This window comes from Rana temporaria, chromosome 5 (genome assembly GCF_905171775.1).
Source record: "Rana temporaria chromosome 5, aRanTem1.1, whole genome shotgun sequence".
In the NCBI taxonomy this organism is placed as follows: domain Eukaryota; kingdom Metazoa; phylum Chordata; class Amphibia; order Anura; family Ranidae; genus Rana; species Rana temporaria.
In genome coordinates, this window is record NC_053493.1 from 41,387,728 (window position 1) to 41,459,816 (window position 72,089).

The 72,089-nt window shown below is 46.3% G+C and overlaps 1 protein-coding gene across 2 annotated transcripts; it reads right to left on the bottom strand.

Moving 5' to 3' along the window:
- Positions 1 to 4,582: 4,582 nt before the first annotated feature.
- STEAP1 (STEAP family member 1) lies at positions 4,583 to 58,251 on the bottom strand. 2 transcript variants are annotated; one of them, XM_040352450.1, is made up of 6 exons: positions 58,146 to 58,251; positions 40,169 to 40,262; positions 35,569 to 35,676; positions 29,516 to 30,040; positions 18,604 to 18,768; positions 4,583 to 4,872 (listed from the first exon to the last, which is right to left on the bottom strand). In XM_040352450.1, the coding sequence occupies exons 2-6, from the start codon at positions 40,193 to 40,195 to the stop codon at positions 4,615 to 4,617; spliced, it is 1,083 nt and encodes a 360-aa protein (XP_040208384.1). In that variant the 5' UTR covers positions 40,196 to 40,262; positions 58,146 to 58,251; the 3' UTR covers positions 4,583 to 4,614. The 2 variants fall into 2 exon arrangements, with proteins under 2 accessions (XP_040208384.1, XP_040208386.1); XM_040352452.1 differs by lacking the exon at positions 58,146 to 58,251 and adding an exon at positions 58,053 to 58,134.
- Positions 58,252 to 72,089: the final 13,838 nt, after the last annotated feature.

Consider the following 72,089-nt stretch of genomic DNA (forward strand, 5'->3'; position numbering starts at 1 on the left):
ATTCTGGCATGGGTTCCTCTAAACCTAGCCTAAGACTTCTGGAGCTCCGCCCGCCAGCCAATGAGTGATGTTTAGTCTGCGCACATCACCCCTCCCATCCACTGCATGAGGATCTTAATCTGGGAAGGCCTACTGCATAGCCGATGGACGGAAGGGATAGTTCATAGGATTTAAGGCTCTTAATATATGCAATTTATACAGTTCATTTTTATCGCTTTAAATATTTTTCCCATTATGGGCCTGAGTGGGGCCTTGTCAAAATTCTCATAGAGCCTTGAGCCGCCTCTGTGAGGATCCCCACACATTTACTTGCTTAAATTTTGTGCTGGGAGTAGGCACAGCTGTGTCACACATTTCACAGAGCCTGCCTTCTGCACAACGGAGGTGCTGAGGAGTTTCAGGAGGCGGAGTCAGTAAAGAAATCACTGTTTGCAGACAGCAAGGTACCATGGAATATGTAGTCCTTAGAAATGGATAGTAAACAGTAAAGAGAAGCTGCAGAGCATGCAGGGAATCCAGGAAGTTGTGGAAAGAGACGCCCAGGAGACAGGCAGAACTTGAAATCTAGAAGGGGATTTTTCAGGTAAGCTTATATTCGATTGTCAGAAACGATTGTTTGTAATATTTTTACAATGCTGATGTTATAAAATGAAAGTGTATGCTATAACCATAGAACTCCTTTAAGGCAAGAAAGGGGTCCTTTCTTTAGTTAAAATTGTGATTTTGGGGGAGACTTGGAGGTCTTGCTCCGTGACGATACCCTAACTAAGTCTCTATCTAATATATACACGTAAAGTCCTTGCTCATTGTAGAAATGCCTGGTTGGCGGCGTTTCCTCAGCTCAACTGGGATGATTAAAAATGCATATAAATTTCCCAAACATTTATACAAGCCAGAAGGTGGCTCAAGCCTGCCTTTTAGTTACACAAAGCCACAGGTTTTTATTGTGCACCATTACAACCTTCCAGCCAGTTGCGGCCTGTCCATAGAGGGCACACGGGCGCCGCCACCCCATCAATGCGCCTGCCCCCCTGATCTACATACAGAGAGTGTGGGCTCCGGGTGCAGAGCACTGCACCCAAAGCCCACCCAGTTGTGCGGTGCGAGATAGCAAACAGCCTTGAATATTCGCCATTTTCACACTAAATCTCCTGCCCGCCAATCAGGAAGCGGGTCTGGGACCTGTTTAACGATTGGCCAAAAATCTGGTGATCCTAGGGGGGGGGGGGGGTTGGCCTTGCTTTAGGAATGCCTGTATAGCAGGAGGTGAGCGGTGGCCACGGTCTGTGTTAGCCCTGTCCGGACCGCCACTTACCACCCCCACTGCGTGGCGCGGTCATCAAGAGGCTGCTCTTCCTAGAACATGCAGCGCAGGGGCTGCATCCCAGCGGGAACTATGGCCAGTCCGGGCCTGGTTATACGTATGATTTCCGATTAGTATATGATTTCTCTTACGCATCTTGTGTCAGTCATAGTCAGAGGTATAGGGGCCGGTGTTTCATCAGATTTTGCGACCCATCAGATTTTGTAACGAAAGATATGTTCCGTTGCCGCCATCTTGCTACACCTTTGCACTCATCCACAGTAAGGATGCAGCGAGAAGGCGGTAAATGGACATCTTACTACACCCACCGGAGTTTTGCATTTTACACTTAATTTTAACAGTAAACTCAGCTTATATAGTAAAATACAGTACAGTAAAACCTTGGTTTGAGAGTAACTTGGTTTGAGAGTGTTTTGCAAGACAAGCAAAATGTTTTAATAAATTTTGCCTTGATATACAAGCAATGTCTTGATATAAGAGTAGCGTCATGTTACAACTGAGTATAAAAAAGAAGAGAGGAGCCTCTAAGTGTCGCAATATGGTTACATTTAATGAAGGTACAACTTATAGCAACTTATTGCTACACTTAGAGGTGCCTCTCTTCTCTTTTATACCCTGTATAAAAAATGCTTTGATATACAAGTGCTTTGGATTATAAGCATGTTTCTGGAACGAATTATGCTCGCAAACCAAGGTTTTACTGTATTTAAAAATACATCTGACTGTTTAGATTGGGCATCACTAAATGGCGTACCGCGGGCCAAATGCAGACCGTCTCTCTCTCCTAAAAAGCCCGCCGCGGTACCGCCATTTAGCGACCCTTTCTTCTCCCTGCCATCTCTGTAATCCTCACACAGAGCCGACGGGGAGGCGGGACAGTTCTGGATGGAGGGCGGAGCTGCTGGATGTAAACAAGCAGGTGATTGGCTGCTAGGATGAAGGGAGGTCTTAGCAACCAATTACCATCTTGCAATACCCGCCCTTTACCCGAGACATGCCGTGCCTCCCTATGATCTTCGGTCGGTGCAAAGTCAGTGAGGGGGCGAAGTTACAGGGAGTGAGGACACTAGTCTGAAAAGGAGGAAAGTGTGTGCTGCTGAGGACATTAAAGTGAAAGTGGAGTTGTTGAGGGCTGTGATGTGGTAGGCCGAGGATCAGGGTGGGGGGGGGGGGCTGCGCGCACTGTGATGTATGGGGGAGATGCGCACATTACAGTGGGGGAGATGGGGGCATTACAGTGGGGGTGATGGGGGCATTACAGTGGGGGAGATGGGGGCATTACAGTGGGGGAGATGGGGGCATTACAGTGGGGGAGATGGGGGCATTACAGTGGGGGGCTGTGGACATTACAGTGGGGGAGCTGAGAAATGTAATGTGGGGGAGCTGAGAAATGTAATGTGGGGGCAATGAGGACAGTAATGTGGGGGGGGGGGGGATAATGTAAATAGGGTCAAAAGAACAATACTGGTGGGGGGGTTGGTGTCAAGGAAGTGTGAGAACATTACTGTGGAGGGGGGTGATATAAAGGAGGACCCGAGGACACTCATCAAGAGGTAGAGGACTCGGATGTGCACTGGGGACTGAGAATGCTGATGTAAGAATGGGTTCAGATCTGTACATGTGTATTCGGTGCACACGTCATGGGTAGGTCAGCCCATTTTAATTGGCTGTACAACCAGCAAGGAACTGTTTTTTCCAAAACAGTGTGGCAGCAACATGCGGCTTGGCACATGCAAAAAGGCGCCACGGGTGACAACGACATGATGTTCAGACCTCTGCTGGAAGAAAATGTTGCTGGCCGGACCTCTGTGAATTTTAATTCATTACCCCTGGTTTAGATGTTGAATTTTAAAGCAGCGGTGTTCTGTCAGATTAGCAAACCTGTAAGATCAGCAGGCTTGCCACTGCTTTTAAAATTCAACATCTAAACCGTCAGACGGATTTTTAAATACTGTATTTTACTATATAAGCTGAGTTTAGTGTTAAAAATACATGTAAAATGCATAAAGTCGCCAAATCTGATGAAACATCGGCAACTTAAAAATGTTATATTTTTGTTTGACGCACATTTATTGGTAGATTACTGTTTAAAGTATTATCTTCTTGCCTGATGCCGCGTACACACGATCATTTTTCGACATGAAAGAAAATGTCGTTTTTCAGCATGTCCAAAAAAACGACGTTTTTCCAAATTCATCATTAAAAAATATTTTGCCCACACACCATCGTTTTTTAAAAATGATGAACAAAGCGCGGTGACGTACAACACGTACAACGGCACTCTAAAAGGGAAGTTCTATTCGCCTTTGGGCTGCTTTAGCTGATTCCGTGTTAGTAAAAGACGATTCGCGCTTTTTTGTCTGTTACAGCGTGATGAATGTGCTTACTCCATTATGAACGGTAGTTTATAACTTGCTTCTGAGCATGCGCGGGTTTAAAACTTTGTTTTAGCCCACACACAATCATTTTTTACAACCCGAAAAACGAAACTGAAAAACGATGTGCAGCCCACACACAATCATTTTAAATAACGTTTTTAAAAACAAAGTTTTCTTTCATGCCAAAAAATGATCGTGTGTACGCGGCATGAGAGTCTTACTGGTGACCTGGTGCTGATGCTTTGTATGTTTTATTGTTTTTTGTCGCCTGGTTGTCAGGCGGTCACTTTGTCTTATGCCGCGTACAGACGGTCGTTTTTTGTGATGAAATAAAACGACGTTTTAAATCATGAAATAAAACAACGTTTTTGAAACTTCATTTTAAAAAACGACGTTGCCTACACACCATCGTTTTTTCAAAATGCTCTAGCAAAGCGCGGTTACGTTCAGCACTCTTTTCCATTGAAGCTAGCTTCATAACTTGCTTCTGAGAATGCGCGGGTTTAAAAACGTTGTTTTAAACGTCGTTTTGCCCACACACTATCATTTTAATTGAAAAAAGACACAAAAAATTCAAGCATGTTCGATTTTTTTTTTTGTCGTTTTTTAGAAGACATAAAACAACGTTTCCCCCCCCACAAGGTCATTTTAAATGACGTTTTTAAAAACAACGTTTTTTTTCATCACAAAAAACTACCGTCTGTACGCGGCATTACTGGTATGTTCTTACTGCAAATTCAATTAAAAGAAATTCTCAAAAAAAAATAAAAAAAAAATAACTGATTTGGTATTGCCTATCTCGTGTATGTAAATTTTAAGGGCAAGTTCACTTTATCGGTTATTAATAAGTCCAAACCCATACAAATAAAGCTCCATCACGCAAGGTTATAAATACTGTATTTGTGGTCCATATTACATATGAGTGAGGACACAGTTCTTCTTCATCGGTTTATTAGCCTCCCAGCCACATCTGATCTTCTGGATCCTCTTGCTGAAACACGGCAGAAGAAAGATGGCTTTACAGAGAAGGACGAGGATGGGGAGGAACACGGCCAACATGAAGGAGGGGGGCGTGTACCAAATAAACTGTCCGACATCTGCCCATTTATTCCAGGCAAACACCAAGGTGTGCGCTGTGCTCAGTAATAATGCCACGTAGCCCATCTTGCTCTGTGGAGGTCAACAGAAAAAACAATAAGTACATGTCAAAGTGAACAGGATGTATTAAAGGCCTAGTGACCCTAACAAGGGATCTCAAGGTATACTATGCACAGACTATTTAATATGTCTTATTTGCATGACATGTTAAGGACCGACTTGCAATATAAACCACCCCTTTTATGACTGCTACCCTTATCCCCCTTTACCAAAATTAACGACTGACACCAGTGTGGAGTAAAGTTGGCCTTACGGCCTATTTTATTTAACAAAACAAAAATTAACATAAATAACCATTTTCAATAAATAACGTTTTACACAGATTTAAACCACCTGGTGGTCTAAAGACCACAACTCCAATTGGCCACTGGGACAATAACTGTTTTTTAACTTCGGCCTCAGTCGCAAACCCCAGACTCTGAGGCAGTACACCTGTCCACAGTGACCTACACATTAACTCCTTCCTGGTCAACCACGTTGACCGAAAGGTACCCGTATCCCCCATATACCTATGGATACAACCGTTTGAAATCAAACTTCCTGCCTTTTCCCTCTCCAGAAACCCCACATGGGAGGGTGGGTGGGACGTTTCCCTAAAGCTAAGATGGAGACGTGACGCTACGTCACTTCCTCCCTCCAGGCTAGAGCCAGCCCCTCCTTTCTCCCCAGCCTGCTCCTCTCCCTTAAAGCGGCGCTGCTCTATTTTCCCCACGGCCTCTCCTTCTGTCTTAAAACGGCCCCAAGAACACTGCATTCCTTCCTGCGATCCCACCTGTCATGCTGTCCCTCCTCCTACCGTTTTACTCTCGACTCTGGGACTCTCTGTATTGTAATTCGGCAACAAGGGGTCGCTACTAGTTCTACCGAATTGGTGAAGTAAAACTAAAGGCAACACTTTTCGTTTTGGATAGAGCAAGGGAGGGTTATAACCCTTGTCGGCTTTTTTTTTTTTTTTTTTGCCATCTGTGTCCCATTGAGGAGATTTCCTTTTCTTCCTGTCCCGTATTCAAAATAAGAAGTGAGAGAAATCCCTGGTTGCCACCAGAATTAGTGTCCCTAGAATTTCTCCTGTTCTGGGGACAACCCAACATTTGGGATTTTCTTTTGCTTTCAGTGATAATGGTAAAGAGGACAAATAGAGAGGGTGAATCAGGGGCACAGACAGCAATACAAACATGACAGGTGGTCTTATCCCTCTCCACTCTCTCCAACACCAACCGCGGGGGCCGCATATTTGTGCATCTGTCTTTGTGCTTGGAGTATGTCACAGGACAAACAGTTTGCTGAAGACAGGTAGGTAGATTCAGGTACGTTTGCGTAACTTTGCGGCGGCGTAGCTTAAGGAATTTAAGCTACACCGCCGTAAGTTAGCGAGGCAAGTACATGATTCACAATGTACTTGCCTGCTAAGTTACGTCGGCGTAGCCTGAATCGGCGGGCGTAAGGGCGCCTAATTCAAATGTGTTTGAGGGGGGCGTGTTTTATGTTAATGGCGCTTGACCTCACGTTTTTTACGGTTTTCTTAACTGCGCATGCGCCGGGCGCCTACATTTCCCAGTGTGCATTGCGGCTAAGTACGCCGTACGGGCCAATTGATTTCGACGTGGACGTAAACAACGTAAATCCCGATTCACGAACGACTTACGCAAACGACGTAAAAAATTCGAATTTCGACGCGGGAACGGCGGCCATACTTGACATTACTATTCCATTAGGGCTAAGCTCTAACTTTACGCGGCCTATCTCTTACGTAAACGGTGTAAAAGTGCTGCGTCGTCCGGGCGTACATTCGTGAATCGGCGTATCTCCTCATTTACATATTCTATGCCGACCGCAATGGAAGCGCCACCTAGCGGCCATCCAAAATATTGCAATCTAAGATAGGACGGCGCAAGCTGTCGTATCTTAGATATGTTTAAGCGTATCTCTGTTTGAGCATACACTTAAACATAAGTCGGCGTAGATTCTGAGTTAGGCCGGCTTATCTACTGATACGCCGACCTAACTCTTACTGAATCTACCTAAAGTAGACTAAGGATATGGATTTCTGGAACCATGTCCTAATAAGACCAAGATAAACTTATTTGGTTCAGATGGTGTCAAGTGTGTGTGGCGGCAACCAGGTGAGGAGTACAAAGACAAGTGTGTCTTGCCTACAGTCAAGCATGGTGGTGGGAGTGTCATGGTGCTGCCGGCACTTGGGAGCTACAGTTTATTGAGGGAACCATGAATGCCAACATGTACTGTGACATACTGAAGCAGAGCATGATCCCCTCACTTCGGAGACTGGGCCGCAGGGCAGTATTCCAACATGATAACGACCCCAAACACACCTCCAAGATGACCACTGCCCTGCTAAAGAAGCTGAGGGTAAAGGTGATGGACTGGCTAAGCATGTCTCCAGACCTAAACCATATTGAGCATCTGTGGGGCATCCTCAAACGGTAGGTGGAGTAGCGCAAGGTCTCTAACATCCACCAGCTCCGTGATCATCATCATGGAGGAGTGGAAGAGGACTCCAGTGGCAACCTGTGAAGCTCTGGTGAACTCCATGCCCAAGAGGGTTAAAGGGGTTGTAAAGGTTTGTTTTATTTTCCAAATAGATTTCTTTAAGCTAGTGCATTGTTTGTTGGTTCACTTACCTTTTCCTTCGATTTCCCTTCTAAATGTTTTTTTTCTTTGTCTGAATTTCTCACTTCCTGTTTCTCCTCAGTAAGCTTGCCCCCATCATCCGAGCTGTTCTGGCTGGGGGTTAGTCTGTGTGCTCGCCCCCTCCCTTGGATCTACATCCCTGCGGGGAGACATTGAGAATACAGCGTCTCCCCAGCGGGATGTAGTTCCAAGGGAGGGGGCGAGCACGCAGACTAACCCCCAGCCAGAACGGCTCGGATGATGGGGGCAAGCTTACTGAGGAGAAACAGAAAGTGAGAAATTCAGACAAAGAAAAAAAAAACACTTAGAAAGGAAATCAAAAGGGAAAGGTAAGTGAGCCAACAATGCACTAGCTTAAGGTAACCTATTTAGAAAATAAAAAAACAAACCTTTACAATCCTTTTAACCACTTAAAGCGGTTCTCCACCCTAAAGTGAAGTCCCGCTGATCGGAATCCTCACCCCCTCCGGTGTCACATTTGACACCTTTCAGGGGGGTGCAGATACCTGTCTAAAGACAGGTATTCGCACCCACTTCCGGCCCGGCATTCACGGGCAAAAGACGGGCATTCCGTCACATCCCGTCGCCCCCCCCCGTTGTGTGTTGGGAACACTCGGCTCCCAGCACACAGCGGGAGCCAATCGGGCGACTCGCGCATGCGCCGTAGGGAACCGGGCAGTGAAGCCGGAGCGCTTCACTTCCTGGTTCCCTCAGCGTGGATGGCGGGGGGAGCAGCAGGGTGACGAGCGATCGCTCGTGCTCTGCTGCGGACGGCGCTGGACTCCAGGACAGGTAAGTGTCCTTATATTAAAAGTCAGCAGCTGCAGTATTTGTAGCTGCTGGCTTTTAATATTTTTTTGGGGTGGAACATCCGCTTTAAGACCCGGACCAAAATGCAGCTAAAGGACCCGGCCAAGTTTTGCGATTTAGCACTGCGTCGATTTAACAGACATTTGCGCGGTCCTGCGACGTGGCTCCCTAACAAAATTGGCATCCTTTTTTTCCCACAAATAGAGCTTTCTTTTGGTGGTATTTGATCACCTCTGCGGTTTTTATTTTTTGCGCTATAAACAAAAATAGAGCGACAATTTTGAAAGAAAAACAATATTTTGTACTTTTTGCTATAATAAATATCCCCCAAAAATATATAAAAAAACTTTTTTTTTCCTCAGTTTAGGCCGATACGTATTCTTCTACCTATTTTTGGTAAAAAAAAATCGCAAGAAGCGTTTATCGGTTGGTTTGCACAAAATTTATAGCGTTTACAAAATAGGGGATAGTTTTATTGCATTTTTATTATTATTTTTTTACTACTTATGGCAGCAATCAGCGATTTTTTTCATGACTGCGACATTATGGCGGACACTTCGGACAATTTTGACACATTTTTGGGACCATTGTCATTTTTACAGCAAAAAATGCATTTAAAATGCATTGTTTATTGTGAAAATGACAGTTGCAGTTTGGGAGTTAACCACAGGGGGCGCTGTAGGGGTAATGTATGACCTCATCTGTGTTTACAACTGTAGGGGTGTGTGGCTGTAGGTGTGACATCATTGATTATGTATCCCTATAAAAGGGATGACACGATCGATGACGCCGCCACAGTGAAGAACGGGAAAGCCGTGTTTACACACGGCTCTCCCCGTTCTTCAGCTCCGGGGACCGATCGCAGGACTCCAGCGGCGATCGGGTCCCGGTCACGGAGCTTCGGACCGGGTCGCGGGCGCGCGCCCGCGACTCACGGCTGGACAATAGCACAGCACGTACCTGTACATGCATGTGCCCAGCCGTGCCATTCTGCCGACGTAATTGTGCAGGAGGAAAGTAATAATGGTGGAAAATAATGGTGGCCACACAAAATATTGACACTTTGGGCCCAATTCGGACATTTTCACTTAGGGGTGTACTCACTTTTGTTGCCAGTGGTTTAGACATTAATGGCTGTGTGTTGAGTTATTTTGATGGGACAGCAAATGTACACTGTTATACAAGCTGTACACTCACTACTTTACATTGTAGCAAAGTGTCATTTCTTCAGTGTTGTCACATGAAAAGATATAATAAAATATTTCCAAAAATGTGAGGGGTGTACTCATTATTGTGAGATACTGTATAGGCGGTAAAGTGCAATATAATTTTGTTTTTGGTCTAAATACTGCTTTGTTGGTTTGTGTTTATCACATGCTGGTGGTAGAATTTGTACTAAAACGTATTGCCACTGACACACAAAACCCCGAGCAATACAAAGAGCACCAATTTACCAGGTTCATACTCCTGGGCCTTGTAGTTCTTCTCCCACCAGCCAGCTTGTCTGGCAGTGCCCATTGCCTGTACATGGCCAGTATACAGCCCGGTGTATACAATCCTTTCTCATTCTGACCGTCCGGCTTCAGCGCGCCCAATTTTTCATATTGTTTTAATTGCAGCAGCTGCTGACTCGCTGGATTAGAAGAACAATTCCAACTGCTGTCAGAAGGGATTTCAACAGCTTTACAAAGTTTTGGCTCTGTCTGTGTTGATTTTCCCAAATTCTGATGATGTCACTAATATTCTGTGAAAAGCTCGGACAATTTCCCCAAATGAACATGAGTCCTTCCCGTCTTCCCGTTATCATGGGTCATGTTCCTTTAGTATTGGTTCTATTTCTCATCAAAGACATGGGAGACAAAGTTCATTTACATGCCTCTAAAGTTGCCCAATACCAGGCAAACAGCTAAATACACAAAATGAAGTAATACATGGGATCTGTTTTACTTGTCAAAAGATTTGTATTTGTCCATCCAGTACTGGGGTTTACACAGCTCTGGCAAACAACACAGTCATATTTGGCAGGGAAAGGGGTCTGATGTTTCTCTACTGCAGTTTCACTATTCCTTAAAGCCAAATTCCATTTTTGTAAAAAGTGAAGGTACACTATGAGTGAAGTCCAAGGAGGTGCATGCCATCCCTATTATTTACACCTGACAGTTGTATTGCACCCCCAGAGGATGGCTATATCCAGGGCCCTCTTAATAGCATCATGGGCCCCTGGGCAAAGTAATGCTCTGGGGCCCCTACAATGCAGGTAAACGGACATCAAGTCGGTAGGAGGCAGACAAGCAGAGCTTCCCCTTTTGGGTGGATCTCCGCATTAACTACATGAACAATCATTCTGTACAGCAAAGAAACAGTGGGGAAATACTACATACTGACAAAGCTGTCCTGTGCATATAATATATCTGCTAGATTGATGCCTCCCCAGCACTTTGGCCCCTCTACACCCCAGATATCCCCCCAGCACTCTGACCCCTCTACACCCCAGGTATCCCTCCAGCACTCTGACCCCTCTACACCCCAGATATCCCCACAGCACTCTGACCCCTCTACACCCCAGATATCCCCCCAGCACAATGACCCCTCTACACCCCAGATATCCCCCCAGCACTCTGACCCCTCTACAACCCAGATATCCCCCCAGCACTCAGACCCCTCTACAACCCAGATATCCCCCCAGCACTCAGACCCCTCTACACCCCAGATATCCCCCCCAGCACTCTGACCCCTCCACACCCCAGATATCCCTTTAGCACTCTGACCCCTCTACACCCCAGATATCCCACCAGCACTCTGACCCCTCTACACCCCAGATATCCCCCCAGCACTCTGACCCCTCTACACCCCAGATATCCCCCCAGCACTCTGACCCCTCTACACCCCAGATATCCCCCCCAGCACAATGACCCCTCTACACCCCAGATATCCCCCCAGCACTCTGACCCCTCTACAACCCAGATATCCCCCCAGCACTCAGACCCCTCTACAACCCAGATATCCCCCCAGCACTCAGACCCCTCTACACCCCAGATATCCCCCCCAGCACTCTGACCCCTCCACACCCCAGATATCCCTTTAGCACTCTGACCCCTCTACACCCCAGATATCCCACCAGCACTCTGACCCCTCTACACCCCAGATATCCCCCCAGCACTCTGACCCCTCTACACCCCAGATATCCCCCCAGCACTCTGACCCCTCTACACCCCAGATATCCCCCACAGCACTATGACCCCTCTACACCCCAGGTATCCCTCCAGCACTGTGACCCCCTCTACATCCCAGATATCCCCCCAGCACTCTGACCCCTCTACACCCCAGATATCCCCCACAGCACTCTGACCCCTCTACACCCCAGATATCCCCCCAGCACTCTGACCCCTCTACACCCCAGATATCCCCCACAGCACTATGACCCCTCTACACCCCAGGTATCCCTCCAGCACTGTGACCCCTCTACATCCCAGATATCCCCCCAGCACTCTGACCCCTCTACACCCCAGATATCCCCCACAGCACTCTGACCCCTCTACACCCCAGATATCCCCCCAGCACTCTGACCCCTCTACACCCCAGATATCCCCCCAGCACTCTGACCCCTCTACACCACAGATATCCCACCAGCACTCTGACCCCTCTACACCCCAAATATCCCCCCAGCACTCTGACCCCTCTACACCCCAGGTATCCCTCCAGCACTCTGACCCCTCTACACCCCAGATATCCCCACAGCACTCTGACCCCTCTACACCCCAGATATCCCCCCAGCACTCTGACCCCTCTACACTCCAGATATCCCCCCAGGACTCTGACCCCTCTACACCCCAGATATCCCCCCCAGGACTCTGACCCCTCTACACCCCAGATATCCCCCCAGCACTCTGACCCCTCTACACCCCAGATATCCCCCCAGCACTCTGACCCCTCTACACCCTAGATATCTCACCCCCAGCACTGTAACCATATACCATAAGATACCCCTTGTATTGTGACCCCACTACATCCCTGATACCCCCCTACACTGTGGCGTCTCTACATCCCTTCCTTCGAGTCCCGAACATTCAAGCTGCATGGGGCGGGGTCAGAGCATCACTGGCACTCCAGCCCTGCTCCTCCCTGCTGGCTGTGAAATAATAGGTAATAATATGTAGTATTCTGCACAGCCTGCCTCCCGTGTGTATCTATTACTCTCAGTGCCATCATGGTGCCCCCAATTTCGGGGCAGCGTGGGCTCAAGGACCAGTTGCTTTGGGGAAAGTGCAGGGGCCCCCTATGCAGCTGGGGCCCCTGGGCAGTGCCCAGGGGTGCCCTCTCAATAAGACAGCCCTGGCTATATCAGTATTTCTGGGGGCCTGATGCTAATACTTCAGGTGTAAGCATCTTCAACATTAGAGGCGGTGCAGCTGCTATGCCCGCTGATCCCTTTTTCCTGCCCAATCCAGAAGCCTTTGTATTATGTGAACTCATTAGAAAAAAAGGCTTCTCTGAATGACCAGCAGAGGGGAGGGGCGGACATAGCTGCTCTGTGTGCCTCTCTCTATTTTCTCACAGCCCCAAGTATCAGTGTATGCTCCAGCAGAGTCATAAACCTGTCAGATATACATAATAGCGATAGGGTTAGGAGATGTCATGCGCCTTCTTGGACTTAAAGTGTTTAAGGCTAAAGGTTTTTTACCTTCATGGATTCTATCCATAAAGGTAAAAAACCTTCAGTGTGCAGCATCCCTTCCAGCCCCCCCCCCCCCCATATTTACCTGAGCCCGATCTTCCTCCTGCAATGTGCAGGAGAGCCTCGGCTTTTGGGGGACTCTCCCTCCTCATTGGCTAAGACAGCAGCGAGAGCTGGTCTGTGGAAAACCATTACACAGAGCAGGTAGGATTAACATGATTTTGTAAAATTTTTATTAACTTTAATATTACTTTAACTCGTAGTGTACCTGCACATTTTACACAGTGGCTGAATTCCTGGAGTCCCACCAGCGACCCGCTCCCGCTGTGATTAGACACAGCAGGAGCCAATCTGCAGGTCTGGCTGATGGCCGTCGGGACCCGCTGATCGTTGACGGGAGAGGCCGAACAGCAGTCTGCCTATGTAAACAAGGCAGACTGCCATTCCGTCAGAGAGGAAGATGGAGATCTTGTGTTTCTGTTAAGCAGAAACACATATCTCTGTCTTTCTCCAGTTAAGCCATCCCCCACACAGTTGGAAAGCACTCCCAGAGAACACATTTAACCCTTTGATCACCCCTGATGTTAACACCTTCCCTGCCAATGTCATTAGTACAGTGAGAGTGCATTTTATTTTTTACCACTGATCACTGTATTGGTGTCACTGGCCCCCAAAAAGTGTCATTTAGTGTACAATTTGTCTGCCGCAATATCAGTCCCGCTAAAAATCACTGATCACCACTATTACTAGTAAAACAAATAAATAAAAAGTTCCATTGTCATGGATTTGCAATAGTCTGGCAGATTACCTGTTTCCATCTGTCCATTAAGAGGCCTGACTCTGTTCTGGTTACCTTCTTATCTCCTCTACTTCCTGTATGGCCCCACCCAGGCCATCCCAGGAAGTCTATATTAACTGTTGCACTACAGGCCTGCAGTGCTGTTCAACAGTGTTGTTTGCTTAAGTTCCTGTCTGCAGTGTGCTACGATTACCTCCCTGTGTACCGTTTTTGGCTCGTCCCTGACTTCTCCTGTTTGCCTGTGCCCTTTTACCTTTTTGCCTGTTCCTCGGTTACCCTGTCTGCCTGTTGCCCTGACCTCGGCTTACCCATCACTTCCGTTTGTCCTGCTTGCTGCTTCCCCCCTCTCCCTGCAGAGCGTGACCTAGGGGATCCCAGGGGTCGCGACCTGGATCTAGCTGCAGCGAAGGCCATCCTCACCACTAGAGGCTCTGGTGAACACAAAGCTGGGTCTTAGACTCCGCGCCCTGGGCGATCTTGGGTTCACGCTTCCTCTCTGATAGCAGCAGTCGGCTATAGGGTTCACTACCCTGAGGTGCATCCCTGACCCCAACGGGGTGCACTTGTCACCTGGCCACAGGTGACGTGACATCCATAAATCTATCCTATAGTTTGTAGAGGCTATAACTTGCCGAAACCAATCAATATGCGCTTTTTTAAAAAAAAAATGTAGCAGAATGCATATTGGCCTAAATTGATGAATACATTTTATTTTATTTTTTATGGATGTGTTAAAAATATAAAAAAAAATATTATTCTTTTTTTTAAATTTTTTTTTTTTTTTGTTTATAGAGCAAAAGATAAAACCGGCAGAGGTGATCAAATACCACCAAAAGAAAGCTCTATTTGTGGGAAAAAGGACGTCAATTTTATTTGGGTACAGAGTCCCACAACCGCGCAATTGTCAGTTAAAGTAGCGCAGTGCCGCATCGCAAAAAATGGCCTGGGGGTAAACCTTCCGGGGCTGAAGTGGTTAATGATGTGTTAATGGATACACAAGCTGCATTTATTTGTCTTTTATATCAGTCTTTATAGATCAGCCTTAAACTGTTTTTTTGCATTTCAAGGCAAGACTAATAAGTGCATTTCGAAATAATGAACGGCAGTCCACCCTTCCGGCTATAGTACGCTGTGTTCACCTCGTGTGCATCACTGGAAAATAAGATAATAAAAACCAGAACACTCCATCAATAGACAGTGATCTGCACAACACATGGGACTTACGCTGACTCAGTCTTGTCCAATAAATATCTGGCCAGAAAACCTACAATAGTAGGGGATGTTCAGCTTCATGGCCACTAAAATAAGCCACTAAAAATAAGTTGTGTCTGGAGGACCACATTTAGAGCCCATTCACACCTTGGCGTTTTGTCGCCTGTATCGCGACGCGCACAAACGCCAGAGGGACCAAAATACATGTAAGGCTATGGGCATGGTTCACATCTGAACGCCGAAGCGCCTGACGCGCATCGCATGGAGTCAATAAAAGTTCCGGACCCTTTTTTGTCGCGCATATCGCGCGATATGCGCGTATTTGAGCGTTTCCATTTCCCATAGAAAGTAATGGAAACGCTCGATTCAAGCGACTTGCACGACAACGGGCGTTTGCTACGGGCGTTTCGTCAATAGAACTTGTCACCCATGCAGAAGATTAAAAAAATCAAAATGAAAAGATGATAGTTTTTCCTATTGGCTAAAAAAAAAACGTCAAAGTACAAAAACGTCGGACAACGCTGTATGCAAACGCATATATTAGCATGAATACGCGCGACAAAACGCCGGAAAAAACGCCGCTATTGCCTACGCCTAGGTGTGAATGCAGCCTAAGGGCTCTTTCACACGTCCGCTCAGTTTTTTAGATCATTTTTTTTTTCATCAGTTGATCCGTTTTTTCATCAGTTTTTTGTCCGTTTTCCGTCCGTTTACGATCCGTTTTTCGTCCGTTAACGTCCGTTTTTTGTCCGTTTTTCCATCCGTTTTTTTTTTTTTTTCTGGCTTTTTACATATTTTGATGAAAAACGGATGTTAGCGGATCGGGTTGGTAAACGGATCGTCCGGTAACGTCCGTTCCGTTTTTTTGACGGAAGAAAAATAGGGCTCTTTCACACGTCCGTTCCGTTCGTCCGTTTTTTGGACGTCCGTTAACGGACCGCAATGCTTTCCTATGGGTTAACGTCCGTTAGCGGATGAGCATCCGCTAACGTCCGTTAGCATCCGTCTGCGTTAAGTTTCGTTTTTTTGGACGGAAGAAAACCCTATTTTTCTTCCGTCAAAAAAACGGAACGGACGAAAAACGGACGTTAGCGGATGATCCGTTTACCATCCGATCCGCTAACATCCATTTTTCATCAAAATATGTAAAAAGCCCCCAAAAAAATAAAAACGGATGAAAAAACGGATGGAAAAACTGATGGAAAAACTGATGGAAAAACTGACGGAAAAACTGACGGAAAACTGACGGAAAACGGACGAAAAACTGATGGAAAAACGGATCAACTGATGAAAAAAAAAATGATCTAAAAAACTGAGCTGACGTGTGAAAGAGCCCATAGGGTTTTCTTCCGTTCAAAAAAACGAAGCTTAACGGAAACGGATGTTAACGGACTTTAGCGGATGCTCATCCGCTAACGGACGCTAACCCATAGGAAAGCATTGCAGTCCGTTAACGGATGTCCAAAAAACGGACGAACGGACGTGTGAAAGAGCCCTTAGGCCCCGTACACACGACAGAGGAACTCGACGTGCTTGGCACGTCGAGTTCCTCGTCGAGTTTTGGGATGAAGCCGCCGAGGAGCTCGGCGGGCCGCCTTCTCCCATAGAACAACGAGAAAATAGAGAACATGTTCTCTATTTTCTCGTCGAGTTCCTCGGCGGCTCCATCGAGCCAAAACTGTACAGACGACAGAGTTTCTCGGCAGAATCCGGGTTTTGACCGAGTTTCTCGGTGAATTCTGCCGAGAAACTCTGTCGTGTGTACGGGGCCTTACACTTCCAAAAATGCCAGTAGCCTGGCTGTCACCTTTCTTCTTAGTACTCATGGCTTTCCCTTACTGCATGCTAGTTCATTCTAAACAGGTTTACTTTAAAAGGAAACTATAATATATTTTTTTAAATTTAGCTTTTTTTTTTTTTTTTTTTTACTAAATATGTTTTGTTTTATATCTGTTTTTACAATATGTGTGGTTGAACTCTATAGACATTTGTCGTTTTTATATTTACAATCATTACTTTAGAAAAAAAACAATGAACTTCAATTTGTCCTTTAGGCCGATATGTATTCTTCTACATATTTTTGGTAAAAAAAAAAAATCGCAATAATCGTATATTGATTGGTTTGCGCAAAAGTTATAGCGTCTACAAAATAGGTGATAGATTTATGGCATTTTTAATTTATTAATTTTTTTACTAGTATTGGCGGCGATTTGCGTTTTTTTACTGTGACCGTGACATTGCGGCGAACACATCGGACACTTTTTACACGTTTTTGGGACCATTCACATTTATACAGCGATTAATGCTATAAATATGCATTGATTACTGTGTAAATGTGACTGGCAGGGAAGGGGTTAACCACTAGGGGCGCTGAAGCGGTTAATATGTTCCCTAAGGTGTGTTCTAACTGTAGGGGGGAGGGGACTCTCAAGGGGAGGAGACCGATGTGTGTTCCTCTGTACTGGGAACACACATTGGTCTCCTCACCGCTGACAGGAGGTGGATCTGTGTGTTTACACACACAGATCCACACTCCTGCCGTGATTACCGGCAATCGCAGGTGCCCGGCGGCAATCGCGGCCGCCGGCACCCGCGCCGGGTCACGAGCGCTGCCGCGGGCGCGCGCCCTAAATCGCCGGAAACACAGGACGTCATATGACGTCCACCCGGATCGGCGAGGGGTTCCTGCCGCCGTCATTTCCCTATGGCGCGGTATGGAAGGGGTTAAGCGCCATCTGTTGGATGAAGTGGAAGTTTACATTTTTATTTAATCCTGACCATAAAAAATACATAGGCCCAGATTCACGTAGACTTACGCCGACGTATCTTCTGATACGCCTATCTATGCGCCTTATTCAGGAAACAAGATACGCCTGAATTCTGGCATCATACAACAGACGAAAGTCTCCTACGCCATTGTATCTTGGGCGCATATTTACACTGGCCGCAAGGGGCGCTTCCATTGATTTACGTGTTGAATATGTAAATGACCTAGATACGCCGATTCACGAGCGTACTTACGCCCGTCGCTGTAATCTACGCCGTTTACGTAAGGCGTACGTCCGGTGTAAAGTTATTCCACCTAAAGCAGGGGTGAGTCATGTTAGGGTATGGACGACGGAACAGCCGTTGGATTTTACGTCGTTTACGTAAGTCGTACGTGAATGGGGCTGGGCGTAGGTTACGTTTACGTCGTAGGCATTGAGCCGGCGTATCTTAGGTTGTAAATTCGACGTGATTCTGAGCATGCGTGCGCATGCGCCGTTCGTTCGGCCATTCATTTACATTGGGTCACGCTTCATTTTAATAGATCACGCCCACTACCTCCCTACTTTGAATTAGGCGGGCTTACGCCGGCCAATTTACGTTACGCCGGCGCAAATATGGGAGCGAGTGCTTTGTGAATACTCAGCTTGCCTCTCAATGTTACGTCGGCGTAGCGCATATGAGATGCCGGCACAAAGATACGCCGCTGTACGTGAATCTGGCCCATAATATATAATAAATAAGGATGAGGCTTGCAGGTGGATTCATTTATTTCCGTGCAATATATCAGTGATTTATGGATAGGAGATTAATAATAAATGAACCATACCTGTATGAACTGGTACTCTCGCCATGACAAAGCATTGCTGACTGATGGAATTGATGCGATAGCCAATATGGCTAAAATAGCGAGCGATATAATGCCCAGACACACATAGATCTCCATTCTCCACACATCATGCTCAATCCAGCTGCTTTCTTTCTGCTGCTTCACCTATTAAAGAACAAAACATAAAAAGGACATGGCATTATTAGACACATATTACAGGGTGGAATGGAAATAAAAATTATTTGGTTGAAAAAAATTAAAATTAAATCAATATTTGGTGGGACTACCCTTTGGCTTCAAACCGGCATTAGTTTACACTTACACACTTTGTACACCTGCCCAAAGTTAGGGATTTTAAAGCATTAGCGTCAGGTGTGTAATTAACCAATTATACCAAGCATGTGTTAATGATCATCAATTTCATATGTATGTTGAAACACAGTCATTAACTGCAAAAAAGATGTGTAGGAAACTTAAAACTGGGTGAGGAACAGCAAAACTCTGCTACTAAGGTGAAATTGTGGAGAACAGCTTCGGGCCAGATTCAGAGAGAATTCCGGCGGCGTAACGTAATGCATTTACGTTACACCGCCGCAAGTTTTATGGGCAAGTGCTTGATTCACAAAGCACTTGCCTGTAAACTTGCGGCGGCGTCACGTAAATCCGTCCGGCGCAAGCCCGCCTAATTCAAATGGGGCGTGTATCATTTAAATTAGGCGCGTTCCCGCGCCGAACGTACTGTGCATGCTTCATTTTGAAATTTCCCGCCGTGCTTTGCGCGAAATGACATCGCACCGACGTCATTTTTTTTTTTTTTTTATTTCTTTATTTATAAGCAGGGAAATGGGTCCACAAGAACCACCACGGCATTACATGAACACTCAGAAAGGCAATCCGACGTCATTTTTTGAACGTCGACGTGAGTTATGTCCTTTCCTATTCACGGACGACTTACGCAAAAAAAAAAAAAAAATTGAAATTCGACGCGGGAACGACAGCCATACTTTAACATGGCAAGTCTAAAGATAGGCCACGAAATACCAGCTTTAACTATACGCCAGGAAAAGCCGACTTGCGACGACGTAAGAGAATGCGACGAACGCGCGTACCTTCGTGGATCCCCGTAAACAGCTAATTAGCATACCCGACGCGGAAAACGACGCAAACTTCACCCAGCGGGCGCCGAAGTATTACACCTACGTTCCGAAGGCGTACGAAGCCGTACGCCTGTCGGATCGAAGCCAGAAGCCGTCGTATCTTGGTTTGAGGATTCAAACTAAAGATACGACGTGGCAAATTAGAAAATACGCCGGAGTATCAGTAGATACTCCGGCGTATTTCAGCTGTGAATCTGGCCCTTCATGTCTGAGCAAGGCTAGTGCAAGGATTTTTGTTTTTGTTACCCTAGGCAAAACCTCATTTTGCCACCCCCTTTACACTGCCCATGTATACCCATCAAATGTAGCCTCACCAGTGCCCATCAATGCAGCCTTCCAGCACCCATAAATGCAGCCTCACCAGCGGCTCTAGCCTTTGTGAGGCCTTAAGCAAAACTTAGATACGGAGGCCCCACTCATAAAAAAAATTCAAGCAAATAAAAATGGCTGCAGAAAGATGCATGGATCTAGCACACAGTGATTGAGCAGAGGCAAATTAGGCAGCCGCGAGGCCCCTGTGAGTGTGAGGCCTTAGGCGTCCGCCTAATTAAAGAGCCGCCTTTGCTCACCAGTGCCCATCAAATGCAGCCTACCAGCACCCATCAATGAATGTTTGCTTGCTTCCATTCATTCGGAACACAGTCCTCCGCCGCTGCTGCGCCTCAAACTATGTGCGAACGGATTGGCGGCTGCCTGCTGATGCCGACACTTAGTTGCTTGCCAGCAGCAGTGCGCCCTAGCTTGCCTAGTGGTAGCACCCTATGTCTGAGGTCATACACCATGGCAAGACTGAGAACGGCAACAAGACACAGGTTGTTATACTGCATCAGCAAGGTCTCTCCAAGGCAAAGATTTCAGAGCAGACTGGGGTTTCATGATGTTCTTTTCAATCTTTTTTGAAGAAACACAAAGAAATTGGCAAAGTTGAGGACCGTAGACACAGTGTTTGGCCAAGGAAACTTAACCACTTCAAAACCGCACACAGTCAAATGATGTCCAAAAAGGGGATCTCTTATCCCGGGTGGACATCATATGACGTCCTGTAATTTGTACGGTGATATCTGCATGATGCCTGCACCTAGAGGCATCATTCAGATATAATTTTGTTCCGGCGGCGATCCTGCGCACCATAAGAATGATCATAGAGGCGATTCCGCCACTTGATCGTTCTTATAGGCGGTGGAAGGACATCCCTCCATTCGGTGCTTCTCCGGGCTCTCCCGTGCCATCGGGGGCCCGGTGAGATGATCGCCGTGCGCCGGATGGGAGGCATAGAGATGACTGGTGACCAGATGGTCACCAGTCATCTCTATGACCGTCGGAGGCCCTGGCGCGATGTGATGACCTCACGCCCGGGTACCCGTAAGTAAACAAACCGCAATTGCGGCTAGTAAGAATGCTTTCCAGCCTGGAGGAGAGATGTGGGGCTTGGTAGCTCGTGCTCAGAAGCGAACGTACACGTAAGTCCCGCCCACGCTCTAATAGGTGTCCAAAACAGTGAACAGCGGGCGTCATGCTGGGCGTTCGCTCAGCTGTGTGTTAGGAAAGCGATTCATTCGCTTTCCTAACACTGACCCGCCTCTCAGCCAATCAGGTGCTCGGGTCTGTTACCTGATTGGCTGAAATGACAGGTGCTGCGATTGGATGCCGCCAATCATAGGAAAGGGTCGGCGGGAGAAGACATCAAGGTCGGGAAGACATGGAGGACACTGGACATTGCTCGCCGCCTGCCCACCCGAGACAGGGTAAGTCCCGGGCAGGCAGGGGGCACATTGCAGATATGCACCTACAGATATGGAGGAAACACTGCAAAATATATATTTTTGCCCTAAATGGGTGTTTTTTGAATAGCAAAATAGAAGAACAGCATCTAAAGTATTTATCTCACACGTACAGATATGGAGGAAACACTGCAAACACTGGAGGAAACACGGCAAAATATATTTGTTTGCCCTAAATGGGTGTTTTTTGAATAGAACAATAGAAGAAGACTAGCTTAAGTGTTTATCTCACACCTACAGATATGGAGGAAACACTGCAATTTTTTTCCCCCTAAATGGATGTTTTTTGAATAGCACAATAGAAGAAAAGTATATAAAGGGTGTATCTCACACGTACAGATATGGAGGAAACACTGCAGTTTTTTTGCCCTAAATGGATGTTTTTTGAATAGCACAACAGAAGAAAAGTATCTAAAGGGTGTATCTCACAGGAACATATGCAATGCTGGTTTAATATGATTTCTGAAGCAGGACTGACTCTTATATATTTCTCTCCCTATAAGCAAAATCAGGAACATTTCCCTAAAGTATCTAATGCAGAGTATCTCACAGGAACATATGCAGTGCTGGTGTAATTTGATTTCTGAAGCACGATAACGCTTAGCTCAAGGCAATCCAGGTAGGAGGTGGGTGTCCAGTTATATGTATATTGCATGTGCTTTATATACTGTGTGCACATGACGCTTCTGCAGCTGCGCCGGTCTCTGCATTATGCCCTGTTAATATATCTACTGCTATTGTTGGTAGTCTTGTACTCCATGGTTGCTCTTCAGTCTTATTTGCACTCCCCTGTCAGTACCACCATCAGCATTATCACTGCCACTTCGACTACTTTATGTACATGTGTGTGCACATATGTATGTGTATATGTGCATATATACATATTACTTTTCAGTGGTAGGCACGTATGATCACACACATTCAGTGGGAGGAATCTGGGTGTTTCCCCATGGCTCGTTGTCATGGTGCATGGTCATGTGGGCTGTGTGTATATAAGGGAGGCTCATTGTAGGGTGCTTTCACTGCTGGGCTCTGATGAAGAGGCGTAGAGCTTTGAAACGCGTCAGCCGCTGGTGACCCCCTTCACTTTCTCTACGATCAATTGGAGTATGGTTCGAGGTCATCTCTTTGCAGCTTATGTCGATTAAGCTTTACTGCGATTCTTTCCACTACCTTTGTGAGTAGGCCTTGTATATATATTTTAATTATATTAAAATCTTTTAGCGGTAATACACTAGGCTGGTGCGCCTTTGTTTTATTTTTCTTTCCATCATGGACCTACCCCAGTGATTGGACAGTAAAGCAGAAACGGCTATGGACAGCCGCACTCCAGTAACTTGAAAAAAGACGTGCCCTTTATTGGGTACAGGAAAAAATGCACTACAGGTATCAGCACACAGTGGGATAAACAGCTGACGCGTTTCGCATTGAGTGTCAATGCTTAATCATAGCTAAGATTAAGCATTGACACTCAATGCGAAACGCGTCAGCTGTTTATCCCACTGTGTGCTGATACCTGTAGTGCATTTTTTCCTGTACCCAATAAAGGGCACGTCTTTTTTCAAGTTACTGGAGTGCGGCTGTCCATATCCTTATTGTTTTTGCACATCCTGTGCATTGCCAGCACCCATCTGCTTCTGAGTGGACATCAATTACCTTAGTGAGCTCACCTGGAGCGGCAGCTCTCTTACCTAAAGCAGAAACGGCACAGAGATTTGCATATCATTCTGTCACACTGATCGCTCATCACAGCAGCATGCTGCTTGCCAGCACACAAACTAAATTGTTCATGGTGCTGCTTCTTCATCTCCCAATTGGGCCTGCTGTAGACGACAAGCGGCTGTGCTTACAATGCATGTATGTGCCAGAACCGTACCTAATGTCTTCCAGCGGTTTTCCTACCCCCCACCCATATAAAATCATACTTACTTGGACTAGTTGGATATGTCATGATCCCCTGCTCCAAACCAGTTGCCGCTCTACATGCAGGGTGGCAGACGCATGGATTTCAATTATTTATTTTGTGTGAAGCACATGATTAAAGCCTGAGGCTCTAATTGGCTTCAAAAAAGGGTGGGCTTGGGGTGCAGAGTACTGCGCCCTGAGACCACGCAGTTGTGTGACAATAGCAAATTAATATTTGCTATTTTCTGCCTGATTCTCCTGCTGGCCAATCAGGAAATGGGTCCTGAGTAGAGTTGAGCGGACACCTGGATGTTCGGGTTCGGCCGAACTTTGGAAAAAAGTCCGGGTTCGGGAAGTCAATTGGGACCCAAACTTTTCAGTACGAAAATGTCTCTAAAAAACGAATGGAAAGGACTAGAGGGCTGCAAATGGCAGCAAAATGTTGGTAAGAGCATGGCAAGTACTCCGCAAACAAATGTGGATAGGGAAATAACTTAAAAATAAAAAAACACTGCAAAATATATTTTTTTGCCCTAATTGGGTGTTTTTTGAATAACAAAATAGAAGAACAGTATCTAAAGTGTTTATCTCACACATACAGATATGGAGGAAACACTGCAAACACTGGAGGAAACACTGCAAAATATATTTGTTTGCCCTAAATGGGTGTTTTTTGAATAGAACAATAGAAGAACACTAGCTAAAGTGTTTATCTCACACGTACAGATATGGTCGAAACACTGCAAACACTGGAGGAAACACTGCAACATTTTTTTTCCCCCCTAAATGGATGTTTTTGGAATAGCACAATAGAAGAAAAGTATATAAAGTGTATATCTCACAGTAACATATGCAGTGCTGGTGTAATATGATTTCTGAAGCAGGACTGACTCCTATATATTTCTCTCCCTATAAGCAAAATCAGGAACCTTTCCCTAAAGTATCTAATGCAGAGTATCTCACAGGAACATATGCAGTGTTGGTGTAATTTGATTTCTGAAGCAGGACAGTCTGACTCCTATCTAATTCTGTCCCTCAGAGCAGCAGCAGCCTTTCCCTACCTTTTCGAAAGCAGAGTGACGAGCTGTGCTATGTGCCTCTAGCTTATATAGAGGCTGGGTCACATACTGCACTGGCCAATCACAGCCATGCCATTAGTAGGCATGGCTGTGATGGCTTCTAGGTCACACGAGTAAAACAAATGGTGATTGGCTGCCCTGCAGCGCGCCATTACATTGCCAAACACGGAACCCAAACTTACAGCAAATTGTTCGGGTTCGGGTACCAAAAACCCAAAAGTCCGGTACGAACCTGAACTTTACAGTTCGGGTTCCCTCAACCCTAGTCCTGAGACCCAATTGGCCAGGGAGTCTTAGGACTCCCTGGCCAATCGGGTCTCAGGACACACTTACTGTTTGGCCAGAAGGAGAAGCAAAGGTCCAGCTCTTTTTCCCCCCTGCTTCTAAGGTAAGGCTTCTAATCACTGCCTTCCCATCAGCCTCCTGCACACATAGGGGGGCATCTGTCTCCCGTGGGGGGTTCGATCACCGCATTCCTGTCCGACTCCCGTGTTGGGGGTGGGCGGGAGTTAGATTGCCGCATTCCCGTGCAGGGGGGGGGGTTTAGTGGCTTTTGTTTGCCGCCCCCCCAAAATATTCAGTACCGGTCACCACTGCTCCAAACGTAATTAAAATGATCTATGTTGCTACAGCAACAGTTGGCTCCAACTCAGCCACTAGAGAGCCCCCTGGTGTGTCCCTTGTGGACGATTGCAAGTTTTGTTGTGGTTTTCTGAAATTGTTGGGAATAGGTACACAGCAGAGTTTTGCTGGACAATCTTTGACCCACTCAACAAAGGGCCTTGATCTGCCATGCTGTTTATGCTCAAGACTATTTAGCATCATTAAAAACCTGTGTAGCGCCTGTGTACTTTCAGTTCTATCTTAAATTTAAAGGTGGATGAGAGAGTTACTTGGCTCTCATCCGGTTAATTTATGTAAATTGGGTCTCTGCCGGGTTGGGCTGTGCTGTGGTTTAATTCTGTGTTCCAGAGATGCTTTTCCACCTCGGGGAGACAGATGGCGCCAGAAGGACCCAAGCAGAGGTGCCTCTCTCCAGCAGCCAATCAGTGAGGTTTTTCCCTTGCGGGGCATGCTGGGAGAGGGTATTTCTGAGGCAGACGTCTTTTGGAGGGGTGGTTCGTGGTTGTTCCGGGTGCGGCACCCACCTTTAGGGTGTGCGCACATCACGGGCCACGGCGAAATGGCCTACCAGGCCAGGGCGCACGTGCTACGCGGTGTCCTTGGTTCCGGGACCATGCTGGCCCAGAGCGATTGAAGCTGTGGCGGGGTCCCAGTGATCTACTGGGTCCCCCAACCTTTCTGAAGAAGATCCCAAGCGAGTTGTGCTGTTCGGTGGGGAGTCAGTCTGAGGAGAGCCCGGAGGCAGGCAATCCACCAGGGCCTAGACAATCCATCGGGGATCGAGGTGACCGGACACTGGGAGTTTGTCTGTTGGCAACCTGTCAGTCGGTGACCATTTGGAAGACTACCTGAGGGAGATTCAGGCACTAAATTTACCAAGGAGGATTTACCTCACGATCTACGTTCTGGAGGAGGGGCCTGTGGCAGAGGTCCCGTTCTGACATTTCAGTTCTACTAAGTCTGTGGCAGAGACTATTTTCTCCTCAAGTTCTGAGTGATACTCTGGCTGCCAGGTCGGTGTGAGAGGCCTGTCCAGATACACTAAACCCACTCCGGCTGGAGTGGCGACGAAGTAAATATGCCGCTGGAGGCAGGACTGCTTCTGTATTGTTCAAGCCTGAATCTGCAACTTCTCCCCTTCACCCATCTTTCCCTATCTACCTCAAGTTACTGTTTTGCCGTGTTAGGTGAAATAAAACTACCAGAAAAGACACCTGCTGCTGGGACATTCCATTATTGCTCACATCATCATCATCATTACCCCTGGACACTCACAAAGGTAACACGCCATCCCTATTCTATCCAGCGGCTCCTGCGGGGGTAGCGCTACACCTGCATCTATAGGTTTCGACAGTATACATGAATGCAGCATCAGGTGGGACTCTCTCATTCTTGGCAAAGGATAAGGGAAAGTGCATTCAAAGCCCCCTCTTTGTCTTTTCCTTGAAAACATCTATTCAATTCTATGGAACAGAGGGCCAGATTCACAGAAAAAGTACGCCGGAGTATCTGCTTTCAAATTTGCCACGTCGTATCTTTATTTGTAATTCACAAAGATACGGCGGCATTTGGCTAAGATCCGACAGGCGTACGGCTTCGTACGCCTTCGGATCTTAGGATGCAATACTTCGGGGGCCGCTGGGTGGAGTTTGCGTCGTTTTCCGCGTCGGGTATGCAAATTAGCTGTTTACGGCGATCCACGAAGGTACGCGCGTTTGTCGCATTCTCTTACGTCATCGCTAGCCGGTTTTTCCCGTCGTAAAGTTGCACTTGCTATTTAGGTGGTGTAATATTAGACAGCCCATGTTAAAGTATGGTCGTCGTTCCCGCGTCAAATTTTTTTTTTTTTTTGCGTAAGACGTCCGGGAATACGAAAGGACGAAACGCACGTCGCCGTTCAAAAAATTTTGCGCAAAGCACGGCGGGAAATTTCCTAACGGAGCATGAGCAGAACGTTCGGCGCGGGAACGCGCCTAATTTAAATGGTACACGCCCCATTTGAATTAGGCGGGCTTGCGCCGGACGGATTTACGCTACGCCGCCGCAAGTTTACAGGCAAGTGCTTTGTGAATCAAGCACTTACGCTTAAAACTTGCGGCGGTGTAACGTAAATGACATACGTTACGCCACAGCGCAAGTACGTGAATCTGGCCCAGAATGGCTACCCAACCGATGGAGATCTCCTGGAACATACGGGGACTGGGAGACCATGTTAAGAAAAAAGCTGTAGTTTCCACTTTGTCTGCAGGAGATACGCATGTCAGGGGACGTTGTTTCCTTTCACAAAGCTTTGTTCAAAACCCAGCACTACCCAACCTATTCCTCCTATGCGAGGGGGGGGGGGGACGAGTGTCTTGATCTCTTCATCAGCAATGTTTCCTGCAGGCAAAGTCTGTTAGATCAGGAGGGTCGCTTTGTATTTATGGTGTGTATTCTTCACCATATGTGTTTCATTTTGGCTCATATTTATGTGCCTCCGTCTTATAGCAATGATGCTTTGAAGAAACTCTTGAGGTTTTTGGCTCAGTACCCATCGATCCCAGGCCTGGAGGTAGAGGATTTTAATAATATTTTAAGCCTTGCCGTGTATCGATCCACCCGTACCAGCACTGCAGAATTACAAACTAAAACAAGGATCTTATGCCGCGTACACACGATAATTTTTTGGCATAAAAAAAACGTTGTTTTAAAAAAAATGTAATTTAAAATAATTGTGTGTGGGCTTCACATAATTTTTCTGAAAAACGACAATTTTTTTTTTTCCAATGCATTTTTTAATGACGTTTTAAACAATGTCGTGTGTGGGCTAAAACAACGTTAAAAACCTGCGCATGCTCAGAAGCAAGTTGAGACGGGAGCGCTCATTCTGGTAAAACTACCGTTCATAATGGAGTAAGCACATTCATCACGCTGTAACAGACAGAAAAGCACGAATCGTCTTTTACCAACACGGAATCAGCTAAAGCAGCCCCAAGGGTGGCGTCATCCGCATGGAACTTCCCCTTTATAGTGCTGTCTTACGTGTTATACGTCACCGCGCTTTGCTAGAGCATTTTTTAAAAACGAAGGTGTGTGGGCAACGTCGTTTTAATGATGAAGTTGGAAAAACTTCGTTTTTTCTACATGCCGAAAAACGTCTTTTTTTTCATGCCGAAAAATGATCGTGTGTACGCGGCATTAGAGTTGGGTAGTGGAGGTGGGCATTATCAAAACTGGAGCAGATGTGCATGGCAACCAATCAGCTTCTATCTTCAGTTTGTTCAGTTAACCACTTAAGGACCGCCTCATGTACATATACGTCAGCAGAATGGCACAGGCAGGCACATGTACGTATATATATATACGTGCCCTGCTTGACGTGGGTCGGGGGTCCGATCGGGACCCCCCCGTACATGCGGCGGTCCCCGTGGCTTCAGGAGCGATCCGGGACGACGGCGCGGCTATTCGTTTATAGCCGCTCCATCGCGATCGCTCCCCGGAGCTGAAGAACGGGGAGAGCCGTGTGTAAACACGGCTTCCCCGTGCTTCACTGTGTCGGCGCATCGATCGCGTCATTCCCTTTATAGGGAAGACACGATCGATGACGTCATTCCTACAGCCACACCCCCCTACACTAGTAAACACACACAAAGTAAACCCTAACTCCTACAGCGCCCCCTGTGGTTAACTCCCAAACTGCAAACTGTCATTTTCACAATAAAGAATGCAATTTAAATGCATTTTTTGCTGTGAAAATGACAATTGTCCCAAAAATGTGTCAAAATTGTCCGAAGTGTCCGCCATAATGTCGCAGTCACGAAAAAAAAAATCGCTGATCGCCGCCATTAGTAGTAAAAAAAAAAAAAAACTATCCCCTATTTTGTAAACACTATAAATTTTGCGCAAACCAACCGATAAACGATTATTGCGATTTTTTTTTACCAAAAATAGGTAGAAGAATACGTATCGGTCTAAACTGAGGAAAAAAAATGTTATATATGTTTTTGGGGGATATTTATTATAGCAAAAAGTAAAAAATATAGCATTTTTTTCAAAATTGTCGCTCTATTTTTGTTTATAGCGCAAAAAATAAAAACCGCAGAGGTGATCAAATACCACCAAAAGAAAGCTCTATTTGTGGGGAAAAAAAGTCGCCAATTTTGTTTGGGAGCCACGTCGCACGACTGCGCAATTGTCTGTTAAAGCGACGCAGTCCCGAACTGTAAAAACCCCTTGGGTCTTTAGGCAGCATTTTGGTCCGGGGCTTAAGTGGTTAAGCTATGAAAATGAAAAATGGAAGCTGATTGGTTGCCATGCACACCTGCTCTAGTTTTAACAAATTCCGTTCATTGTACTTGTAATTTCTGTGCATGCTCTAGCACTTTACCTGTTCATAGGCCCAGTTCAGGAGCTTGTACCTGTAAGACCTCCTCATGGGATAGGACAGACTGTAGATGGCATGCATTGCCCCAAAGAAGAAACTTAAGAGTCCAAACTGCTTGCGTCTCAGCATCCATGTGTTTAGCCATGACGGAAATCTCTTGTACTTTGTGCCACGGCGAAGCTGAATGACCGTGGCAAATATTCCAGGCAAATAGGCCATGGTTAGCAGAGTGATGGCAACTACTGGCAAAACTTTATTCACCACCAATATTGGAAGTCTATAGAATTCATTTTTACTCTTCGTAACATAGGGGTGCAATACTTCTCTGAGAAATGTATATATGAACATGAATAGTGCCAGCCAAAATGCCATCTTCACTGGTAAGTGCCATTTTGGAAAAAGGGAAGTCCTGTGGGAGGAGCTGACAGAGTCCCAATCAAGCACATCGTAGTAGATTTCTCTATCCAGGCGGTCAGGGTCCAGGCTGTCAGAGTCCGGGCTGTCGGATCTTAACTGTAAATCCACATTCTGCAGAAGATAAAATAAGTTTGTTACGTATATGATACGAAATAGGTAATGCAATTTATACATTAGTAACAGCCGCATAAAGCTGAACCCGAGGCACAAAAACTAAAAACTAATATATTCCCCCATAGTCACGAAGGGGCTGCCTAGGCCAGAATAGTGGGATGGGGGGCACTGTCGCTTTACTAATGACACTGACTGGGAAGGAGTTAACATCAGGGGCCAAAAGCCAATCAGGAGTGCGAGTCCCCGGAGAGCTAAGGCTCTCGCGGACATTGCTGGATCGATAGGGGGCTCGGGTAAGTATTAGGGGGCTGCATGAATGTAAAAAAATAAAAAACTGTGTCTTTACAACCACTTTAAAATTCTTTGGGGAAAACTAATAGAGGGGGCAAATAAAATCAAGGGGAAAAATTCATTCAGTATCAGGTAGGCACAGCTATTTCCTGGCTGAAACACATGCTATGTAGGCAGGTGCAGTCTACTTTCTTCACAACAGGTGGTGCTCTCCTGCACAAGGAGGGACAGCATAGGGTCTGGGATTCCTCTGGACATCTTTCCGATTGGCAATGACACGGCCAGGCAGCAATCTGCTTTCTTTACAGACGCGGTCAGTCCGACAGAGCATCGCTTCATCCTCATTGCTGCAAACCGTGACTGTACCCGTCTGGGCGGTTTCCCCCTGCCAGCCAGGTCCTGTTGTGAACCGTTTCAGCATTCTTCAATACAAGTCGTTTATTGTACCCATCTGTGAGATTTATTACATAGCTCCCAACTGTCTGTGATTTTGAGGGACTGTCCCTGATTTGGAGCAATGTTCCTCTGTCCCTCACTCCTCCTCATTTGTCCCTCATTTTGGTCTGATCTATATAGTTGTATATAAAATGCACTTTTTATCTTTCAGAAAGTGTTTCCCAGTGCTAAACCTTTCATCCAATTTCTAAATTGCTGTATTTGTACATTTTAAAAGCCAATATAAAGCAGTAGTGGTAAAAAAAAGTCCTTGTGGATTTAATTAACTTTTTTTTTTTGGTTAATTCTCCGTTAAGGGGGTGTGGCAAGGGGTGTGTCCTATGCCTACATAAGTTTGTTAGTAGGTGTCCCTCATTCCCATCTCAACTTATTGGAAGGTATGTTTATTGTCATCACACCACCTACTGGCATAAATATGTGCAGAAAGTGAGAAAAATAACCACCAAATGTGTTTGCATTCAGGTCAATCCATCAGACAGGCTAATAATTAGAAGACTAAACATTATGGTGAGCCAAAGAAAATAGAATATTTTTCCACTCTGGTGTCATTCTGTGGTCTGTAGGGTTGTATTGATTGACTTTTAGAAAACCAGCAGAGAGGAGGAGAAGCTCCTCGATGGTGTACTATCAGGACACACTGATAAGCCAGAGGGAGGTTGTGTCCCTCGCTATAGTTCACGGCAAAATAACAACATTTTGTAGACACAGCTGGTTCAGGGTACTCTCTAGTCTGCAAATAAATCAAAGCTGCAAGAATTGTCATGGGGTAACTTATTAACAACTTGTAAGCTCAGCAAATACCTGCTCTCTATAGACATTTGGGTTAATAGTAAATTGATTGAATCAGCTTTTTGAAGTGAACAATTCACCGAGAAGAAGAATCAGCACAAGGGACACATTCAAATGACTACGTTTTGTCCACTGTGCTGATTTATCCATTTTTGGTTTTAGCCACACTTACTACTAAAACTTGAGAGTGCTTCTAACTTCAGCTTGTTCAATTAAAGTTTGTTGTAAACACTCGTGTTTTTTCACCTTAAAGGGACACTAAAGGTTCCCATTTAAAAAATAAAAATAACAAAGATGTTATTCCACTGTGCAGCTTGTTTTGCACAGAGTGGCCCCGATCCTGGTCTTCTGGGGTCCCTCGACAGCTGTCTCGGCTCCTCCCCGCATCAGCTAACCCCCTTCAGGGGAAGCTCTCTCCCAAGGGGGTTAGCTTGCAGGCACGCTCCCGTGATACAGCCGGCAGCCATAGCCGCCGACTGTATCACACGGCCCCGGTGTCATAACATGTGATTGACAGCAGCGCGAGCCAATGGCTGCGCTGCTATCAATCTAGCAAATCTAGCCAATCGACTGCCAGACTCTGAGAAGAAGAGGACGCCGGGGGACGCGCACAGCAGATTCGGGCTCAGGTCTGTAAAACGGGTGGGCTGGGGGGGCCGTCGTTACCAGGATTTTTTTCACCTTCATGCATAGGATGCATGAAGGTGAAAAAAAAAACCTTTACAACCCCTTTAATGCGTCCTATGCATTAAGGTGAAAAAACATCTGACACTGACCGGCACCCCAGTCCCCCCCCCCCCCCCCCATTTACTCACCTGAGCCTGTTTATTTCCTCGGTGGAAATGTGCTGTACCTCTCTGCCGAGGGTTCTCGGCTCTTGATTAGATAGATTGGTAGCAGCGCAGCCATTGGCTCCCGTTGCCAGGGGAGGGCTGGCAGCCTTAGGCCTAGGGGGAAAGTCAAATCCAGTGGCCCATAGAGCGTCGAAAAGTGATGGATCGAGTTGAACAGTCCAAGATTTTTCATGATCACAAGAGTCCGCACAGAGCCTCCCCTTACATCAGAGACCGCACAGAGCCTCCCCTTACATCAGAGACCGCACAGAGCCTCCCCTTACATCAGAGACCGCACAGAGCCTCCCCTTACATCAGAGACCGCACAGAGCCTCCCCTTACATCAGAGACCGCACAGAGCCTCCCCTTACATCAGAGACCGCACAGAGCCTCCCCTTACATCAGAGTCCGCACAGAGCCCATATACATGAGATCTGATGTAAGGGGTGTTCTGGGAAACTTGATTTAAGGGTGCATGCTGTGGCCTATTGTGTAAAGAGGGTCTCTGCTCACCAAAGCCTGCCCCCCCTCCCCTTTAACAAAGTCCACAGCGCACCCCTTTTTATACACTGGGAGGCAGGAGAGACTAGAGAGTGTGAGCTTACCAGGATGGAGGCTGAGGCGCAGGTAGTTTGTCTGATGCTTTTTTGGGTTCAAACTTCCTGTCCAGTGCCCACACATGCCCGGGGGGTGTGGGCAGGGCAGACTCAGAAGGAGGAGGAGCAGATGAGCTCTATCTCTCCTCCTGTCTGTGCAGAGAGAGAAGGGGATGTCAGCGCTGGTGTGCGCTGAGGCTGAGCTATGTGTGAGAAGAGACATAGCTCAGCTCTGCAGCCATCTACCTTGGAGCTGACACAGGCACGGCCAGGGATGGACTGGCCATAGGGACTACAGGGAGTTTCCCGGTGGGCCGATGGCTCAGTGGGCCGTTTTTTTAAAACAGAGGTGCTGCTTGGAGGACTTTTTCTAACGCCCTGGCAGCGCCCCAGTGTGGAAGCACTCAGGCTTTCACACTGGGACTGCAGCGGAAGCGCTTTACAGGCGCTATTTTTAGCCCAAAAGCGCCTAAAAAACGCCTCAGTGTAAAAAGGGGTCCTACACTCACCCCCTCTCTTTTACACTCACTCTCTTTTTCTTACACTCACCCCCCTCTCTCACCCACCCCCTCTCACCCCCTTTCCCTCAACCCTACCTCTCTCTCTCATTCCCCTCTCTCTCACCCTCTCATGATATACAATAATGGATGTAAGGGCCTTTTGGTGGGCATTTTATTGAATTAAAGTGGGCCAGTCTGGATGAAGTCCAGGGCCAAATTTTTGTCCCAGTCCAGCCCTGGGCACGGCTGCACAGTGGGAGGTGAGCAGCGGCCGTGACCTGTGTTAACAGAGCTCCAGCAGACATATTCCTGCTCTGCAAAAACAGCATTTGGTAGTGGTGGCCGGTGGCTGTGCATAGTGTCACCAGCACGGGGGGAGATTTCCACCCTGCCCCCCTGCCAGCCCTCCCCTGCCCGTTGCTGTCAGTCAAATCTAAAGACACGGGCGCAGGTGGCGGGGCTAAAGTCCGGCATTCTGTGTCTATGCACGCAAATGCTGGACAAGTAATTACTTTAAGAAGAGATCCGGGTGCTTAATCCTAAAGTGAGAGGATTCTGGACCGAGCGTATCTCCACCTTTGGGAAGGTCAGTGGCAGAGACTGTACCACATTTCCGTGTGACGCCCTGGCTGCTAGGACTAGTGAGAGCGGCCTATCCAGGGGCACACTACCCACTCTGGCTAGAGTGGCGATAAGAGTTTATGTCTGAAAGCAGGAGTGCTTCTGATCAAGTTCTACACCTGAACCCACTATTTATACCCTATTTCACCTCTTCAATCTATTGTTCGTTCTTTTATTACGTTCGGTAAATAAAGCAAAGAAAAAGGAACGCAACGTGTGGACATGTTTCAGCTCTCATCCAGCACCCTAGACGGCGGAGAACTAGAGGTAACATGCCACCCAAAACAAACCAGCAGCTCCTTCGGGGGTAGTGCTACATACATATATATATTATAAAAAAAAAAATTGGAAAAAATATTTAAAAAAATATATATTGCAGGAGATAACTCCTGGTTTAAAGGTCCATGTTGCAGTAAAAGAAAAAAAAAAAAAAAGAATTCTGTTAATGGTCTATTTAACCACCAGCGACCCACTCCTGCTGTGATCACACACAGCGGGAACTGAGCTGTGGGCTCGATGTCAGCCAGCACCCACCGATCATTTGTCACACAGGTAGAACAGCAGTCTGCCTATGTGAACAAGGCAGATTGCCGTTCTGTTAGAAGGTAAGGTTTTCGATTCTGTGTTCATGCAAAGCAGGAACATGGATCCATGCCTTTCCCCTAGTCAAAGCAATTCCCACACAGTGAGAAAGGAAACGCTAGGCACACAGTTAACCCTTTGTTCGCCCCAATTAACCCTTTCCCTGCCAGTGTCATTAGTACAGTGACAGTGCGTATTTTTTTAGCACTGATCACTATATCAGTGTCACTGATCCCCCAAAAAGTTTCCAAAAGTGTCAGTAAGATGTCTGATTTTTCTGCCGCAATGTTGCAGTCCCACTATAAGTCGCTGATCGCCACCATTACTAGCAGAAAAAAAATATCCCATAGTTTCTAGACGCTATAACTTTTGCGCAAACCAATCAGTATAAGATTAATTTGATTTTTGTTTACCAAAAATATGTAGAAGAATACATATTGATCTAAATTGATGAAGAGATAAAATGTTACCTTTATTGGGTACGTTTTAGAGCAGAAAGTAAAAAAATAAATAAAAAAAATTGATATATATATATTTTATTTTTTAATTGTTGGTCATTTTTTGTTTATAGCACAAAAAACCCACAGAGGTGATCAAATACCACCAAAACAAAAAGTACATACATTTTATTTGGGGACAGTGTCGCACGACCGCGCAATTGTCAGTTTATTTAAACCAGTGCCATATTGCAAAAAAAAAAATCATTGTCATGAAGGGGGGGGGGGGGGGAAATATTTCGGAGGTCAAGTGGTTAAATGTTTGTTTTAGCTGAAGATCTGCTAGTAAGATCAGTTACAGTATCCCTCAAACATCTAACAGTACATCATACAACGTCTACCAATATTCTGAAATGTTACCAGTTTCTTTTGGCACTCCATATCCTGTAATTTCTTATTAGGCGCCCACTGCCAGACATCGCCATTTCTTGGGCTGTTATAATTTATCTCATCATCGGTTGTTGATGACTACAGTGGAAAAAAAATAATCCGTATTAGATTGTAATTAGATGAACACAAACCACAAAAGGCACATGTTATTTTCTAGTCTCCTAGTGTCATCTATATAAACCTTGTAACACTCCGACAGCTTAAATAGTCACCTCCCGCCGTTTGATGAGCATGTTGGAACAAAATCTTTTTATTAGCTGCACGGGGTAAATGGCGGTGTTAAAAGAAAACGTTGTCAAGCTGGAAAGGGGATCATCAAACAGCGCACAAGATTATCAGCGAATTAGTGGAAGTATCGGGTAAATTACATCAAGCTCTTAATAACAGACCACGACGCAGAAAAATACGTGTTTTACCAGCCAAGGCACACGAGTGTCTGTCTATGCGACATCGCCAGGTAAACGCTTAAATATATTAGAAGGTCTGCAGTCTGACTGAACACGTTCATGCAGCTTCTAGGAACTGTAAAAATGCTTTGGTCTTAGTATAAGGACTATCTGCAGACTAAATGAGACAGCTTGAGGGCTCATGCATATGAGCTTAACATACTCTATGTCAGGGGCAGCCCGTCCATTAAGGGCGCACGGGCATCTCCCCCCCCCCCCCCCTGTCTATCGCTATCTCCCCTAATTATGCGTCTGGCCCCTTTCAGGACACCGGCACTTGGATTCCAATGTAGAGAGGCTGTTTTTTTTTTTTTTTTAAGCACCGATTAGAGCCAGAGGCTAGGGTAGGGTAGGGTAGGCGCGGGTCACAGAGAGTGCGCTTCAAGCCCACCCAGGTGTGTTACAACAGTGAATCAATATTCGCTGTTGTAACACTGATCCTCCTCCCGGCCAATCAGGAAGTGGATTTTGACACCGGTCACCTGATTGGCTAAAAGGACAGGCGATCCTATTGGATGTCTAAAGGAGGAGCCACACGATGGAAGCCGCTGTGATGCAGAGAGGACTCAGGAGTAAGGATGAGCTCCGGCGTGTTCGCATTGAACACGTGAGGAGCCCGCCAGGAAGTCGGCACCCGCGCTGCGCTAATCACAGCCAGGCAGACATTTCCCGATCTCTGCAGCCGAGCATCGGGAAATGTCTGCCTGGCTGTGATTAGCGCAGCGCGGGTGCCGTCTTCCTGGCGGGCTCCTCACGTGTTCAATGCGAACAAGCCGGAGCTCATCCTTACTCAGGAGCCACTGCCCGCCGCCCATAGGAGCCCACAACCCGCTCATAGGAATTGGCAACCCAGCCACTGCCTGAAGGCCATAGGAGCCCTCCCGCAACCGATGGGTGTGCGGCCGACCGACCAACCAACCAAAAAAAAAAACCACCAACTGTCACTGCATTACGTCCAGATTGGTACTGTGTTCAGTTTTGTAGGGATCAGAAATCAGTATGGTCTGCTTTGCGCTGATTCACACAGTAACATTGAGGTCTGTAGACATGTGCAATTCATTATGAATAAAAAATGTGCATGATTCAGAGTTTAGGATGTTTCTGAATCACAAGAGTAAGGAATTTCAATGAAATAAATAACAAAAATTACTTATTCATTCATATTGATTCATTTAAAGGGGTTGTAAAGGAAAACCTTTTTTTCATAATAAGCATCCTTTACCTGCAGACATTCCTCTTTTCACTTCCTCATTGTTCGTTTTTGCTCAGAAGTTGCTCTATTTCTTCTCTGTTTTGCTCACTTCCTGCTTGTCTGATTGTTACTCACCACCGTGACGGGAGGCTTTACTGCAGTGGTCAGTGACGTGCTCGCCCCCTCCTGGGAACTACATCTGTGCGGCAGGACGCTCTCTACGTGTTAGAGACCTCAAGGAGGTGTGAATTACTGGGCGTGCCGCAATGCATACTGGGAAATGTAGTTCTTACATGAACGAGCGATGCAAACCAGGAAGTGAATGAGAGAACAGAAACTAGAACGCCAGAGGTGATATAGATGAAGGAATGTAATAGGTATTTACTCGTTTTTTAACAGAATCATTACACTATTCTGTCTGTCTACCTTGCAGACATTAATTTTAGGCAAAAAAATGTCTGCCTGTCAGCTCCTGTGTGTGAGCCTTCCCTCCTGCCGCTATTAGTAGCTAGCAGTATAGTTAAATGAAGATTACCGTCAACCCCTCTGTTTTATCAAGCCATAACACACTGTGTACATGTTAGTGTAAATGCCTGTAATTACATTATCTCAGATCTCTTCTGGCTGGTCACTTGACCTCTGGTCGCTCTCCTCCCCACCTAAGGGCTACAGTGGGAGGGGCTGAGCAGCCAGACCATCGGTCACAGGACCTCTCCGGCTGACATCAGAGAGGATCTTGGTCCCCTTCCACTGTAGCCCTGAGATCGGCCGTTACCCACCAGGCCGCTTGTCAGCCCCTCACTTATCCCATCCAGGTCGCGGCTTCGGCAGCTTCCCCCCTACGTCTCCTCCCGAGTGTCGCTTCTCCTCATGGCCAACTGGATCTTAGGACTCCCAGCCAATCGGGTCCCAGGACCCTCTTCTTGATTGGCTGGGAGGAAAAAAGGAAAACACAAGTGGGTGGGCTTGGGGCGTAGTGCTCTGCGCCCCAAGCCCGCCCTTTTTGAAGCCAATTAGAGCCTTATGCTCTAATCATGTGCTAAAAAAAAAAACCTTTATTGAAATCCATGCGTCCGGCACCCTGCATGGACATTAGGGGTCGTTTGCATGGATTAGGGGGGCCCCTGCACCCATTATGAGCGGTGGCCACTGGCGGGACCCTCATGGGATGGCACAAAGGGCTGGGTATCTCTTTCCCCCTTCCCACCTCTCTTACAGGCTGCTATTGGCAATCCCAGCGGAGGATTTGCGTGGCAACAGAAGGTGGATTGGCTAAATTTGGCGGGCAGTTGCAGCTCACGCTTCCTGCTTCCTTAAAATCCACCACTCCCATGCTGCTGCTGCCTCAGAAGGACCAGAATGTGGTTTCCACCTAGGGTTGCCTCCCTTTCTTTAAGCCAAACCCGAAACACTTTAGCAGCGCACGGCAGGTTTTCTTTTTTTAGTATACACTAGAAGACTGTAAAAGTCCTGGAACACTTTTGGGCGCCCCAAGATCACTGGAGTTCCCAGTGGCTCTCTCTATCCTCTTACTGGCTTCCTCCAGTGATTCAGCGATCAGAGCAGCGTAGACCGGGAGAATGCTGACAGTAGACTTCACAGACTGCACCGCCGCTCCTATCCCCCTGCTGTCCGTGTCCTCCTGTGTACTTGGGCCCCCTACAGGAGCTTTGGTGTCCGGGTCTGAGGCAGAGGGAAACCCGGACTGTCTGGGTCAGCTCTTTCTCTGATTCAAACCCCCTCACATGCTCTATCTCTCTCTCCTGAGCAGTAGCTCTGAGCTCAGATTTTGAAAGCTCACTCCTGTGATGGTAGAGTTAATCAGTGATGACTAGGCCTCACTTAACAATGTCCTTGGAGTATCCCAGTCAGCTTTCATAAGGTATGTGAATGGCCTACACCTATAGCAAGGGTATTATTCATTGTTAGTCAGAGCTGCACAGTTTGGGCCAGATTCACGTACGAGCGCGCAACTTTGTGCGGGCGTAACATATCTGATTTACGTTACGCCTCCGCAACTTAGACAGGCAAGTGCAGTATTCTCAAAGCACTTGCTCCGTAAGTTGCGGCTGCGTAGCGTAAATAGGCCGGCGTAAGCCCGCCTAATTCAAATTGTGAAGAGGTGGGCGTGTGTTATGTAAAATTACCATGACCCGACGTGATTGACGTTTTAAACGAACGGCGCATGCGCCGTCCGTGGACATATCCCAGTGTGCATTGCTCCAAATACGCCGCAATGACGTATTGGTTTTGACGTGAACGTAAATTACGTCCAGCCCCATTCACGGACGACTTACGCAAGCAACAATTTTCAAGTCGCGGGAACGACGGTCATACTTAACATTGGTATGCCGCATATACGCCTCATATAGCAGGGGCAACTTTACGCTGGGAAAGGCCTAACGTAAACGGCGTATCTGTACTGCGTCGGCCAGGCGTACGTTCGTGAATTTGCGTATCTAGCTGATTTACATATTTCGACGCGTAAATCAGCGTACACACCCCTAGCGGCCAGCGTAAATATGCAGTTAAGATCCGACGGCGTAAGAGACTTACGCCGGTCGGATCTAATAGAAATCTATGCGTAACTGATTCTATGAATCAGGCGCATAGATACGACGGCTCTCATTCGGACTTACGACGGCGTAAATGGCGCTACGCCGTCGTAAGTCCTTTGAGAATCTGGGCCTTTGTTTTTATCTAAAGATGCCCCTTACCTGCATAGGCAGTTTTGTGGTAAAGGTGAACTATCCCTTTAATGACTCAAATAGGACATTCCTGTATGGCAGGAGCTATGTCCCATTCAAGTATATAGGAATTGAACATTCAGTTGTCATCAGCCTAGCACTGTATTTTTCCCAGATGGCTGTAGACAATGCAGGATTCCACAATTATCAGAGGAGGTAAGTACTAACAAACATGTACCACTCACCTGTATACCAGTTTCATTTTCCTCCATGTTATCCTTGCTCGAGGACTACCTATGGAGACATCCTTCAGGGTTCAGACTGTGCTCAGTGTCGGCACTGTGAAGACAAAGGTCAGATAATTGAGGACTCTGGCTCTGGTTTCTATGGGAATCTACAGTTCTTTTCCAGCTGGGTTTTGGTGAATGGAATCAGCTTAGTGTAAATAATCTAATAACCGATCAAAATTGCGTTTACTTCTTTCTCATGCCAAAACACGCTATACTACCGGTACAAGCTTCAACCCTATATCAAAATGACACAAACGCTTTGCCCTTCTGTATATCTTGACTACTATACACACATTCCTCTGTGGCCCTCCACTAAACAGAGTGTGGGGCCCCTATCAGGAATTCTGCAGCTCTGGACCTAGAGTTATCGGTGCAGCATTGAGGGAATTTGGTGTACCGAATACAGACCTAGGGGTGATACCAAGCCAGCTTAAAGCGGTAGTTCACCCCCCCCCCCCCCGACACATTTTACCATCGAGACAGGCATTGTAGCGCGAGCTACAGTATGCCTGTCCCGATTTTTTTAACCCCGTACTCACCTTGTACTCGGACATCGTAGATTTCGGCTCCCGCGGGGAATGGGCGTGCCTATGGAGAGGGAGGATGATTGACGGCCGGCCCTGGCACGTCACTCTCCCCGAAGACAGCCGGAGTAGGTCTCGGCTCTTCACGGCGCCTGCACACAGGCTATGCGCACGCGTCGTGAAGACCAAGCCTATTTCGGCTATTTCCGGAGAAGCGTGACGCGCCAGAGCCGGCCGTCAATCATCCTCCGTCTCCATAGGCACGCCCATTCCCCGGTATCTTCGATGGACGACTACAAGGTGAGTACGGGGGTAAAAAATTCGGGACAGGCATACTGTAGCTCGCGCTACAATGCCTGATTTTAAGGTAAAAGAAAATTTTTTTTTTTTTTTTTTTTCGTCGATAGGGTGAACCCCCGCTTTAACATTTATGGTTAGGTTAAGTGTTAGTTATGCCTCGTACACATGGTCGGACTTTTGTAACGGGCGCCGTCGCGCCGCCTGTTTTCTGTAATGCTTTCTGTGCTGGAACGCATACGGCGCTCGCACGATTACGTCATCGCCCGGCGCCGTGGTGCTTTCCAGCTCGGAACGCGGAAGTGCGCCGCGAACCGGCGGTTTTCTCGAATCAGTGCTTATGCACGGCAGCTGTTTTCTGCCTATAAAGGCATTGATTTTAAATACAACCCTCGTTCTATTATTGTCAGCCGTAGCTCGGCCACGCTACTCATATTGGTGCCATCGCTTCCCATGCTGAAACACCGCTCCAGCCTGCAACTACTACTTTAGTGCTGTTACATCTACTGCAACAGAGAACTATTGCTGGGGACAACCTTGAGGCCTTCCTTGTGGAACACCTTACACCACGGAATCCCTACTTCCTACATTGAGGCCTGCAAACGGATAAGTAGCTATTGTGTCATTTGTAGTTCCATAGGAAGATCTGCTGCTTATGTTCCATCTAATACAATTGCTGTTATTTATTATGCCTTCTGGCTATGTACACACTATTTGGGATATACTGTTGTGCTAAAAGACTGTTTGCTAAGGAATATCTTAAAGGGACATCTATCCTCAAATTACCTGAGCTATATTTGCCTCTCATATGCAATTACTATTACCTGAGCTATATTGCCTCTCATACGCAACTATTAGTTGTCACTACAACTCCTATTTACTACGTGCTTGACATGAGTGCTAATCGCTTATAGGCCTTGTTCTAATTTGTTGAACATGTTCGCTCTAACTTTTCTATGCTAACTCCCTTAGTGGCCTAATTCCTCTCTATATGTTTAAGTGGTATGATGTAGAGAACCCCCAAACTCCTGTTTGTGTGGAGTGATGCCTGGGGTCCCGTACTGATAATCACTTGCATATAGAGGTGTATTGTAATCTTGAAGTATACATTATAATTTTAAACGCTAAGCTCTGGTTGCATGTTGTAACGCGTCCAACCTTAGTAGCTCAACACCTTTCTTTATGTGAGAGAGAGAGATGATGTAGAGATCCCCCAAACTCCTGTTTGTGTGGAGTGAAGCCTGGGGCCCAATACCGAGTTCTCACATAAAGAAGCGCATTGAAATCCTTGCCAACCACAGTTGTGGTTCACTCCGTTCACCAGTGCGGTTACAACTTCTGACCATGCAAAAGTCCACCGTGAGTCCGTCGGAAAGATAGAGAACAGATTCTCTAAGGTCCGTCGGACTTCCGACCAAAAAAGTCAGATGGAGGCTACACACGGCCGGACTTTCCGAGAGAAAAAAGCCTGTCTGACTTTTTTCTCTGAAAGTCCGACCATGTGTACGAGGCCTTATAGTGGACCTGTACTGTGGAACCTGTGCCTTAAAAAAGGCAAGCAGAGGACAAAGAATCAGTCACCAGTATTGACTGATCTCCCTGCAGCTGATCCTTCCCCCATTACTGACCTAACATGCTTTGTTTTGCACTGGTCTCTATGTGGAGGTGGCCATCTTGGTAGAGGCAAGGCTTTGCTTTCTCATGTCAGAGCCTCCAGCAAGGAGAACAGTGAGCAGCACAATAATGACAGCACCAAATCTCACTGACTGTAGACATGTTTTCAGTCTTATAAAAAATTTTCTGCTTTCCACCCAGATAACCATCTCATTCACATCTCCAGAACTCAATGCAAAATGCCACCAGAGAAACCCCATCCTGCCAAGTCACCTCCTAGACCTGTTTTACCTTTTTATTTCATATCCTTAATCTAAATATCTTTACCTTACAACAGGATTTTCCTGAAAGGCTTTCCAAATATTGTTTCTACAAACGCAAGAGCCGTTGGCAAGTACGGCTTGCATTTCTTCCTTCTTTTAGACACTAGTTCTACAAAACACAGAAATCCTCCTGGGGCAATCCTTACACCCGCATTTTGCCACGTACTGAGCTGTCATTAGATGGCAAAGCCAATTTCAATGGCTTGTGATTTCTATGATAGCCAATCATTGTTGATCCCTCTCCTTCTTACAATGGTGAAAGGAGAGGATTCATAATACGTTTTTAATAGGAAATGAGTGGATTTGTAGAATGAATCTGTCTTTTTTAGTTTCTCAAATTCCCTTTCAAAGCAAGAACACAGTTTTTCCAAATCAACAGGTAGAATGTTGACAATGGAGAATGAGAGTCAGCAGTGTGGTGATGCTCCTTTATTGTCTAATCCTCATGTTAGGGTGTGTTGTGTAAGTGTAGTAGAAAAAGAAATAAATAAATAGGTCACTGACCTGGCAATGGAGTGTGGTAGGGGTAAATGGATTACAAGGCTGAATAAAAGTACCAACCCCAGTCAGGTAAGGCAGTCAACAGTTTACATGCAGTTTATTTACTTCCACTTGTGCATTTAGCAATTTTTGTTTTCTGGAGTTCAGTTTAAAGTGTAAATTCACCTTTTCAGAAAAACTGAAAAGGTGAACTAACACTCTATACCAGGGGTCTCCAAATGTTATAAACAAAAAGCCAGATTACAGTCTTTAGGAATGCTGGACTTTGCCCAGTGAGAGTAGAAAATGCGTGCCAAACACATCGAGTTCCTCGGCCAGTTCAGCCCTGAAGCCGCTGAGGAGCTCGGCGGGCCGAGAGCTCCCATAGAACAACGAGGAAATAGAGAACATGTTCTCTATTTCCTCGTCGAGCTCCTCGTCGGCTTCCTCGGCGAAATTGTACACACGGCCGGGTTTCTCGGCAGAATTCAGCCAGAAACTCGGTCGGAAGCTGAATTCTGCCGAGGAAACTGGTCGCTTCAGACTTGGTGGTCAGGAGGACAAATAGTGCCCCATCTTGGGTGTTAGTGGGAGGAATAGTGCCCCATTATTGGTGTCAGTGGGAGGAATAGTGCCCCATCTTGGGTGTCAGTGGGAGAAATAGTGCTCCATCTTGGGTATCCAAAGGCTGGATAAAGGCATGCAAAGGGTCGCATCTGGCACACAGTTTGGAGACCACTGCTCTACACCCTTTGCACCAATCCCTGCTGTACTTCCCTTGAGGGTGATGAGCTGTTGCACCTGGTGTAGCGATCTGTGGATTTGAAATCCCTTCTCCCCTGCTCGAGCACGGGACGTCCTCCGGGCGGCGCGGAGTGATTCCTTCCTGTCCGAGTCTCTCCGCGTGAGAAGTAACAGTGGGGCGACTCAGGCGAGCACTCAAAGCCTCTGCCGCCGCTGCTCGCCCCACTGTTACTTCTTACTCAGACAGGAAGGAATTACTCCGCGCCGCCCGATGGACGGCACTACACAGGCAACGTGCTGGCCGGGACTTGAGCCAGCACGAGGAGCGGCCGCGGAAGAGGTATTCTTCTGAAATACAGAAAACAGTCCCTTCCCTGCTGCTACTTCAATTAGTGATAATAAACAAAAAACTTCAAATCTAAACATGGGGGGGTCGGGGGGCGATGTTGTCATTAAGGGACAATATTTTTTTTCATTTAATTAATTATCTGATCAGGTTGCCGGGCCCCCCTACTCGCCGGGGCCCGGTACAACAGGGCCAGTTGTACTGACCTATCAGCGGCCCTGTATACCTATGATGACAATTAGGTAGGTAGGTAGGTAGTTTTGTAGTTGGGATTTGAACCAATGACTTTAGTGCTGCTAGGTAGATGTGCTAACCACTTAGCCAGGAGGGTGTGAAGGGTGTATGGTGTTGGTTCACCTTTTACGTTTTTTTCAGAAAAAGTATTGGAATTGTGTTTTCATGATAGAAAGGGTGCTGACTGCACTTTGACATACAGAGGGAGAATTTATAAAGGTTTATGCTCTATTAAAATTCTTTATGAAAATTAGGCACAGCAAGCATGTAAAAAGGTAAAACGGCAAAGCAGAACTCCAGCAAAAAAAAAAAAAAGCTAAATGAATATCCCATTAAAAAAAAAAAAAAATAAAAAAAAAAAAATAACATAAGCAGCTTTTGCTGCAATGCATATCTTAAATCCAGCGATTACCCTTGCAGTACTTTTTCTGCCATTACCTGCATCATTCCACCCACTTACTTTTCCTGGAATCGCCCCCAACCTATGACTGGACAGTGAAAGGAGAAGGAGCACATTAACCCCTTCCTATCTGTGCTATAGCCAAACGATGGCTACAGCGCGGACCTACTTTACCGGGAGGGCGTCAATAGACGAGCAGCCTGCGCGCCCCCTGCAGGGTGCACGCGGCACGTTCTGTGATCAGTGAGTCAATGAGATCCCGACCCCTTACCAAGTGATCAGCTGACAGCTTATCATGTGATGTAAACAGAGCCGCCGATAGCGTGAAAAAAAACAAAAAAACAAAAAAAAAAAACACAGATCAGCGGCTGTCAGAGGGACATCGGTCCCGATCAAGGAGAGCAGCCGCGGAGTCATCTGTGCCCACCAGTGCCACCTATCAATGTCACCAATCAGTGCCTCCTCACCAGTGCTGCCTATCAGTGGCACCTACCAGTGCCTATTAGTCCCACCTATTAGTGCCTATCAGTGTCATCTATCAGTGTTACATATCAGTGATGCATATCAGTGCCTATCAGTGCAGCCCATCAGTGCATATCAATGAAGGAGAACAATTACCTGTGTACATTTTATAACAATGAAACAGGATTATTTTTTTCAAAACTTTGTCTTTTTTTTTGTTTGTTTAGCAAAAAATAAAAAAAACCCAGAGGTGATCAGATACCACCAACAAAAAAAAAAAAACTCTATTTGTGGGCATAAATGATAATAATGTCATTTGGGTAAAGTGTTGCATGACTGCGCAATTGTCATTCAAAGTGTGAAAGCGTTAAAAGCTGAAAATTGGCCTGAGCAGGAGGGGGTTTAAGTGCCCAGTAAGCAAGTGGTTAATGAGCTCATCGCTCTATCACTCTGCTCTCTCCTCCTTTCAGCATGCTTCTTGTCAGCACATGAACTGATTGGCTCCAGCCACTGCTGTACAAAGACTGCAATGGGCTGATTCCAAGTCAAATTCAGGTATTTACACTGCTTGTATTTAAAAATATATGTATCAATGTATTAATGATTACAGAGCTCCATTCATTTGTGTATTTTAGATCCGTCAGCTTTTAGTAGAATGAGTCTGTGGTAAAAGAACTTCTTGCTAAAAATGAATAAATGGCGTTATCCCTTTAAATGGAAGTACAGAGAATGGAGCCAATCAGTCCCATATCCTGTGGTCAGAGCAGCAAACAGCAAACCTCTGAATCACACGGCCCCCTGAGCGCCCTCCAATGAATGCCGCCATTCTCCTCCAATAGTAAAAACCATTCCCCTTAGTAAATAAACCCACAGAGGCCGCTCTCTGTGCCGCTCTCGGCAGATCCTTCCAGGTCTGTGTCAATGTCAAAGTGTCTGGGAAACGTTTGGACGGGTTCATAGACAATCGAATTTATTATGCAAAGCAAGACCTTCGCCACTGGAAGGTAAAAATAGACTAAAAACCATAAAAATATTCTACAACATCATTCAGATTCTGATATTTTTTACACCAGTTAAAGTGCATCTCTACCTTTTACAGTATAACAAATACAAGTGTTCACCCCAACCATCATTATGCGAGTTCTCGTACACTACAAGAGGCTACAAATATTTTTGCCAAAAGTTTGACATCAGATGTCAACAACGAAATTGGACGATATGCATCAGGCTTAGTTGGATCTTTTCCTGGTATCAGAATAGAGATGATGGGCCAGATTCACGTAGGAGAGCGTATCTTTGTGCGGGCGTAGCCTATCCTATTTACGCTACACCTCCGCAACTTAGACAGGCAAGTGCAGTATTCACAAAGCACTTGCTCCGTAAGTTGCGGCGGTGTAGCGTAAATCGGCCGGCGTAAGCCCGCGTAATTCAAATGTGGAAGAGGTGGGCGTGTTTTATTAAAATGAGCCGTGACCCCATGCAAATGAAGCGCAGATCGTACGGTGCATAACCAGTATGACGTCGAATTTACTCCCTAAGATACGCCGTCTCAATGCCTGTGACGTGAACGTAACCTACGCACATCCCCATTCACGTACGACTTACATAAACAACGTAAAAAGATACGCTTGTTCCGACGTCCATACTTTGCATTGGCTGCGCCTCATATAGCAGGGGTAACTTTATGCCGGACGTAAGCCTAACGTAAACGGCGTAGCAGGCGCAAGTACGTTCGTGAATCGGCGTATCTACCTAATTTACATACTCGACGCGTAAATCTACGGAAGCACCCCTTGCGGCCAGCGTAAATATGCACCCAAGATACGACGGCGTAGGAGACTTGCGCCGCTCCTATCTTGGCCAAATCTATTCGTAACTGATTCTAAGAATCAGGCGCATAGATACGATGGCTCACATTCGGACTTACGACGGCGTACGTGGAGATACGCAAGTCCACTGTGAATCTGGCCCGATCACTGCCTCATTCATCGAGGGTGGCAATGACCCCTCCTCGAAAGCATGGTTGAAAACTGAAAATAAATCAGGCAGCAGCATCTCACCATATATTTCATACGTTTCCCCTGGTAAACCATCTGATCCAGGTGATTTATTATTACGGTATTTATCGGCGTAAACCGCGCACTTTTTTGCCCTGAAAATCAGGGCAAAATCGTGGGTGCGCGGTATACGCGATACCCGCGCCGAGTTTGAATACTGCGCCGACAATTACCGAGCGCAGTACACTCGTGTATTGTCGGGCAGTCTTGGGTCCTCTCGCGCTGACATCCTGGACGTACAGGACGTCAGCGCGAGAGTTGCCGAGCCTGCCCGATGATACACGAGTGTACTGCGCTCTGTATATGTCAGCGCAGTATTTAAACTCGGCGCGGGAAACGAGCGAGGAGGACGCGAGGACGCCGCAGAAGGACGCCGGACCCGACGAAGAAGACACCCGAAGCCGCAGACGGACGTCGGACCCGACGAGGCCGCCGATGGACGCAGCGCAAGACACCAAAACTGTAAGTACAAAAAAACTTTTTTCCACAGGAATTCGGGGCAACTATACCCCGATAAATACGATAGTTAAATTTGCTGCTGCCTCTCTCAGTTCCTCTTATGTTAGTGGTCTCTCTAATATCTCTTTTTCCTCTTCTAGTAACTTTGGCAAACAAATCATCTGTAAAAAGAGTTCCATATCCCCTTCCTGGTCTTTCTTCCGACTTTTATAAAGTTCCTGATAGAACGCCCGGAACACCTCCAGAATCTCAGGGGTGTTGAATTTCAGTTATAAATGTAGTGGACTTATTTTTTACAGCGATCAGTGCTATAAAAATGCACTGATTACTGTGACAATGGCAGTGAAGGGGTTAACCTCTAGGGGGGCGCTGTAGGGGTTAAGTGTTCCCTAGGGCAGCCTTTTTCAACCAGGGTGCCCTGCCCAGACACCCTGTGGTGTCTTCAGGGGTGCCTTGGCAAAATGCCTAAAAACGTATCAAAAATTGTATACAAGCCAGCAGGTGGATGAAGCGTGCCTTTTAGTTACACAAAGCCACAGACTTTTTTATTATGCACCATTACGCCTTTCTAGACACTGGCATCCTAACGGCCTATGATGTCATCAGTTGATGAGGAGGATCTCTGCCTCCACATATCCTTGTTTGACCCTCCTGTGCCCCTCTCCCTCAGCACTGGGGGTCACATGAGCCGATTGATGGCGAGATATTGAGGGAGAAGAGGAAACCTTGGCATACTAGTCAGTACCAGTGTGCAGAAGTGTATTTGCATTGGAAGAACACAAACACCTTTTAACGTTGGGTGTCCTACAGGTAGATGTTGATGCATTATGTAAAACTATGAGAATATTTTTTTTCTATTTTAGAATGGGGGTACCTCAAGACTGTTCATAATTTTAAAGGGTGCCTTGACTGAAAAAAGGTTGAGAAACACTGCCCTAGGGGGTGATTCTTACTGTAGGGGGGCGTGGCTGGACGTGTGACATCACTGATTGTCGCTCCCTATGACAGGGAATAGACGATCACTGACAAGCCACTAGGAAGAACGGGGAAAGGTTTGTTTACACTTACCTCTCCCAGTTCTTCAGCTCTGTGACCCGATCGCGGGACACCGGCGGCGATCGGGTCCGCGGGTGCGGTCATAGAGCTTCGGTCCGGGTTGCGAGTGCGCCGGCGTGCTCGCGACCTGCGACTGGCTTCTTAAAGGTGGACGTACCTGTACGCCCTTGTGCCCAGCCGTGCCATTCTGTCGACGTATATAATTAACCAATTGCCGAAAAGCAGCCGTCATTATAAGGCAGCAGTTCGGCTCGTTCCCGCAAATTGCTGTAGCTATAGGAAGGGCCCTTTAACAGCTACAGCGGCCACCCGCGCCACTGCGGGGGAGCTGATGCACGTGGCTGGCAGGCGCGATGTCTGACGTCCACTTGCAATCGCTCCACAGAGAGCCAGAATAGGGATCTGTCAATGTAAACAAACAGATCCCCGTTCTGGCAGTAGACCTAGTGATTAGGAACAGAGATCTCTCTGTTCTCCCAGTCAGTGCCCTCCCCCCAGTTAGAAACTCCTCCCAGGGAACACACTTAACCCCTTGATTGCCCCCTAGTGTTAACCCCTTTCCTGCCAGTGACATTTATACAGTAATGAGTGCATTTTTATAGCACTGATCGCTGTAAAAATGTAACTGGTCCCAAAAAAGTGTCCATAGTGTTTTTGTTGTTTGTTTTAACTTTGGATAGTAAAAAATGTTTTTATGCCAGTAAAGACCTTATTCAGCCCACCTACTGTTTCTTGTCTAGTCGTTAGCCTAGGCTTATGACACCATGCACAGGTCTCTTACTCACTCTTGTGAGAGTTTGCCAAGAAAGGAGGGGGGTGGAGTCATAAGAGGTCTGTGTAAATCCAGGACGTGAACAGGAAGCAGCTTCAGCTGCCCACAGTTAAAATGGATGCAGCCAGACTCCGTGAAGGGAGATTTCTGCAGCATATTTGGCAAATACAGAATCACTATATATACACACACACACTATATATATATATATATATATATATATATATATATATATATATATATATATATATATATAAAGTGTTTGGAGGGAAGCCAGAATGGCAAATATGTTTTTATTACAAATTATGTGAGCAGACTGCAGTTCCACTTTAAAGTGGTTGTAAACCCACTCTGACAACTTGCACCTACAGGTAAGCCTATATTAAGGCTTACCTGTAGGAGCAAGAAATAAATCCTTAACCTCCACGGTTAAGGAGATATTTTCAGAAAACACTGCACCGATGTCTACGGCGCATGCGCGCCGTAAAACGGACCAGGCGCACTGAGCGTGCCAGTTTTCTGAATAGAATAATGCCGGGACCACGCGCATGCGCAGGGATGTGCCGGTCCCGCGCGCATGTTTGGGAGTGACGTCATCGCCGCTCCGGCCAGTCACAGCGCCGGAGTGGCGATACACGGAAGACGATCAGAGGAGACATGTCGGCGGACGAGGAGGGGAACGAGGAATGCTTCGGGGGGCTTCGATCTCAGGTAAGTGGCACATAATGAACTAGAATGCTATGCATACTAGCTCATTATGCTTTTCTCTTGCAGGGTTTTTTTTTCAGGGGGGGGGGGGTTTACTTCCACTTTAAGGCCGTGGTTAAACAAAACCGGGGCTTCTTTGTATCTATAAAATATGCTTCGATTGCTGTGCCACAAGCAGGAGTCTCAGGGATACATATAAACCTCAACACAATCATTTCGCTGGCCAAAGACCAGAGCATTTTTTGCGATTCGGCACTGCGTCGATTTAAATGACAATTGCACGGTCGTGCGACGTGGCTCCCAAACAAAATTTACGTCCTTTTCCCACAAATAGAGCTTTCTTTTGGTGGTATTTGATCAGCTCTGGTTTAGGGAGAGGAATCTGATGTAAGGGAGAACTCTGGGGACTCTAACATAAGGGATGTTCTGGTTTAGGGAGAAGACTCTGATGTAAAGGGGAGCACTGTGGCCTCTGGTGTAAAGGGGAGTTCTGACATAATGAGCGCTCTGAAAACCCCGTTTTACCTTAGTGTACTTATTTAGAGGGAGGAGAGAGAAGGGGGAGGGGGGAGACTTGGTCTGGTCTTAATATTGTGTCCGGGTATCAGACAGTCTGAAACCCAGACGCATGATTCCAAACCCGAACTGTCTAGGTAAATCCGAACAGGTGGCAACCCTAGTTACAGTACATGTGGAAGTAATCAGTGAGCTGTACAGAGGATGAAGAAGACGGACTGTGCCATATTAAAACAAAACTCCTGGATGCTACCGATGTAATCCTTACGTTGGTTGTAGGGAAAGGGTTAAAGGTTGACTTTGGGAAAACGTATCATTCCCCAGCCATTGTTATCTATGGCACTGAAAGCGTACATAGCAGCTTAGCCATCTTCCTTGTAATATGTTCTACTCTAATTGGAGTTTTGCTAGCAAGTATGTATCCATGTATTTACATCTGAGCCATGTAACCTTTCTGCAGATCTACAACTTGTCAGAGCCATTTACATGCAATCATAGGTGTGCGCAGTCTATTGCATTAGGGTGTGCACCCCAAAGCTCAAACACATACTACCGATCACTCACCATGTGTTTATTCAGAAAGGGAAGGGGCTGATAAATACATATTTACTGGCCCCTTCCCTCACTCATCCTAAAACATCTCCGCAGCAACAGCCGGCAGGAGAGGAAAGGAGGGATGCCGGAGGGGGTGCAGAGGGAAGGAGTGGGGAGCCAGGGCGGTAGGGGGAAATCTGTGCTGCACAGAATGATTAGGGTGTGCCTGGGCACACCCTGTGCCCACACCTATGCATGCAATAAAATAAAAAAATTGGCCCTTTAATAAAAAATAAAATAAAAATATATTAAAAAAATATTTTTTTTTATTTAAAAATAAATTAAAAAAAGGGGGGTTGCCATCTGGGGCCCTGGGGGACTCCGGGCCCCTGGGGACCTCCGGACCTTTTTTTTTAAAGGGGGTTGCTTTGGGCCCCCAACAGTGACAGGGCCCTGGGCAGCTGCCCCATTTGCCCTGTGGTAAAGACGGCCCTGTGTGTTGGCAATAGACATTTTAAACCTAGAAGTCTGAGGATATCTTGTGGTGAAGAGATACTGCTTGGGACAGCTCTGGATTTTAGGCAAGTATTGCACTCTGATCTGATTTCTTCACATGCTGGGGGACCTTTTAGAGCAATAAACTTCCTGTATAACCCCTAGTTTGGCCTAATGATCTTTTCTTTTAAACTCTCACCCGGAGACACAATATAAAGCGGAGCTTCGCCGTACAAAAAATATTAAAAGCCAGCAGCTACAAATACTGCAGCTGCTGACTCTTAATATTAGGACACTTACCTGTCCTGGAGTCCAGCGATGTCGGCAGCAGAAGAAGAGCGATCGCTCGTCACTCTGCTGCCCCCACTGCAGTGGCGGTGCGTCCATAGGGACGCAGGAGCGCCGCCCCCTCTGGCTCGCTCACAGCCAGTAAAATATACAGATTCATACACTGTATGAATCTGTATATTTTCGCCGCTGCCGCCCACTATTCAGCTGACCGGATGTTGAGCGCCGGTCAGCTGAATAGCGGCAGCTGACTGGCTGTGTGGAAGTGCCTATCAGGGCCAGCGGCTGTAGTCGGCTTCCTGAAGCTCATCCTCGGGGCATACCGGCCGTACGTCCAAAGATAAGACTGACAGGCGTCTCAGCCAATCAGGTAACCTGATTGGCTGAAGCGTCAGAGGGCGGGACGAAGGACATCGAGGGACGTAGAAGCCATAAAGGTAAGTGCCGGGGGGGGGGGGTACTGGGCACAGTGGCTACAAGTGGGGGCATAGTGGCGACAATTGGGGGCATAGTGGCGACAATTGGGGGCACAGTGGCGACAATTGGGGGCACAGTGGCGACAATTGGGGGCACAGTGGCGACAATTGGGGGCACAGTGGTGACAATTGGGGGCACAGTGGTGACAATTGGGGGCTGTGTTTGATGGCATAGTGGTGACAGTTGATGGCACAGTAGCTGCGTTTGATGGTATGGCACAGTGGCTGTGTTTTGATGGTATGGCACAGTGGCTGCGTTTTGATGGCATGGCACAGTGGCTGCGTTTTGATGGCATGGCACAGTGGCTGCGTTTTGATGGCATGGCACAGTGGCTGCGTTTTGATGGCATGGCACAGTGGCTGCGTTTTGATGGCATGGCACAGTGGCTGCGTTTTGATGGCATGGCACAGTGGCTGCATTTTGATGGCATGGCACAGTGGCTGCATTTTGATGGCATGGCACAGTGGCTGCGTTTTGATGGCATGGCACAGTGGCTGTGTTTTGATGGCACAGTGACTGCATTTGATGGCATGGCACAGTGGTGACAATTGATAGGTACAGTGAGGCTGCAATTGTTTTTTTTTTTCGTTTGCGCCCCCCCAAAAATTTTGAGCACCAGCCGCCACTGCCCCACTGCCATCCTCGGTGAAGGAACCAGGAAGCGAAGCAATGCAGGTTCACTGCCCGGATCCCTACGGCGCATGCGTGAGACGCGCTGCGCTCACTGGTCCCTGCTGTGTTCTGGGAGACGAGTGTTTCCCAGAACACAACGGGGGGGGACGGGATCTGACGGTCTACCCGCAGACTGTGTGGCCGGAAGTGGGTGCAAATACCTGTCTTTAGACATGTATCTGCACCCCTCCCCCCTGAAAGGTGCCAATTGTGACACTAGAGGGGGGCAGGGTTCCGATGAGCGGAAGTTCCACTTTAGGGTGGAGCTCCTCTTTGAAAGCCAAAACAGACTTTTCTATTGCTCTGTGTTGAGGGCATCACCACTATGCATGTCGTGTTTTAGCAAGGTAACATTCATTTTGCAGTGCACCCGATGCACTGGGGCAACCCAGCCTACTGCACACAAACTATGAGGTGTAATGCCGCATACACACAACCATTTATCATGACGAGAAAAATGCAATTTTTTTAATTGGTCATTAAAAACGATCGTGTGTAGGCTCCAGAGCATTTTTCTCAACGTGAAAAATGGCCATTAAAAATTTAGAACCTGCTCTAATTTTTCACGTCATTTTTCACGTTGTGAAAAATGGTCGTGTGTAGGCTTTAACGACGGCAAAAAAAACACGCATGCTCAGAAGCAAGGTATGAGACGGGAGCACTCGTTCTGGTTTGCAATGGAGATAGCACATTCGTCACGCTGTAACAGACTGAAAAGCACGAAGACTGAAAAGTGTGAATCGTCTCTCACCAAACTTTTACTAACACAAAATCAGCAAAAGCAGCCCAAAGGGTGGCGCCAACTGAATGGAACTTCCCCTTTATAGTGCCGTCGTACGTGTTGTACGTCACCGCGCTTTGCTTCAGCATTTATTTTTTCACGATCCTGTGTAGGCAGCAAGGCAGGCTTGACAAGAATCACGTTGAGAAAAACGTATTTTTTTCTAGGACATTAAAAACGGTCGTGTGTACGCGGCATTATTGTGCATTCTGTCGCCAAAAATGGTGTGTGACTGTTTGACATTTAAAATGATCTGCCCCTATGCCAAGGTTCACTAAATGGCAGACCGCGGTCGGGACTCGGATTGAGTGACAGTCCTGCATGGACCAGGGCCGTGCCACCTACCAGCCTTGGCTGCCACTATGATCCTCAGAGGGGGCTGGGGGGGAGGTGCTTGCTATTGGGACAGAGGGTGGGATTTTGTAATGACCTGCTTGTTAATACAATAAGTTGGGCAGCTCCTGCCCTCTGTCCCGAGATGCAGCTTCTCCTTTTTACATTTTACAGAAATGCATCTGTACTCCACTCTAATAGGTAGATTCACATAAAATGGCCTAACTTTAGGGCGGCCTAGCCTAGCCTTTTTAGGCTACACCGCCGTAAATTAGTTAGGCTAGTAGTGATTCTCAAACCACTTACCTGCTAATTTTCGGCGGTGTAGCCTAAAACGAGCGGGCTTAAGGGCGCCTAATTCAAATGACTGGGAGGGGGGCGTGTAGTATGGAAATGAGGCTTGACCTCACGTTTTTTGATACTGCGCATGCGCCGGGCGACTACATTTCCCAGTGCGCATTGCGGCTAAGTAGGCCGTACGGGCCTATTGATTTCGACGTGTACGTAAACGACGTAAATCCCGATTCGCGGAAGACTTGCGCAAACGACGTAAAAAATTTGAACCTCGCGGCGGGAACGGCGGCCATACTTAACATTGTTATGCCACCTCATAGGTGGAATAACTTTAGGCGGCCTATCCCTTACGGAAACGACGTAATGCGACGGTGTAGGCCTGGCGTACGTTTGTGAATCGGCGTATCCCCTCATTTACATAATCTACGCCGGCCGCAATGGAAGCGCCATCTAGCTGACAACAGAAACATTGCAAGCTAAGATAGAACGGCGCAAGCCAGCCTATCTTAGCTTTGTTTAAGTGTATCTCTGTTTGAGCATACGCTTAAACAAACGCCGGCGTAGATTCAGAGTTAGGTCAGCTTATCTACTGATAAGCCGGCCTAACTCTCTGTGAATCTACCTAAAAGTGTGAGGAGGAAGGGAAAGCAGTAAAAATGAAAGTGAACCCTTCTAAGCAGCTTATAAACCTTGTGATCTTTCTGCACATAGCTTGAAGTGCTTGAAGGGGTTGTAAAGGTTTGTTTTTTATTTTCTAAATTGGTCCCTTTAAGCTAGGGCATTGTTGGTTCACTTACATTTTCCTTCGATTTCCCTTCTAAATGTTTTTTTTCTTTGTCTGAATTTCTCACTTCCTGTTTCTCCTCAGTAAGCTTGTCCCCGTCATCCATGGGGGTTAGTCAGCCAGAACAGCTTACTGAGGAGGAACAGGAAGTGAGAAATTCAGACAAATAAAACAAAGAAAAAAAACATTTAGAAGGGAAATAGAAGGAAAAGGTAAGTGAACCAACAATGCACTAGCTTAAAGGAACCTATTTAGAAAATAAAAAATTAACATTTACAACCCCTTTGAGAAGCAAAATGGCAGCAGGCTGTAAAAAAGACCCAGTTTGGGAATATTTACTAACTTGACAGCTTATTATTCTAAATAGGAAACCTTCATTTTATTTGAAAATATTAAAGATTCTAACTACCAGCAAGAATAAGTCCTTACATTTAAAGAGCACCTGTCATTTCAGATCCATCATGGCAGCGCCTGTTAGTAGGCATCCACTCACCTGCTGCCGCCACGTCCCTTCACCTTGTTGTGTCACTGCCACATCACCCGCCGTCCCATTAAAGTGAATGGGACTGTCGGCGAGTCAACAGCGGGTCAGAGGAGGAGCCACTGGGGGACAGAGATGACAGTTGCTCTTTAAAAATTATGATTTAAAGTGGAGTTCCACCCAAAAATGGAACTTCCGCTTTTCGGAACCCTCCCTCCGGTGCCACATTTGGCACCTTTCAGGGGGGGGGGGAGGGGGGCAGATACTTATCTAAGACAGGTATTCGCACCCACTTCCGGGAATACTCTCCTGCGGCAGCCCCGCACCTACCCGCACCCCCCGCTGTCTTCTGGGAAACACACTGTTCCCTAGAGATAGCGGGGACCAGTGATGGCGCACCGCATTACTCGCGCATGCGCAGTAGGGAACCGGGCAGTGAAGCCGCTATGCTCACCGAGGATGGCGGCGGGTGCAGCCGAGGGACGAGCAATTGCTCGACCTCAGCTGCCGATATTGCGGAAACCCTGGACAGGTAAGTGTCCATATTTTAAAAAGTCAGCAGCTGCAGTATTTGTAGCTGCTGGCTTTAAAAACAAATTTTTGGGCTTTAAATCCAGCCTTTTTACTAGCGATTTACTTACTGCATAAGCCTAGGTTCACATTGAAGCGATTTGGCACATGATTTGACATGTCAAATCGCATGCCAAATCGGCGGCTATTGCAGGCAATGGCACCGTCCGGCGTTGCGCTGATTCACAAAAGTAGTTCCTGTACTACTTTTGGCGACTTCGGGGGGCGATTTGTATAGACATCTGTACATGAACCCGCCTAGATGTCTGTCAAATCGGCCCTGAAGTCGGACTGCTTTGCCAGGTGAACCCGGGCTTAGGGTCATAATGGAAGGAGTTGCAAAGCTTCATCGCATGTGGAACTCTGCAAGTGACATTATTTTTGTCTCGCTGCCACTAGGACAACGCTAATCCTGCCATGTGTACACCTCCATCCTCCCTCCATCTGCCCCCTATTTTAACCAATATGAGTGACATTGATAGATGCATACCTCCCAACTTTCTGAGATGGGAATGAGGGACACCTATCAGCAAAAGTATGCAGGCATAGGACACACCCCTTGCCACGCCCCCTTAAAGGAGAATTGTACAAAAAAAAATAAGATTGGTTAAATCCACAAGTGCTTTTTTTACCACTACTATTTCTTTATATTGGCTTTTGGAATTTACAAATGCAGCAATTTAGAAATCAGATGAAAGGTTTAGCACTGGGAAACACTTTTTGATAGATAAAAAGTGCATTTTATATACAACTATACAGATCAGACCAAAATGAGGGACAAATGAGGAGGAATGAGGGACAGAGGGACATTGCTCCAAATCAGGGACAGTCCCTCGAAATCAGGGACAGTTGGGAGGTATGTAGATGGTCAGCGATAAAAAATGCAAACCAACCACCTATTGTCAATGTGGTGTGTGAATGAGACCTTACACACACACACACACACACACACACACACACAGTAGGACATACAAGGGGTTAATCACAAACATTTGTAGCTGATCACAGGAGCGTGGCTGAAAATCCTGTTTGTAGACGCACCTTTGGGCTGATCTGGTTGCGAAACGGTTAAAGTTATTTCCTGTAATAAGCGTCTCAGAGGAAAAAAAACATTTTCTTATATAAAGAGTTCCCAAACCTTTATCCCGGGATACTTGTACGAAGTTACGCTCCGCGGTGGATACGTTCTCTGTTTCTTTTGCCTGGTAATAGGAGAAAGTGTTGTACTCACCGAAGTCAATGTGACAGTGTTGTGCTCTGAGCCGGCAGATGGAAATCCTGTTCATTAGTCTGCCTCCTCCAGGAGGACCTGCCCTTTAAGTCCTCGCACACACCCCCAGCACGCCCCTTCCCAAACACAGCGTGACCCAGTCTGCACTACAACACCCAGCGTCACACCACGTCACTGCGCCCCGACGGGAACAAAGGACACATCACCTCCGACCCATTTTATAACCTCCCATGGGTCACAAGATTCTAATCCCAAACTGCTGACTGATTTATTCTCTTGTTGTAAGCAAATCATAACTCTGAATCATGGGGTCTCATAGCAAAGTTTATATAGGATTATACAGCATATCTCTCTGTAGCAGCTGACGGTGCCAACCTTGAGAAGGTGTCATTGATCTTATCATAGAGTCTGCGTAAACCAAAGACAGGCAGCAAGAGAGCTGTCAGCATGGTCCGGGCACTGCCAGGGAGCAGTGCTGGGGAAAAGTCATAGCTGCAATCACACTGTCCATAATGATTTTTTACATTATAACAAAATTGATACGAATATATAATAATTAAAGAACAAAATACAATTAAATTATATAAAAGTTATATTAAACCCTTCGTTTTTAACCAATTCAATACCGGGCATTTTCACCCCCTTTCTGCCCAATTGTCAGCGCTGTCACACTTTGAATGACATTTGCGCGGTCATGCAACACTGTACCCAACAAATGGAGCTTTCTTTTGGTGGTATTTGATCACCTCTGCGTTTTTTTTTTTTACACTAAAAAAAAAAACCAAAAAAAAAAAAAATATAAAAAAACACTAGGGGGGGTTATTTGCGAAAGGCAAATACACTTTGCACTACAAGTGCAAACTAGGGGCCAGATCCACGTCCCTTAGCGCATCTTTCCGTCCGGCGTAGCATATCTCTGATACACTACACCGCCGTAACTTACAGCGTATTTTCCTCATCCTGAAAGAATTTGCGCCGTAAGTTACGGCGGCGTAGTGTAACTTTGTCGGCGTAAGGGCGCGCAATTCAAATGGATGAGATGGGGGCGTGTTTTATGTTAATACGTCTTGACGTGACGTAAATGACGTTTTTTTTGAACGGCGCATGCGCCGTCCGTGGGGGTATCCCAGTGTGCATGCTCCAAATTAACCAGCAACAAGCCAATGCTTTTGACGTGAACGGAATTCTACGCAAAGCCCTTTTCACAAACAACTTACTTAAACAACGTAAAATTTTCAAAATTCGACGCGGGAACGACGTCCATACTTAACATTGAGTACGCCTCATATAGCAGGTGTAACTTTACGCCGAAAAAAGCCGAACGCAAACGACGTAAAAAAATGCGCCGGCCGGACGTACGTTTGTGGATTCGCGTATCTAGCTAATTTGCATACTCGACGCGGAAATCGACGGAAGCGCCACCTAGCGGCCAGCGTAAATATGCATCTTAGGTCCGACGGCGTACTAAGACATATGCCAGTCGGATCTAGCCCAGCTTCAGGCGTATCTTGTTTTGTAAAAAATAATATAAAAAGAATATATTGCACTAAACAAATCTAAACGTATATATAGTGTAAATAGGCAGCCAACATACCAGTGGATAAGTGTAAGCAGATAAAAGAAATTAATGTAGCGCCAAAACTATAAAAAAAGGGGTAACCACTAATTGGTTGTGAGGATGTGACCTCTGTAGTGAGAGTTGTATTTAGGAAAAAACAAACTCTGTGAACTAATCATACATGTGTAACAGAGCTATATTAACTCTGAGTGCTAATATTATACCTGTATGGTATAAAAGGGCGTACAAAAGAAAGATCTTATGTAATAGGTGATTATAAATGTGAACAAACACAAAAATAAATAAATAAAAGTTCTGAAAAGTAGGAAGGGGGGCACTCCCAGGGTTTCCCCAGAGCTGACTGTTCTTCACTTCAGATGGAAAACACCTCTTCCACATCAATGGAGAATCCTTTCCCTCAGAAATTGCACATCTTCAAAAGGACATTCCTTGGCATATAAAAATTAAGGTACTCTTACCAGCTTTAGTTGACCCACAGCTCACCGTATGGTGGGTAGGTCCTCAAGGCTTATATATGCTGGCCGTCCTTCAGTTGCACCAATGGGTGGATGGATGTCCCAATTCCGATGCTCCGGATGGATCCCAGAAGGAGAGTTAGTAACACCGGCCACAGGAACGTCACGTGAGATGATAAAGAGGGGAAACTCCCGATTTCATGAGGGATATGAGAAAAGAGGGAGAGAACACCTCCTCATAGTGTAGAAATTTATTTAAAATTCTTGATCAAAAAATGTTTTGACATAAGCAAAGAGATAGTCCAAATCTCAAAAAAAAATAGTACACAGCAAGGAAATCGTCCAATGTATAAAAATAGTAAAAATTATAAAAGACCCAAACGATAAAGACACTTGTTCACCACAGCACATCAAAGAAAAAACCACAGCAGGCAGATAACATGAACTGGCACAGTGTTGGTGGTATGGATCAAAGTTAACCGACCGGTTTCGTCCTCACAGACATCAACAGGGTTATAGAGCTGACCCACACCTCTACCTGCGCCTATATATAGCCATATGATTAGCTTACCTGTGATCTACACCTGCTACTCCGCTCCCCTCGGGCGTGCGTCTCACCCACTGCTAATTCCTCTTCCTGCGTTCCAACCACCGGAGGTGGGACATCGGAGGCGCGGCTGAGGATACCAATCGCAGTGCTCCAATGTGTGACATCATCTCCTCCCGTCCCACATGACAGCCTCTGTCCAATGTGAGGATGCGGGACAAGGGAACTGCTCCGCCTCCCACCTTACAGCGAATCCGAGCCACGGACTCATCATCCATGGCACAAATCGCCGAGGGGGCAGGCGGTGATGCACGCATTGTCATTTAGCCACGACGGTATGCGCGTCAGCTAACGTCGGGCGTGATGACATATGCGTTCCATCTAATGCGTCCCAAGGGAATCATTGATGAAAGAGAGGCGTAAGCAATAGCTATAAACCTCTATGATCATCCATTATATACAAAATTAAAACACAATAAAGGAGATATTAAGTTGTACTAATAAATAACCAAGATGGAGGTTCATGATTGGTTTATGAATGAATTCACGTCCCACTCCACGTTAAGCCCGTGGGGCGTATAGCTTTTTAACTGGTATATCCAATATACTTCTAATTTAGATACACCCCTCGTACCTGGTTCACCTCTCCAATGAGGGACAAAGTGGTCTATAATTTGGAACAGGGTTCCCTCGACCTTCTTATTGTGGTGTTCCAAGTAATGTCTTGGTACCCTGAACACACTGTACCAAGACATCATGAACCTCCATCTTGGTTATTTATTAGTACAACTTAATATCTCCTTTATTGTGTTTTAATTTTGTATATAGTGGATGGTTTTGTCATATCACCATACATTATAAGTATGATTGCCTGCATCAACTAGTTAATTGGGGATGTATATTACCTGTGATCAACCTGTATACACTATCCCGGGGACCTAATGCACTATATTCATTGCTTAGGATTCGTTTCATCATAGAGGTTTATAGCTATTGCTTACGCCTCTCTTTCATCAATGATTCCCTTGGGACGCATTAGATGGAACGCATATGTCATCACGCCCGACGTTAGCTGACGCGCATACCGTCGTGGCTAAATGACAATGCGTGCATCACCGCCTGCCCCCTCGGCGATTTGTGCCATGGATGATGAGTCCGTGGCTCGGATTCGCTGTAAGGTGGGAGGCGGAGCAGTTCCCTTGTCCCGCATCCTCACATTGGACAGAGGCTGTCATGTGGGACGGGAGGAGATGATGTCACACATTGGAGCACTGCGATTGGTATCCTCAGCCGCGCCTCCGATGTCCCACCTCCGGTGGTTGGAACGCAGGAAGAGGAATTAGCAGTGGGTGAGACGCACGCCCGAGGGGAGCGGAGTAGCAGGTGTAGATCACAGGTAAGCTAATCATATGGCTATATATAGGCGCAGGTAGAGGTGTGGGTCAGCTCTATAACCCTGTTGATGTCTGTGAGGACGAAACCGGTCGGTTAACTTTGATCCATACCACCAACACTGTGCCAGTTCATGTTATCTGCCTGCTGTGGTTTTTTCTTTGATGTGCTGTGGTGAACAAGTGTCTTTATCGTTTGGGTCTTTTATAATTTTTACTATTTTTATACATTGGACGATTTCCTTGCTGTGTACTATTTTTTTTATGAGATTTGGACTATCTCTTTGCTTATGTCAAAACATTTTTTGATCAAGAATTTTAAATAAATTTCTACACTATGAGGAGGTGTTCTCTCCCTCTTTTCTCATATCCCTCATGAAATCGGGAGTTTCCCCTCTTTATCATCTCATGTGACGTTCCTGTGGCTGGTGTTACTAACCCTCCTTCTGGGATCCATCCGGAGCATCGGAATTGGGATATCCATCCACCCATTGGTGCAACTGAAGGACGGCCAGCATATATAAGCCTTGAGGACCTACCCACCATACGGTGAGCTGTGGGTCAACTAAAGCTGGTAAGAGTACCTTAATTTTTATATGCCAAGGAATGTCCTTTTGAAGATGTGCAATTTCTGAGGGAAAGGATTCTCCATTGATGTGGAAGAGGTGTTTTCCATCTGAAGTGAAGAACAGTCAGCTCTGGGGAAACCCTGGGAGTGCCCCCCTTCCTACTTTTCAGAACTTTTATTTATTTTATTTTATTTTTGTGTTTGTTCACATTTATAATCACCTATTACATAAGATCTTTCTTTTGTACGCCCTTTTATACCATACAGGTATAATATTAGCACTCAGAGTTAATATAGCTCTGTTACACATGTATGATTAGTTCACAGAGTTTGTTTTTTCCTAAATACAACTCTCACTACAGAGGTCACATCCTCACAACCAATTAGTGGTTACCCCTTTTTTTATAGTTTTGGCGCTACATTAATTTCTTGTATCTTGTTTTGTGGATACAAAACAAAGATACGCCGGAGCAACCTAGCAGTTACGCAGCGTATCAATAGACACGCCAGAGTAACTGTTTCGTGGATCTGGCCCTACAAGTGCAACGTGCACTTAAAATTACACTGAAAGTTAAAATAAAAAAATATATATATTTCCTCAGTTTAGTCCGATCTGTATTCTTCTACATATTTTTGATAAAAAATTAAATCGCAATAAGCCTATATTCATTGGTTTGCGCAAAAGTTATAGCGCCTGCGACATTGAGGTGGACACATCGGAACTCTTTTGACATTATTTTGGGACCATTGACATTTATACAGCGATCAGTGCTATAAATATGCACCGATTACCTTATAAATGTCACTGGCTGGGAAGGGGTTAATACTAGGGGGCGATGAGGGGGTTAAATGTGTTACCTAGGGAGGGATTCAAACTGAGGGGGGGATGAGATTGACTGGGGGAGGAGACCGATCGGTGTTCCTGTGTACTAGGAACACACAATCTGTCACCTCTCCCTTGAAAGGATATGGATCTGTGTATACACACACACACGTCCACGTCCCTGCTCTGTCACAAGCGATCGCAGTTGCCCAGCAGACATCACAGCTGCCTGGCACGCGCATTGCCCTATACCGACGGGTAACCAAGGACGTCATGTGACTATGGGCAGGGAAGGAATTGGTCAAACACTGCACTTAATCACTTATTGATTATGCGGCTTCTTTTTCTTTTAATCCTTGACTATGTTCCAGCTTAAAGTAGCCTGAACATTTTTAACCTTAATGATTTCCTTTTGTTAACCGCTTCCCGCCCTCCCAACATCATATGATGTCGTTGGGTGTTGAGCGGTGATATCTGAATGGTGCCTGCACTTACAAGCATCATTTAGACATCTTTTTCAGCCGGCGATTGGCCTACACCATAGGAACAATCATAGCCACTTGATCGTTCTTATAGGCGGTGGGAGGGGACGCCCCCCCACTCCCGCCGCCCTCCGGTGCTTCCTCCGGCTCAGAGAAGGAAACCGACTGGTGCTGGATGTTGACCATAGAGATTTCTGGCGGGCCAAATGGTCCTCGAAGTCTCTATGATCGTCTCTATGATCGTTTGCAGTTTATAAAAAAAATGGCAAGCTGAGATCTTTTTTTTTTTCAGGCTTCCCAGCCCAGAGGTGGGATATGGGGACTTTTTGACCTCTGATCTCACTGGAGAGGACCTGTCACACACTATTCCTATTACAAGTGAAAACATTTTTTTTTTTTAAAGAAAGTATCAACTAGAAAAATAAAAGTAAAATTAACAATACATCTTTTTTTCTAAAGCGCCCATGTAGTAGAAAAATGTCAGAATTGGCGTGGTAGGCAAGTGGTTAAAGTGTTACTTTACCCCACAGCAGTAAAATCAGTCTGTATATGCAGTAAAGCATGCTTGTTATACTCACTGTGGGACCTAAGGGGTTAATCCTCTGCATTGTGTAAAAAGGCTGTTTGATCCCATTCTCTCTGAGCCTTCTCTTCTTTCGCTGTCCCCAATCCATCTCCTGATACAGCGCCTTTGGTGTCACTCTGCACATGCTCAGTTTGGTGTCTATTGCTCTCCACCTGATCCTGAAGCACACAATAAATGTCAGCTAGACTTAAATTCACTTTAAATTCTTTAAATTCTTTACTGCAAATTCACTTTACTGCAGCAGATCAAGAAGCAGTTGCTAATGGTTGCAGAGGTTATAGCACACAAAACGACTCACTGATAAGGTTCTAGAGCAGGGATTTGCAATTAGCGGACCTCCAGCTGTTGCAAAACTACAAGTCCCATGAGGCATAGCGAGACTGACAGCCACAAGCATGACTCCCACAGGCAGAGGCATGATGGGACTTGTAGTTTTGCAACAGCTGGAGGTCTGCTAATTGCATATCCTTGTTCTAGAGGTTACAGCACAACATTTCTGCTCGCTGGCTGGTTGCTAAAGGTTACTGCACATCCTAACCACTCACCCATTAATTGCTAGAGGTTACTGCACAGCATTATTGCGCACCCATTGGTTGCTAGAGGTTAATGCAAATCCTTACTGCTCCCACTCTCTGATTGGTTGCTAGAGGTTACCGCACACCATTACCACTCACTAATTGGTTCCTAGAGATTAGTACATATCATTACTGCTCACCCATTGGTTGCTAGAGGTTACTGTACACCATTACCACTAGGGTTGTCCCGATACTGAGCATTTGCACGAGTACTTGTACTCGCGCAAATGCTCCCGATGCTTCGCCCGATACTTTTTTTTTCAGAGCGAGAGCGGGCGGCGAGGGGGCGGAGAGCGGAGCAGTGCACTCCTCAAAGAGAAAGCCAAGACCTCCCCCCCCGCCGCCTAGTTGATAAGCGCAGGGAACAATACAGCTTTCATTTGAATAGCTGTGCGTTCCCCCGCCACGCCTCGTCATATATAGCCCCTCCCGCTTGTCCGGGCACTTTGATAGACAGCTCACCCGTCCCAGGATTGGATTGGTTTTCTCTTTGGGGACATGGCTGCATTTGTGGGGACACGGCTGCATTTGTGGGGACACATTTAAAAAAAATTTAAAAAAAAACGGTATTCGGTATCGACGAGTACATGAAAAAAAAGTATCGGTACTTGTACTCGGTCCTAAAAAAGTGGTATCGGGACAACCCTAATTACCACTCACTGATTGGTTACTAGTGTTTACAGCACATCATTATTGCTCACCCATTGGTTGCTAGAGGATACGGAAAAGCCTTACTGCTCCTGCTCACTGTTTGGTTGCTAGAAGTTACTGTACATCAATACCGCTCACTGATTGATTTCTAGAGGTTACTGCACATAATTACTGCTCACCCATTGGTTGCTAGAGGATAGTGCACATCATTACTGCTTGGTCGCTAGAGGTTACTGCACATAACACTGCTCACTGGTTGCTAGAGGTTACTGCTTATCACAACCAGAATTTAAAAGGTGGCAGAAAAGATGGGGTTTATGAAGCTGACCAGGATTGCATTCAAAACAGGACTGTCAGTGAGCATAGCAAGCAGAGAGGCAGAGATTGGTGACTTTAGCAGCTAGAAGTGAAAGTTCAACTCAGCAGAACAAACTACGGTAACTCATTCAGATTGCTAATCACAAAACACACTGAGCAGTGTATGTACAGGCATTCCTAGTAATGTTAGTAGCAAGCAAACATCAGCTCAGCCAAGCACATGTTCTATCTTAGATTAGAACGTTCGCACCACTGGCTTTACTTCTGTTTGCTGCCTAGGAATGTCATTATCTCCTCTATGCCATCCTCCTTCACTTCTCCATTTTCTGCCACTGCTTGCCACTGCGTCTTTCCATTCGGCCAGCTCCGCTGTCAGGCATGGACACCTCCGATTACTGCTTCCCTTTCCCTTCAGCTATATTATGTGCCAGGGAGCAATTGTCAGGATGTTGGGCCCCACAACAATGACAGGGCCCAGGGAAGCTGCCCCTTTTGCCCCGCCTTAAGGACAGCCCTGGTTTTAGAAAATATACAGTATCTCACAAAAGTGAGTACACCCCTCACATTTTTGAAAATATTTTATGATATCTTTTCACGTGACAACACTTTGCTACAATGTAGGGAGTGTACAGCTTGTATAACAGAGTGAATTTGCTGTCCCCTCAAAATAACTCACCACACAGCCATTAACTGCTTGCCGACCAGCCGCCGCCGTTTTACGGCGTCAGGTCGGCTCCCCTGTGCGAGAGCCCGTACAATAACGTCGGCTCTCGCGCAGGCCAGTAGGGGACACACAGCTCCCGGTCCTGTCAGGGAGAAAAAAGCTGATCTTCTGTTCATACAATGTATGAACAGAAGATCAGTCATTTCCCCTAGTGAGGCCACCCCCCCTACAGTTAGAACACACCCAGGGAACATACTTGACCCCTTCCCCGCCCCCTAGTGTTAACCCCTTCACTGCCAGTGGCATTTTTATAGTAATCCAATGCATTTTTATAGCACTGATCGCTATAAAAATGCCAATGGTCCCAAAAATGTGTCAAAAGTGTCTGAAGTGTCCGCCATAATGTCGCAGTACCGGTATAAATCGCTAATCGCCACCATAACTAGTAAAAAAAAAAAAAAAAAAATGCCATAAAAATTACCCCCTATTTTGTAAACGCTCTAACTTTTGCGCAAACCAATCAATAAACGCTTATTGCGATTTTTATTTTTTTTTTACAGAAAATATGTATAAGAATACGTATCGTCCTAAACTGAGGAAAAAAAATTTTTTTTTATATATTTTTGGAGGATATTTATTATAGCAAAAAGTAAAAAATATTAATTTTTTTCAAAATTGTCGATCTATTTTTGTTTATAGCGCAAAACGAAAAACCACAGAGGTGATCAAATACCACCAAAAGAAAGCTCTATGTGTGGGGAAAAAAGGACGCCAATTTTGTTTGGGAGCCATGTCGCACGTGCTCTGGTCTTTGACCAGCAATATGGTCCGGGGGTTAAGTGGTTAATATCTAAACCGCTGGCAAAAAAAGTGAGTACACCCCTAAGTGAAAATGTCCACATTGGACCCAATTAGCTTTTTTCCCTCCCTGGTGTCATGTGACTCATTAGTGTTACAAGGTCAAGGTGTGAATGGGGAGCAGGTGTGTTAAATTTGGTGTTATCGCTCTCACTCTCTCATACTGTTCACTGGAAGTTCAACATGGCACCTAATGGCAAAGAACTCAGGATCTGAAAAATCAGCGATTTAACAGGACAGGTTCCACTCAGAACAGGCCTCGCCATGGTTGACTAAAGACGTTCAGTGCACGTGCTCAGCATCATATCCAGAGGATGTCTTTGGTAAATAGACGTATGAGTGCTGCCAGCATTGCTGCAGAGATTGAAGGGGTGGGGGGTCAGCCTGTCAGTGCTCAGACCATACGCCGCATGCTGCATCAAATTGGTCTGCATGACTGTTGTGCCAGAGGTAAGTCTCTTCTAAAGATGACGCACAAGAAAGCCCACAGTTTGCTGAAGACAAGCAGACTAAGGACATGGATTACTTATTTGGTTCAGATGGTGTCAAGTGTGTGGCGGGAACCAGGTGAGGAGTACAAAGACAAGTGTGTCTTGCCTACAGTCAAGCATGGTGGTGGGAGTGTCATGGTCTGGGGCTGCATGAGTGCTGCCAGCACTGGGGAGCTACAGTTCATTGAGGGAACTATGAATGCCAACATGTACTGTGACATACTAAGGCAGAGCATAATCCTCGCCCTTCGGAGACTGGGCCCCAGGGCAGTATTCCAACATGATAACGACCCGAAACACACCTCCAAGATGACCACTGCCTTGCTAAAGAAGCTGAGGGTAAAGGTGATGGGCTGGCCAAGCATGTCTCCAGACCTAAACCCTATTGAGCATCTGTGGGGCATCCTCAAATGGAATGTGGAGGAGCGCAAGATCTCTAACATCCCCCAGCTCTGTGATGTCATCATGGAGGAGTGGAAGAGGACTCTAGTGGCAACCTGTGAAGCTCTGGTGAACTCCATGCCCAAGAGGGTTAAGGCAGCGCTGGAAAATAATGGTGGCCACACAAAATATTGACACTTAGGGCCCAATTTGGACATTTTCACCAAGGGGTGTACTCACTTCTTTACATTGTAGCATATATGCAAGATATAATAAAATATTTACAAAAATGTTGTGAGATACTGTAAACTGCTAAATACCTTTTCCCATGAGCAGTATATAGATCCTAGTCTTGTGACTTCTATAAGTGTCTGGTTAAAGATTGAAAGATTGAAGGAGGAGTTTTCATTCTCCCCTGATTGTCCTATGAGGCTGCAGGACCCCTGACCCTCTGTCTAAACAGTGCTGATTGGCCCTGTGCTGTTCACATGAACTCTGTGATTTTACACAGCAGGAGTTGATCAGCGGGTCCCAGGGACCTGATCTCCGCTGGCACCCGCTGATCATTCGGTGATGTCCATCTGCCTATGTAAACAAGGCAGATTGCCATTCTGCAGTACAGAAGACATAGATCCTGTGTTCCTGTAAAGCAGTAATCGATCTTTGCCTTCCACTAGTAAAAGCACCTCCCCCACTACTCTGTAATATTAGCTAGGCACACAATTAACCCTTTGATCACCCCTGATGTTAACGGGGTTGTAAAGGTAAATGATTTTTAACCTTAATGCATCCTATGCATTAAGGTGAAAAAACATCCGATTGTACCACCTCCCCCCCCCCCCCCGAACCCCCGTTTTACTTACCTGACCCCTCGAAAGTCCTGCGCGCATCCATGTGATGGTCTTCGGTTCCCAGCCTGGCTGTTGATTGACTAGGCTGGACGGATTGATAGCAGCGCAGCCATTGGCTGGCGCTGCTGTCAATCACAGCGGGGGGCGGGCCGAGTGATACAGTCGGCAGCTATGCCCGCCGCTGTATCACGGGAGTGCGCTCGCAAAAGCTTTCCACCATGAGAGCTTGCTCGCATGAAGGTAGAAAGCTTTTGCGAGGAGGAGCCGAGACAGCCGCCGGGGGACCCCAGAAGACAGGGTTAGGGGACACTCTGTTCAAAAACGAGCTGCATAGTGGAGGTAAGTATAAAATGTTTGTTATTTTAGAAAAAAACTAATTCTGCCTTTATTGACCCTTTAACCCCTTCTCTGACAGTGTCAGTGCATATTTTTAGCACTGTTTTAGTGTCACTCGTCCCCAAAAAGTGTCAATTAGATTCCCGATTTGTCTGCCGCAATATCACAGTCCCGCTATAAGTCGCAGATCGCCACCATTGCTGGTAAAAAATATTAATAAATAAAAAATAAATACAAATATCCCATTTGTAGACACTATGGGCCAGATTCAGGTAGAATTGCGTAAATCCGCGGTGGCATAACCTATCACATTTACGTTACACCGCCGCAAGTTTTACGGGCAAGTGCTTGATTCACAAAGCACTTGCCTGTAAACTTGCGGCGGCGTAGCGTAAATCCGTCTGGCGCAAGCCCGCCTAATTCAAATGGGGCGTGTATCATTTAAATTAGGCGCATTCCCGCGCCGAACGTACTGCGCATGCTCCGTTTTGAAATTTCCCGCCGTGCTTTGCGCGAAATGACGTCGCACCGACGTAATTTTTTGAACGGCGACGCGCGTTACATCCTTTCCTATTCACGGACAACTTACGCAAAAAAAAAAAAAAAATTTAAATTCGACGCGGGAACGACGGCCATACTCTAACATGGCAAGTCTAAATATAAGCCAAGAAATAGCAGCCGTAACTATACGCCGGGAAAAGCCGCCTAGAACGCGTGTACCTTCGTGGATCGCCGTAAACAGCTAATTAGCATACCCGACGCGGAAAACGACGCGAACTCCACCCAGCGGGCGCCGAAGTATTACACCTACGTTCCGAAGGCGTATGAAGCTGTACGCCTGTCGGATCAAAGCCAGAAGCCGTCGTATCTTGGTTTGAGGATTCAAACTAAAGATACGACGCGGAAAATTTGAAAATACGCCGGCGTATCAGTAGATACTCCGGCGTATTTCAGCTGTAAATCTGGCCCTATAACTTTTGCGCAAAACCATTCAATATACGCTTATTGGGATTTTTTTCTACAAAAAATATGTAGCAGAATATATATTGGCCTAAATTGATGAAGAAATTAGATTTTTTACATTTTATTTATTGAATATGTTTTATAGCAGAAAGTAAAAAAAAAAAATTTTTTTTCTTCAAAATTGTCGGCCGTTCTTTGTTTCTGGCGCAAAAAAACAAAACAAAAAAACGCAGAGGTGATCAAATACCACCAAAAAAATTACTCTTTTTTGGGGGGAAAAAGGACATCAATTTTATTTGTGTACAGTGTTGCGCGGCCACGCAATTGTCAGTTAAAGCGGGGGTTCACCCTAAAAAAAATTTTTTTTCTAGCATGCCATCAAGCATACTAGCGCGATCTACAGTACCCCTTTATTTTATTTTTTGGCGCCGTACTCACTGTTTACTGCCGTAGTGAAGTTTCAGACTCCCCGCGGGGAATGGGCGTTCCTATGCACAGGGAAGATGATTGACGGCCGGCTATGGCGCGTCATGCTTTCCGAAGACAGCCGAAATAGGACTTGCCTCTTCACGGCGCCTGCGCAGTCAGCTCCGATGTCTGTGCGCAGGCGCCGTATAGCGGCGTGAAGAGGCAAGTTCTATTTCGGCTATCTTCGGGAAGCATGACGCGCCATAGCCGGTCGTCAATCATCTTCCCTGTGCATAGGAACGCCCATTCCCCGCGGGGAGTCTGAAACTTCATTACGGCAGTAAACTGAGTACGGCGCAAAAAAAAAAAAAGAAAGGCGTACTGTAGATCGCGCTAGTATGCTTGATGTTATCATAGAAACTTGTTTTTAGGGTGAAACACCGCTTTAAAGTAACACAGTGCTGTATCGGAAAAAAATGGCCTGGTAATGAATGGGGGTAAATCTTCCGGAGGGCAATCTGTACTTTTGTAGCAACAGCTGTCTCCTATAGCAACTAAAAAAAAAGAACTCACAGAAAGGAAGGCAGGAATTCTCTGGATGATTTTGTCTTGATGCTTTCCCAGGCTCTCCACAGTTCCCCGGTCCATGGCTGAGTAACCTCTGGTACTTCAACTCAGGGCTCCATCCTTTCCTTCATGCCTCCAGGTAAGTGAGCATGCTCTCCATTGTAGAGCCTCAGGCTTTAGGCCTAAGCCAATGCAGCTGTTCCTCACACATCCACTCCAGACCTAAGTCTGAGTGGGAGGACCCAGATCACTTGACCTCCACAGATATTTATACAATTTCCCAGCATGCTCATTGGCCAAGAAACTCCTACTGATTGGCTGAGAAAAGTAAGCATATTCATAACCTAGCTTCACTGTAGTTCATACTAATGCCAAAGGTAACAGTGCCACCTACTGACAGAAGGGAGGAACCACAGCCAAACAAAGCTTAGGGGAAAACCCAAATGCTTA

Excerpts from the sequence above, each read along its gene's own strand:
- STEAP1 (XM_040352450.1), bottom strand. The coding sequence starts at position 40,195 with ATGGAGGAAAATGAAACTGGTATACAG. Across the intron at positions 30,041-35,568 it reads TGGAGTGCCAAAAGAAACTG|AATGTGGATTTACAGTTAAG; the intron begins GTAACATTTCAG and ends TATCTTCTGCAG. Across the intron at positions 4,873-18,603 it reads GAGAGTACCAGTTCATACAG|AGCAAGATGGGCTACGTGGC; the intron begins GTATGGTTCATT and ends TGACCTCCACAG.